This window comes from Oreochromis aureus, linkage group 20 (assembly GCF_013358895.1).
Source record: "Oreochromis aureus strain Israel breed Guangdong linkage group 20, ZZ_aureus, whole genome shotgun sequence".
Classification (NCBI taxonomy): Eukaryota; Metazoa; Chordata; class Actinopteri; order Cichliformes; family Cichlidae; genus Oreochromis; species Oreochromis aureus.
Window position 1 is genome coordinate 9667696 of NC_052961.1, and position 72089 is coordinate 9739784.

The 72089-nt window shown below is 39.2% G+C and overlaps 2 protein-coding genes, 1 long non-coding RNA gene and 1 pseudogene across 4 annotated transcripts; 3 read left to right on the plus strand and 1 right to left on the minus strand.

Annotated features, from left to right (window-relative positions):
* Positions 1–736: 736 nt before the first annotated feature.
* ormdl2 (ORMDL sphingolipid biosynthesis regulator 2) lies at positions 737–12400 on the minus strand. The gene is made up of 4 exons (XM_031741960.2): positions 12286–12400; positions 5527–5700; positions 2483–2634; positions 737–1299 (listed from the first exon to the last, which is right to left on the minus strand). The coding sequence occupies exons 2-4, from the start codon at positions 5698–5700 to the stop codon at positions 1164–1166; spliced, it is 462 nt and encodes a 153-aa protein (XP_031597820.1). The 5' UTR covers positions 12286–12400; the 3' UTR covers positions 737–1163.
* Positions 12401–30501: 18101 nt separating this feature from the next.
* pan2 (poly(A) specific ribonuclease subunit PAN2) lies at positions 30502–43925 on the plus strand. Of its 2 annotated transcripts, none has more exons than XM_031741957.2 (26): positions 30502–30610; positions 31309–31614; positions 31698–31867; positions 32111–32231; positions 32353–32430; positions 32517–32787; positions 33800–34145; positions 35164–35260; positions 35426–35545; positions 35676–35795; positions 35888–36016; positions 36187–36386; positions 37070–37218; positions 37568–37674; positions 37767–37865; positions 37963–38045; positions 38525–38669; positions 39950–40087; positions 40178–40237; positions 40339–40429; positions 40504–40661; positions 41927–42070; positions 42146–42325; positions 42446–42539; positions 43226–43429; positions 43546–43925. In XM_031741957.2, the coding sequence occupies exons 2-26, from the start codon at positions 31327–31329 to the stop codon at positions 43578–43580; spliced, it is 3627 nt and encodes a 1208-aa protein (XP_031597817.1). In that variant the 5' UTR covers positions 30502–30610; positions 31309–31326; the 3' UTR covers positions 43581–43925. The 2 variants fall into 2 exon arrangements, with proteins under 2 accessions (XP_031597817.1, XP_031597818.1); XM_031741958.2 differs by having other exon boundaries at positions 43226–43417.
* A 20195-nt stretch (positions 43926–64120) lies between these two features.
* LOC120435138 lies at positions 64121–68298 on the plus strand. The gene is made up of 3 exons (XR_005609544.1): positions 64121–64243; positions 66820–67255; positions 68157–68298. It is a non-coding gene; the product is annotated as an uncharacterized LOC120435138 (long non-coding RNA).
* A 1497-nt stretch (positions 68299–69795) lies between these two features.
* The window catches only part of LOC120435208, a 5749-nt pseudogene continuing 3455 nt past the window's right edge, over positions 69796–72089 (plus strand).

The following is a 72089-nucleotide window of genomic DNA, read 5'->3' on the forward strand; positions in this document are numbered from 1 at the left end:
TCACAATAAACTGAAAGTGGAAACAGAACAGGGAAAAACTGCAGTGGACCTAATTTGCTGTTAAAGCCACACAGTGTTATCTTCAATCAGGCAGCTTTAAGTATACGTTAGAGCTAAAACATTGTATTCATTCTTTCTCTCCCACTCTCTAGTTTCAGTGAGCCATATCTGATGTACTGGGGACATTTTGACATTTAAACCCGACTGCCCTGTGCATTCCATCTCTGGCTTCTTTACATTATACGTCTGTCCTCACAGCATTTGAAGACAGGGAACAACCCAAATACCACTTTTGCAAATGATTACACTCGATTACACAACTTGTTTGAAACAGCTGGCATTATTTGCATGTGTTTCCCAGGCACTGTTTGGCAGTGTAATCACATTCACACGTCGCTCCTTTTTCTTTTGCAACTTCCCCAAAAAGCGTCACAAACAGGGAAACCTCACTGCAATGCAAACGCGACCACGGTGCATGCGGAAGGGGGAGAATCCCTTGGATATATGAGCATATTGCAAACTCTGTGATGGCCCCCTCATGGCTGCTTCATGTAAAGTGTCTGGATTTCCCCGGAGCTTGTACACTGACCTACAATTGATCATTTATAATAGAATTTTTGGCAGGATTTGATTCCTGCACACCTCTGTACAATGGGATTTTGCACTTTTCCCACTAGATTCTGTCAAATAAAGATAACAGACACCCTGCTGTTGAATCAAACATTACATGATTATGTTTATCATGGCAAAATGTTTATTTTTTATTATTATGGGCACGTAAATGCATGCTGCATGTTAATCCTTCATAGTAAATTAAGAAAAAGAAAACTTTCAAGTGCCATTTGCGACATGAATCAAAAATATTCATTTACATTCATGACAACAACCAACATCTGTAGAAAAGCTACATGTGAAAGCAGTGCAGTTATAAATATGCTCTTTCTCCAAGACAAGAGCAAACATGTCTGGCCTTTACATCGGGAATGTCATCATTTACTTTGATGAAACAGCAGCAGTGCATTTACTTTCACCAGGCTGCAAGCAACTTTCATGTAATACTCCAAACAATGTGTACATGTTCAGACCATTTAAACAGATTTCCTTCTTTTGCAGCCTCTAAAATTGAAACAGTCCAGTGTTGATGGTTAAAATCCAGTGTTCTGTCAGTACTTGTTGATCCCAAATATCCGTACTCCATGAAACTGAGGCAGCTTTGGGAGGAGGACGCTAAGGAGCGAGCACGTGTTGATGAGGAAATGCGTACGATCGTATTTTGTGTAGAAACTTGCAAGAATATATCTGTAAAGAAAGAGAGAGAGAGAGAGAGAAAGCATCAGCATCAACATGAATTCTTCAGCATTATAACACATAAATACATGATAAAAGAAAAGTACATGACGCACAGAAAGTTCAGGTTGCAGGTGAGAATATTTGACTTTAGTTTTTCAGTTTCTGGCCAACCTCAATCCCAGAAACTCATATTCATCACAACAATTTTAAACAAAATTACAAATCCGAAAACAAAAAGAAAATTCTAACAGAAACTTCTGGAACCAAAGCCAAAAGAATTATCATTGGATTCAACCTATAAAAGGGGATCATACAAGTTTGAACTCTACTATAAAATCATATAAAACTCTTGCAGTTTTCTGAATTCATTTCTCTTGAGTCTCAATGGGATTATTGGGATAAACAAACATTAAAAACAACAAAAATCAAATAAAACTTTTAAATCTTTTAAACCTTTAAATTTATTGTATATATATTGAAAAAACTCTTTGCATTTATTATAAATGACCTCTCGTGCCCTATCGTCCATGCCTTCACAGCCCACACTTTGGGAATCACCGGCCTACGTCTATCACCTCAGACCTTTTCCTCTTAATTTCACTGAACCTCAGTAGCGGTGGTTAGCATGAATGAATACATGCAAATTGTTTTTCCCGAGTGTCCCTAGCTATGGTTTCAAAATCCAAAAGGAAAAAAAAAAACAAAGTCACAGAATAAAATAGAGAATTTAACAGTGAGTCGACAGATTTGTTTGCTTTCACTACTCATTTGCTCAACTGCGGTCAAAATTATATTGAAACTGGTGTACTTTTTTACTTTTACTCTTTGGAGAGCTATTAAACTGCCAAATCTTTTATTTATTATAAAAGCAGACTACTTTTTAATGCAATTACTTTACACAAACACATGTAGGACTCATGTTGGCTAAAGAACATAACAAAGTTTAACTTTGCAGCCACTAATAAGGGCAACGGATAATTCTTGGGGTAGCCAGATGCTATTTGGGCTGATATTTCTATTTCTGTTGGCTGATCACTGTTAATGAATCCTTTAAAAAGCGCTTGAAAGCCTAAATTGTTGTCAAATAACAGACAGCAGTTGTGTGATCTTTACATGTTAAATGACTCATCATAATGAAAGTGAAACTGTAAGCTATCTGTGACGTTCTGTTGTGAACAGTGTATGTACTTACAGAACAATTGGTGAGATGGTAAGAAATTTACGTGAAGACGTGAACTGGACGCCGTAATCCATCTGTTCCCAGTGTGTGAGCAGACGGGCTTTGCCTTGGTCTGGTGTTTCAAAGGGAGTGCCCTTCACTGTGTGCAGAAACAGGTACATCACCTGTAGAGGAGACATAACAACAGTCATCCACAAACATTATCAGGGGGAACAACAAGTAATACTCCAAGCAAGTTCAAGTGCAACTACGAATCAAGGAGACATTTCAGTCACTGCCCGGAGAGCTGATGTTTTCATTAACCCTGGAAGTGACCCAACAAATTTTCCCAGCTCTGACATGTAAGAGCAGTATTGTGGAGAGCAAAATTACCTCCCCCAGGTGCAAACCACACTGAAGGTATAAACCGTGGGAAAAAAAACAACATACATTTTGTCTGATGTGCACTGCAACTGTGGTTTTTTTTTTTGAAAAGCAGTGCTTCCCTGAGATATTAAAACAACAACTAATACACTTTCAACAACAGCAGTGATTCAGCTAGTTTTTTAGCTTTTCAATCATAGTGATGTAAAGCCAAAATGATTCTGAAACAATTGCCAATGTTCGCTAATTTTTAGTCACTGGAAATGAAAATGATGCTTTACATTGGTTGGCTCCAGTTTTAAATGATATGCTACCTGCTTGCCTCTTAGACCAGTTGGTCACTATTCCTAAACTAGTCATCCAAGGTTGATGAAGTTGTGCTCTCAAATGTGACATTGAAATTTGACCCTTCCAACTTCCACTCTGACTTTAGATTTGACCTTTCTAGTAGCAGGAAATCCAATGCCACACAGTAAAGTAACATGTTTTCTTAAAGCATATTAAAAAATTAGATATAAAATATCTTACAAGTAATTTGTTTTAGTTTTCTTTCACAATACGCTGTATAAAGTACTGTAAATAATGGAAATTGCACCAGCGAAATGCATGCAAACTTAGTACTTAGTAAATACTTTCTTTTATTGATCCCCTACACTCTTAACCCTGTAATGCAGAGTGCATCATATTTGAATTCTTTGGTATCTCTTTATCCATCACACATCATCAGTGTGATGGATAATCCTACAGGGATCGGAAAATATCAGGTGTAGTAAAAAATATCCAAATTAAAACTCATTATGCACTTTTATATTCAACTTTGTTTTAATTTCTCAGAAGAATCAATAAATACTCCAGTTTCAAAATGATTGAATATTCTGGCAAGTGATTAATGGTTCGGGCTTTACAGGGATGAATAACTTGGTTTTGTTGCGGAGACATCCACAAACTATGTATAAAAATTGCAACAATTCCTAAACAGTTAATGCAGTTTTCTAGAACCCCAGAAAGTCTGCAATTCAATCACTGTTTCAGTTCAAATCCACTGTGATGGTGTACGGAGAAAACTACAAAAACTGGGTCTTAACTCAACAAATTATGGACATAACTGTATTAATATATAAAACTATAAACAGATGAGAAGACAAAAGCTTACAATTTATAAGTAAAACTCATCTAAGCAGCAAATTGGTGAAAAACTAAAAAAAATAACAACTGTACACGATTTGGATTTAGCATATCAAAATCAAAAAATGTTATCTCTGAAGTAGACGACTTCTGATAAACTGTTTAGCACTGTTATGAACAACCAAGATCATGGTACTTCACAAAGTTGTACTTTTCTCATTAACTCTGGACACCAGCATGCTTTACCGATATTTAGGGAGGGGGGTGTTAAGGAAAGTAGTGCTGTTTGCTGATCTGCAGATTAAATGCAAATGAAAGCGTGACCACAATTTCAGTTTCTTTTCACCTGAAAACAGAAACAGATATTTTATGACATACACATCCCACAGTAAAAGAGACAAAGCCACCTTTCAGCATGTAAAATGGAATAACATCCCAGCATCAGGGAATATTGTGATGCGGGGGTGCCACACAAAAAACATGTCAGCACAAGTCATGATAAAATTGAAGAAAAGCTGATTAAATATGCAAGTGTCCACTGTCTTCGACGTCATATACCGAAAGGTTTTACTGTGACCTATTTGTCAGTTTAGTGAAATAGCATTGTTTAACATTGTGATGTTTTTATTATCTCACAAAATATAGAAGCTAAATTATGAATTAATCAGATTAGATTCTGATATTATCTGTATCTATACCTGTCACCTGCTGTGTGTGGATTTATGCATCAATTTCTGGGTGTTTTTGTAAATGTGCATGGTCCTTGTGTTTGGACACATTTATTACAGTTAAAACTAGACTACAAATACTAGCAACTGCCAGTGATAACGCTCACACTCCTAGTAGTGGGAGAGGGAGGGGAAACAGGAGGACAAAGGAGGGGGGAACAACTAAGCTGTAGTGCCTCTTCACTCCACTGTGCAATACTTTTTGTGCAATACTTTTTGTTAATAGTCAACGGTGCAATAGACTTCAATACTTGAAATGTGCAATTCCCTTGTATTCTTATTCCTATTTATTCTATTTATCCCTTTCGTATATTTTATTTATATATGTCTCTGTATTTATATATGTGTATATATATAATATTCTGCTCACGTTCTGTAACTTCTGTCGGAGCTGTGCTTTTGGAAACCGAATTTCCCAGAGGAACCCACCCGAGGGATTAATAAAGTTTTATCTTATCTCATCTCTTAGACAACTATGGTATCAATTTGAAAATCCTATGTCGACTTGTCGTAGAGTTATCATGTTCAGAAGATTCTCAGGAAACTTGATCTCTGACCTTTAGGTTGAGGTCACTGAGATTTGAACTTGTCAGAGATTTTTAGTAGCTACACCATCAATTTGAAGCTCCTATGTTGCCTTGCTCTGGAGTTATCACATTCACAGACGTGTCCACGCTGCCTGCCTACCCGGCAGCGTGACAACAACAGCCCATCAACCTTTTATGGCTGAAAGGTAAAAACTAAAACTAAGTGTGGAAAAAAATTTTAGTTTACTGAAATAAAAATTGAAACTAGACTCATGAAAAAAAAAGAAAAATGAACTGTTTAGGCTTTACTGACCAGATTGTGGATGACGTTCGTTAGTGTCCAGACCAGCGGGACAGTGAAGAAAGGGATGCTGAGCAGGACGATGTGCAACACGACAGTGAGCAGCAGATAGGTGAGCCATATCCCTCTGCTGTTCATCACCCGCGTGTTGGGGTTTACCTCGCTGTGAGCGACGCCCACATTCATCTAGAAAAGAAAATGTAAATTAAAAAAAAAAAAAAAAAAAAAAAACACGTTTCAGAAGCACTCAAACGTAAACATTTAACCCCACAATGAGTCTAAAGTTCCAGCTTCTAACGAGACGTAAGCAAGCACAAAACTTGGACAATTTAAACAGTAGTAATTTTATAACAGTTGTTAATTTTAGTTGCTTTTTGTTTTGTTGCTGCAGTGCGAATCATCTTTTTACGTTGCGTTTTATTATTTTATTTAGATTTTTATTCATTTATCTCCTTTATTATATTTTACAGAGCTTTTTTCTCTTAGGTCATTTTTATATTTTTGAGCTCATCATATTGCATTTATTTTTTCAGCTAGTTTACTTTATTTATGCTATTTTATTATAGATTTTGTTTAATGTTTTGGTCGATATTTGGGATACCGAATGTAATTATTATCTTCACATCAACATGCCAATTAGCAACAAAGGTATCCATTTATGCAACAAAAGGTTTAAAAAGTTTTACATTACAGCAGTGACTACAACCTTTATACTCAAGCTCAGCACATTATTCATACCTGAGTTTTGCTTTCTGTACCTTTCATATAGACAACAATAATGTGAAGATCCTGATAGCTCTGCAGCTAAAAGGAAGTTACAAAATTTTTACCCTTCGCTATGTAATCCAAGGGTCTGTGACTCAGAAACAAATTTCTGTTTTAAATACTTTCATTAAATATGCTTATTTTACAAAGATATTTCGCTGATTTTGAGGAGTCAGGACTGGGTCCATATTTTTTCATGGAAAATGTTTTCTCTCATGTTAGCTACTCATTTCATTCATATGAAAAGAAGCAGGGCTATCAAATTAATTTTAGTTCATCAGTGCAGGACTGTGCAAACTGTGTGCGTAATCTTGCAAATATAGCACTTATAATGTGGGAAAATCCCCCACACAATCCCTTGAATCTAATAACATTAAACGCAGTCAGCCTCATACAGGTAACAAGTATAAACTTTTCACATAAAAGTTACTTATGGCATTGAAGAACAAGAAGAACAAGAACAGCCTAATAATGTGTAAAGAAGCTTATCTGCTTATCTTATTAACACTTTTCCCCCCTGCCTTTGAAGAGATGTTCTGTGAAATTATTTTCTTGTAGTGGACACTCATTAATTATTTCCTTTTACTGGAAGTAAGTAAGCTCACTTACAGTAGCATTGGTAAAAAAGTTTTTCGGTCAACTCAGAGACCCAATATCTTAACAATGACTCAAACCCACAAGCTTCAGGTTATTGGTTATCAGTTGAAACCTCTGAAATCCGTCTTCTTCAGGTTGTATTATATCTAGAACTGGCTCTAACCCACCTAAGTGTAGAAATCCCCCCTGTGGGAGGCATTTAATTGGGGGAGTCCCTCTTTCTTGAAGTCTAAATTTCAAGCAGTAGTTTATGGCCCCTATACAGCCCAATCTGATCTGAAACAAGATAGACCACTACAAACAAATTACACATTCACCATCATCCAAATGTTCTTCTTTGTTTCAGCTGTAAAAAGTCAGTCCTGAAAATGCTCACATTATATGAACTATCCACATACAAAAACCCTTCACTTGGTTTCACTTTATTCATGTACCATTCACTTTATTAGGCACAACTTTTTAATACTGGGTCCTAATGGAGGATGACCTCAACAGCATCACAGACTGCATTACGGATTACATGAATTTCTGTGTGGACAACACCATACCCATCAAAAAGGTACGGTGTTTTTCTAACAACAAGCCATGGCTAAATCCTGAAATTAAGGCTCTCCTCAAGGAGAAGAAGAGAGTCTTTAGATCTGGAGACAAACAGGAGCTGAGAGTTGTTCAGAAGAAGCTGAAATGGAAGATAAGGCAAGGAAAGGAAAACTACAGGAGGAAGATGGAAGAGCAGCTGCAACAGGACAACATCAGAGGGGTTTGGAACAGCCTGAAGACAATCTCAGGACAAAAACCAACCCCCCAGGCTGCAGGAGACTTGGGGTGGGTGAATGACCTAAATAAATATTTTAATAGGTTTGATCAAACACCCAGCCCTCCCATCACCCCTCCCACAGCATTGCCCCCCCTGCTGCAATCTCCTTCATCTTCAGGGACTGCCTGTCCTTCATCTCAGGACTTCACACCTCCCAGCTCCCAGTCATTACACCCACCCCTGGCTCCTGTGGACTCCAACATACACACCCCTCCCCCAAAATCCACTCTTTCTATCTCAGCACTTCAAGTGAGGAATGAGCTTCGCAAGATGAAGGTGCGGAAGGCTGCAGGTCCAGATGGCGTCAGCTCCAGGCTCCTAAGATGCTGCGCAGATGAACTGTGTGGCATCCTAGGTTATCTGTTCAACCTGAGCCTGTCACTGGGGAAAGTACCACAGCTGTGGAAGACCTCCTGTGTGGTACCGGTACCAAAGACCTCCCATCCCAAGGACCTCAGCAGCTACAGGTCGGTAGCCCTGGCATCCCATCTGATGAAGACCCTCGAGAGGTTGGTTCTAAACCATCTGTACCCCCTGGTGAGGTCTTCATTGGATCCACTGCAGTTTGCTTACCAGCCTGGCATTGGGGTGGAGGACGCCATCATCTACCTCCTGCACCGAGCTCTGACTCACCTGGAGAAGCCTGGAAGCACTGTGAGGATCATGTTCTTTGATTTCTCCAGTGCTTTCAACACCATCCACCCACGACTTCTGAGAGACAAGCTGGAGCTATCGGGAGTGGACCACCATATGTCCCAGTGGATACTGGACTACCTCACAGAACGTCCACAGTATGTGAGGTCACAGGGCTGTGTGTCTGACACGCTGGTCTGCAGTACGGGGGCCCCACAGGGAACTGTGCTGGCACCGTTCCTCTTCACCCTCTACACTGCAGACTTCTCCATCAACTCCCCACGCTGCCACCTACAGAAGTTCTCTGACGACTCTGCCATAGTCGGCCTCATCACAGGTGAGGATGACTCAGAGTACAGACAGTAGACTCTGGACTTTGTGGACTGGTGTCAGCAGAACCACCTGCTGATCAACGCCGGGAAAACCAAGGAGTTAGTGGTGGACTTCCGGAGACGCAGACCCACCACACTGACACCGGTGAACATCCAGGGAGTGGACATTGAGATAGTGGACTCTTATAGGTACCTGGGTGTTCAACCTGAATAATAAACTGGACTGGAGCCACAACACTGATGCTCTTTACAGGAAGGGTCAGCTACCTGCTGAGGTGGCTGAGGTCATTTGGAGTACAGGGAGCGCTTTTAAAGACCTTCTATGACTCTGTGGTGGCATCTGTCATTTTTTACAGTGTGGTTTGTTGGAGCAGCGGTTTATCGGCAGCTGAGAGGAAGAGGTTGGATAAACTCATCAGGAAGGCCAGCTCTGTTCTGGGATGCACCCTGGACCCAGTGCAGGTGCTGGGAGACAGAAGGACTCTGGCCAAAATAACATCTCTGATGGACAGAGTCTCCCACCCCATGCATGTAAATGTTGCTGAACTGCAGAGCTCCTTCAGTGACAGACTGCTGCATCCTAGATGCATGAAGGAGCGTTTCCGCAGGTCCTTCCTCCCTGCAGCTGTCAGACTGTACAATCAGAACTGCTCCCAACAATCATAGATGTTTACATCTGCGCTGTAACTGCAATAAGTTAAACAAACCAATTTGCACTACAACCTGGTTTGCCTCTTATCTGTAGTTATTTTTATTTAATTTAATAACTGCATAGTACTCTCTGTATATAGTAACCATTCTCCTTAATGTAAATATGTAAGAAAAATTGTGTATGTTTCTGTTCTGTGTCCTGTGTACTGTTTGTTTGTATATGTGTCTTTTTGGCTGCTGTTACAACCAAATTTCCCCTTGTGGGACAATTAAAGGATTATTCTATTCTATTCTATTCTATTCTATTCTATTCTAATACTGGGTAATACTGGGTCCTACTGGGTCTAATAATCTGAGTCCATACCTACGTGCAGCTTCATGCAGTTGCTGCAGATTTGTCGGGTGCATTTCCATGATGTTAATCTCCATTTTCACCACATCCCAAAGGTGGTGTTTGCATTGAGATCTGGTGGCTCTGGAGGCCATTTGAGTACAGTGAACTTTGTCATTTTCAAAAAACCAGTTTGAAATTCTTTTTAGCTTTGTGACGTGGCACTTTATCCTGCTGGAAACAGCTATCAGAAGAGGGGTACAATCTCCTCTGCTTATCCTTATCAAGGTTGCTTATGTCATTTGAATGATGCTCTGTTTACAGTGACCCTGAGAGGTCGAATGCAACGCAACTTAAGAAAACATCAGCGAATAGAGAAATTCTATGCAAGCACAGAAAACGCACTGGAATTCAATCTCAAAACTGTTCTGTCATTTTATTGTCTTCCTCAAAACACTTGTGTTTTATGATTTATTTATTTTTTAATTTTAATTTCTGTTGTGCTTTATTCAACTTTTGTTGTATTTTTGTGTGCTTTTGCAGCAATTTGCTATTCACTGGTGTTTTCTTAGGTTGCAGTGCATCTGACCTTTCAGGGCCACCATATCAGTTGGTACAAATCAACCGAAATGTGGCATGAAAACACCCCCACACCAAAACACCAGCAACATTTCCCTGCGTTTAATTATTCGTTATCAATAATCTCCGGCTCCCTTCCACAGCGTGTCTTTGTCTGTTTTCCTGGTTGTTGTAGTAACTTGTTTTTTGCATTATTGTTGCCTTCATAACAGTTCAAGCTGTTCTCCACTGACTTCTAGTATCAGCCAACCTGGCCAATGTCTGGCTCAAATTCAACTTCAGATGTGACAGATTATTAATAACCTGCTATACAATGTGTGCTGGTAGGGAAAAAAATCCCCCAAAACTTTCCTTCTTCTACAAAGCCAGCTAATGCACTTTTTTGAAAAATGGCTCGTTAACACGCTTTTAGCATACTCAGACTTTCAAACCTGAGCAATGTTTGAACATGAATCTCTCCTACCATAAAACTGAATCAGGATATTTAATTTGGTATTAAAACTCAACAAGTCCTAATGTAATTTTTTTGTACATAAAAAAAAAATAGGAAAACAACTAAGAGTAATGAAAATTACTAATTCATTTCACATTAGTAATCTTGCAAGGCCACTGCCATGTCCACATGGAACAACTTAGTAGAAGACCTTAACCCTAATATGACTGCCACAGGCAAGCAGGGACTGCTGGAATAAGTGCTGCAAGAATTGCAATAAAACTGCTCAATGATGACAGTTGAATGAAAATAGCATTGTCTTCATTTCTGTGATTTTGAATTATATGCTAAAAAGTATTCTACATGTTTTATTTTGCATTATTGTGAAATTCAAATGCATACCATTCAGAAGTTCTCCCTACTTAACTTTGGCAAACTGGTTTTTTATTCATGTGGGACTTTGCAGGACTACTTGATATTTAAATGTATTTAATCAAATCAGAGATCTTAATTCAAGGTAAGAGAGGTGAGTGAGCATTTCAAACCTTTGTCTTATTTTTTTTATATATCCATGTTCAAACACTGCCTTAGATCTCAATCTCAAATCAGAGATGATTGAACAAAGAACTATTACAAAAAAGTGAGCATTTGAGATGGAATAACCCTTTGACAATTCAGTCAAGTGTAACAATTTGCCTTTTGTTTATAATCTCGTTAACTTCCAGTTAGTTTCCAGAGTGGGTTTTCTTGTGCAACTTAAAACATGTTCTGCAGGGGTACTTAAAATTTAGATTAAAGAAGTTCAGAGCAAATGTCACATTGCAAACACAGCACTTTGTTGGAGCAGATGACTCAAAGTCATGCAGGCATCACAGTTTCAAATGCACACAATCCCCAAAGCCTCAACTAGCACGATGAGGGTTTGGGAAAAAGCGCTGGGGGAAAAATTGACTTATTATGAATTTTGTTTTGGTGGCCAAAATACACGCTTCCTCTCACAGTAGATGCACCAAAGCCTTATCATGCTAGATGTGGTCAACATAACTAGCATGATGAGGCTTTGGGAAAAAGTGCTTAGGGGGAAAAATGACTTATTATGAATTTTGTTTTGGTTGCCAAAATACACGCTTCCTCTCAAAGTAGATGAACCAAAGCGCATGCACCAAAGGCTTATCATGCTAGATGTGGTCAACACAACTAGCATGTTGAGGCTAGGGGAAAAATGACTCCACCCGACTGAGTTCTTCTGGTTACCAAAACACGCGCTTCCTCTTTTAGCCGTCCCCAACATCAATCGGCCAACATTCAGCCGTCTCACCGCAACTTTCAGGCTCTTTAGACTCAAACAGTGTTAAATATACCACAAGAATACCTTTCAGAAACTGCTCAGACTTTTCTAGTTCATTATTTAACTAAATACGAGTCACGTGACGTTCGCGAGCTAGCTAACAGATGCTACCTACAGGTTGATAAGCTAAAGCCAGTTTAAATGTACTTTGATTACAATTAACTGTTTCACACGATACGTAAGCACAGAGGACGTAAACCGCTTCCGTCGTGCGGTGAGAAATAAATCTGGCCCGTGTGGTATTTCTAGATCTAAAGCGCTACATTTCACCGGAGAAAACTTTACCTTCCTGTGTTGTCGTAGCTCACCAGGAAATTCCTTGTTTTGTCTTCTTTAACCCCGCCTTCGCTTGATCTGGACTGGTTCCTCTGTCAAAACTCCAGCCCTGTCCTCAACAACGCCAGGTAAACAGGTGAAAGGGGAAAACTGTGAGAGGTACACTAAAGATCAGCTGTCCAAGAAATTCCCGAGATGCCCCAGTGAATGTGTTGTCCACAGTTTAGTGCTACTGTTAATTCCCATATAACTACCTAGATATCAGGGTGGGTGCAGGCATGCAGAAGCTTTCAGATCATCTTTCAGGAACGCACATGGACAAAAAAAACAAAAAACAAAACCTTTATACACTTACTCACTCACCGGGCACTTCATTAGGTACAACTGTTCCACTGCTTCTTAACACAAAAACGTAATTAAGAATCACACGGCACCAACGGTGTGTATTTAAGCATGTAGGTCAAGACGACCAGAGCATCAGAATGCAGAAGAAAGGTAAGGTGAAGGACTTTGATGTGGTGCCAGACAGGCTTGTGTATTCCCAGAGCTGGTGATCTACTGGAATTATCACACACAGTCATCTTAAGGGTTTACAGAATGGTCTGAAAAACAGAAAATATCCAGTCAGCAGCAGCTCTGTGGGTAAATTCCTTCTTGATGCCAGAAGTTAAAGGATAGCGGTCAGGCTCCTTTAAGCTGAGAGGAATGTAACAGTGACTCAGATAACCACTTTGTCATGTTACCCAGTTTTGTGGTTTTTAAACTTTCACGTTCTGTTTGTTATTAAATATCTTCAGTTGGTTTCTTAAGTTTGCCTTCCTATAATTATTCAGAATTATTATTTTGCCTTTTATTGCCTATTATTGCAGAGCGTTTGTTTTACCTCTTTTGTAAATTGTTTGTTAATTATATACTCCTGCAGTTTGAGCTCTGTTAGATTTGCCGTCTTGTTTTTCTCCCCATGGTAGCAGTTTGTTAGTGTTGTATTCCTTCTTGTAGTTTATCCTGTCCCCCTTGTGTTTCCTGTATATAGTTAAGATCCCTGTATCCATTTTCCTGTTTTACTTTGATAGTCATGTTTTAATGTGCCTTGTGTTCAGTTTGACCTTTATTGTCTTGTGTAATTAGTTTTAGCCATGTCTAGTTGCCCTCCAGCATCCACTTTCCTTGATTTCCTTGTGTGTACTTTTGTACACTTTCTTCTCATGTCATACTGTTTGTCTGCCAGTCAGTTCCCCTCATGACTATTTTTCGTTTTGTTTAGGAAAAACGAATGAATGAGTTCTGTGTTGCTGACCATGTCCACCCCTTTATCATCATAGTGTACCCATCTTCTGATGGCTGCTTCCAGCAGGATTTACTGCATTGAAAATGCTTCCACAGTCACCCGAACTCAGTCCAGTAAAGCACCTTTGGAATGTGGTGAAATAGAAGGTTCAAATCATGGATATGCAGCGGATAAATCTGCAGCAACTACATTAAGCTATCCTGTCATTATGGATTAAAATCTGTGAATGTTTCCGGCAACTTTTTGAATCTCAGTCACGAAGACAGCAGTTCTGAATCAAAAGGGGCTCTGACTCAGTATTAGCAAGGTGTACTAATAAAGTGTGTTGTGAGTGTATATGCTCTAATCTAAATATTCAGCACAATATCCACTGCAGATTAACAATAGCGCTCACAATAACACTCAACAAATGGGGTGAATTTAGGGAACATAAGGTTGAAAAGGACACTAATACTAGGTTTGGTTTTCTTGTCTGATGATTGATAATGGAACATTTTTGTTAAGCCCAAGCTGTGGAGTCACTATAATGTTCTCATCGGTGTGACATGTTGTAGTGGTTAAGGAGAGAGAGACTGAGGAAAATGACACAAGCTAGTTTTAATCAGATATATTACATAAGTGAGTAACGTGAATATGATGAAACCAGTAAAGCTATTTTATCATCATTTCTATTTTAGGAACGTGATATTAGATCATCCAAACCAAGTAATTATCACCCATGCTAATATTGCTAGTGCTAGTATTCTCTAGACTCTATATCAGTGGGTCAACATAAGTGCAGACGCTGGATCAAATGACAAAAATGTTCATGGACTGGTTGAATGTTGTGAGATGAGATATTCTAACCCGCTTTTCAGGATTCATGCTAGCTACAGCCATACTGGACCAATGTGACTTATAATAAAATAATAACACTTGCTGGTGTAGTGAATAACACATTTGCTAAAAATCCCCAGGGGGTCACAAGCTAGCGTCTGGGCCAAGAAAGCAGCCAAAAGTACCTTCTCTCATTTATCAAATAAACAATACACAGGCAAAATACGGGACAATGGACCATGTTGATGTGACCCACAGCATCTTAAAAGGAACACCAAACAATCACTAAAACAACAACAATGAGAATATAATTCAATTTCTAGCGCATGTCAGAAAATCTGTAAGAAGAAGCCTTCTTTTATTATTCATTAATTTTAATTATTTATTTATTTATTTTTTAGTAATGTACCATGCCCATTGCAACTTCAATTATTAGCATGTTGATCGGCCATTTCTCAGGTGGTTTTATAAGGTAATAATCTATCCCCTATTCTGGGTTACAGTAGGGTACAAATGATAACAGTGGGTCTTTCTAAAGTGAGGATGGAAGCCATGACATGACAAATACCTAGTCACACATCTATTGGTAAGAGCGTTGTTTTGATAGTAAAGAAATGAAAATTGAGTTCAAATTCCTAATGATAACAACATGATGACTTGAACTATTATGAGCAAAAAACTCTATAAACTAAGTATGAATAGAACTGTACAAAAAAGTACTTAACCTAGTCTAAGCCAATGATAAATAAAAAAGTTTGTCCAAAAAGTTTTTGGCTTAGGTTACATTTTCAGAATATGATATGATCATATCCTTTTGAGACCCAGTCTATTCATTATGTCCTCTGTAGTGGACAAAAGAGTTAAACTGAAAGATTTCCTCAGTTCTCAGGAGGACATGATATGACCTTTCCACATCAAATAGATGAGGGTAATTCCATCTCAGTTCGTCAGGTTTAATAAAAAATTTCCCTCCTCACAGCTTGTCAAAATATTGAAAAACAAAGGAAAAAATACATTTATTATGAATTGCAAAATAAAATAAACAAAAAGAAATAGGAAAAAAATGTAAGTTTTCCTTGATTTATTAATGTGGAATCTCAGGAGTGTAGCTAAAGTTAATGTAGCATGATGGATGGAAGTCCCTAAGATATTTGGATGTTTGGTCTTTGACAGCAGATTTGGATGCCTGTAGAAATCATAATTTAGTATGTGAGGGAATGATATTTCATAGACAATTTATGTATGGCAGCCAAAGATTATAACAAATTATTATATTTCTAAAACTCCCAGATTTTAAGATAAAAGACCTAAATTTTAACCAATGATTTTTGTTTACTAGGCAAGAAGGCTAGCTCTGATACTAAGGCTCCAAATATTAATTCTAACAATATTTAAAGTAGTTCCAATATATAATTTTTAATCAATAATAATTTGTGCTCGGTCATTAAATTTATTTTTTTTTTTAAGGGAAACTATAGTCGGTACACAAACGACTTTTTTTCCCTGTGAAGAAATCATCAATTGAATGCAATCGTCAGGTGTCATTAAAATTCACTTGACTTCTTCAAATGAGTCATCGTCCTTAATACATTTATTTTTTTTGTTTTGTATTGTAATAGCAGGACATTAACAGGCTGTCCAAATCACCCTTAATTAACCCCAAATTCTTATTTATGGTTTATATAAATATTTACTTTTAGTGCTGTTTAGGAACGCAGTGAAAATGAATTTTAAATTTTCATAGCTGACAGTGTTTCATGCAGTAAAACCAAACCACTCTGACAGCAGCTGAAGTATTAGTCTAGTGTAAAAGTATTACAATGCTAGTATTGGAAATTACTTTAAAACTATGATTAGGCAACCTTTGTATTTCTACTATAGAGATGAATAATATAATAATGTTTTCTACAAACGGGTCTTGCAGCTTGATATGTTTTCCTCTGAGCTCTATCTTTGTCCAATTTTGTTTTTTTACAAAGCCACCAGTGAACTACAGAATTACACTGATGGGTTCTATGGTATCGTGGGCATTGATTAATTTTGCCATACAATTAAAATAACACAAAAATGGAGTGAACTGACATTTATAGTCTTTTCTAGACTTTCTGACTACTCAAAATGCTTTATACTGTAGTATGAAGTGGCCACATTTGACCATATAGTCATACATTCATTTGACTATACCGTGCTTTGTTCTACATATTATGCACTTTATTTACCTCACATCCAGTTAACCTAGCATGAATGGACTGTGTGTGGACTGGACTACCTGAAAGGAACCTTGTGAATTCAGAGGAAGGTCCCAGCCTCTTTGATGTTCTTAGTTCACAGACTTATTGTCTTTTAATCCTTGAAAACAGGATGTCTTCACTTGGAGGATCTGAATTTATTCAGTGAAGATCAGTTGCTCAGTTGAGTCATACAAATGACCTGTTGTGATTCTCTGTTCCTCCTTAACAGTTCAGTTTCAGTCAGGCTGTGAACGCACAGCTCTCACTTGAGAAAGGAAGTGGTATTTTTTCCCTAAGACCATCAAGTTTATGCTGATAAATCGAGAAAAAAAATAAATCGATATTTCGATTTCACCTCAATTGCGCGAAATTAATCGTGTCCGTCCTTTTCTCACTCCACATGCCACTGCCATTCTTGTTCACAGCCTTGTTACTTCCTGGATCGATTACTGTAATTCACTTCTTTTTGGTCTCACTCAAAAATCCATCCATAAGCTCCAATGAGTCCAGAACTCTGCTGCCCGTATTATCACCAGGACCCCTTCTATCCATCACATCACTCCTGTCCTGCAGCAGCTTCATTGGCTCCCGGTCAAATATCGCATCAATTTCAAAATACTCTTGTATATATTTAAGGCTATTCATCATCTCTCCCCTCCATATCAATCTGATCTGGTTCAGATCGCCATCCCATCTCGGTGTCTCAGATCTTCTTCTTCTCTTTCTCTCTCTGTCCCCTCCCCCCGTCTTGCCACCATGGGGAGCAGGGCCTTCAGCTGCTCTGCTCCTCGACTCTGCAATTCCCTGCCTCCTGATTTAAGAAATATCACTTCCTTCTCTCGCTTTAAGTCCAGACTCAAAACTCACTTGTTCAAAATATATTATCCCATATAACCCCATATAATCCCACTCTGCTATTTTAAATTTGTTTTATGTCTTATGCTTTTCTGATTGTGTAAACTGCTTGCTTATATGTTGCTTTTATTATTCTGCTGTGTACAGTGTCCTTGAGTGTTCTGAAAGGCGCTTTCAGATAAAATGTATCATTATTATTATTATTACTATTATTACTTTGACATCATGTTAAGTTGCATTCGTTTTCTTAGTATCAAGTTTGTGAATTTGTTTAACTTCTTCTTTATACTGCAACTCTTTAATGAGTCTCTCTGTGCAAAGTTACTGGTCAACTCCCTTTCCAAACAGTCTGTGTATTCTCTCTTTGATAAGAGACTCCTTAGCTTAAAAATAAAGAAATGGCTTCTTGCTAAATGGAAAGCAAGGTGAAGCAGTCATCAGTAACCTGCATTTTTGGTTTGACCAGTCAAAAGGGTAAATGCTTTGACCCTTATAGCATTTATGTTATATTATAAATATACTGAGAAAGAGAAATATGCTCATCAGCTGAACCCAGACAACACTGATGATTGATTGTAAGACTGTCTAACAATCATCAGTTGATTCACTAAGAGTTTGATTCACAGGCTCCAGCAGTCATAATCATCTTGACACATAAACAGATAATTATTTTTTTTTTTTATAACAATCAACTGCAACACAACACAACTGGAAAAAGAGCTCTGGAAGTAAGCCAGTCACCTGACCATCCTTTTCTATATTTAATCATTTATTTTTGTTTTTACATAAACATCAGTTTCAGGTCTCTAATAGATGCACCTTACACAGTAAGCAAATGGTTGGGTGAGTCGGTCAGTTGGAGCGTATTTTTTGTGCCAGAGCCCCATGACTTATTAATCCCACCAAGTTTCAAAGAGCATAATTTTGCATAATGAGTACTTCTGATGATCCAAGTTGATTGAGATTTTATTGAAAGCAGAACTCATAAAATGGGCTTATATCATGATTTTTTTTTTTTTTTTCTTTGTGAAAACTGAGTTTGCCATTGGGCAAACTCCAGTGGGCCTCTTAACAACTTTTTCCTATTATAAAGCTGAAGTAAAGTAAACAGAGAATCTCTTTGTAGCTGCAGTTGATGCATTGTGATCTCTGAATGCTGAACTCAGAGCACTAAAGTGTTTAAATATAAGTGTGGCAATTCATTCTTAATTTAGCAAGCTTGATTGTTTGGAAATGGGAATACCTCGCAGGAGGGAAATAAGTAAGCCTATGCAAGTGGGAACAAAGTCAGAAGTACTGTTTGCTATTATGTCACACCGAGGAGACTCCTCAGTAGCACGAGAGGTGTGTAAAAAAAAAAAGGAGAAAAAGGAAGTGATGTCATTACTGAACTCTGGCTGAATTTCTTGGATATTCTTAAAAACCTAAGCTTGCTGCGTCAGACATTTTTTAGGGAAATTTAATATTTACCTACATATTCTTTTATTTGCTCTTATTAAACAATAGTTGAATCGTCCCCCAGAATTTGTCCGATCCCCTGGAGCAGTTGATGGGCTATAATCACTTAGTACTTAACAATGAGCAGTAAATTCAAGTGTGGAAATTCATTCATGATGTGATGAGTCTAATGTTACAGTAAGGGAAGCATCTTGGAGAGCGGGAATGAGTAGAATGATTGAAGAGAAATAAAGCAGAAGTGCTGTTACCTGTTATGTCACTCTGAGGTGGTTGCTTCCCAGTGAAAACAATTAAAAAGCACAAATGATGTCATTCCTAATTTTTATTTTATTTTATTTTATTTAGGACAGTGCATGTTAATGAACATACATGTAAAAAAATTACATGAATGTAAACATACCAGATTATCGCCAAGGGCTAATTTCCATCTGTTGTCCATAAAACATAAAAAAATAGACATAATAATTCATAAAAAAATCATAATTCATTCATAATAAAAACTCCATCACCAAACTCACGCATACACACCATTCTATTCCCAAATAAAACATTAAAACTATACAACTTATACATAATCACACACTGGTTATGGTTGTCCATAACCAGTTTTTAACCTGTGCCTTAAACAAGTTGAATGTAGAGCTTTTTCTAATGGACTGAGGAAGACTGTTCCACAGATGGCCACCCTGGACAGAAAGGATGTTCTGCCCAAATGCTGTCCGTCTGTGGGGTATAAACAAGTCTCCTCGGGTTGTAGCTCGAGCGGTCCTGTCTGAGCTTTCTTTACGCCTAATGAACTCCTTTAGTGGTGGTGGAGCAAGGGAGTGTAAGACTTTATATATTAAACACACTCTTTTAAGTTTCACTAAGTTATTTAAGTTCAGTAATTAGGTCATTCCTAATGACTTCTGACTGAATATTCAGGGTGTTCTGACAAACTTTTTGGAGTGGAAAATGTATATTTATCAGTATATTTTAGGTGATGATGTAAATGAGAAGTCATAGAGGGGCTCAGAATAAGATATAAGAAGAATAAGAATAAGATTTCTATCCAAAGTCAAAAACTAACAGCTCTAAGGAACCTCTTCTTTGGTCTAGACTGAAATTTTGTAAACACATTCATTGTCCTCAAAGAAATTAGCCTATGGATCAAATAGCTAACAGTGGTGCTGGCTTGAATAGCTCAGTGGTGCTGAGCTAAGGTGACCAGATGTCCTTCTTTAAGTGTCCCACATTTGGACGACCATGCACTTTTCTTTTTCTAAAGTCTGGCTTCCATCCAATGGTTGTGAAGGGAAGGAGTTTTACTGTAGTAAAATCTAATGCTATGCCCATCGGTGAAAATTACAAGTCAACAGAAAGTCACAAACTTGGCAGATTTTGTTGAATACGATGGAAAGCATTGAAAAGAAAATGAAGCACCAAGAAATATACTGAGAAATAGAAGTTTTATCATTTTCCGCTAGAATTATTTTTCTGTTTCACACAGAGGGGGGACGTGTTTGTGTCATAATTAGCCAAATTGTCAGATATGGCCATCCCTAGTCATTTTCCCTTACTCTTCGCGAAAATACTTTTGACCTGTGCCCTGTCTCTCGCTTGGTGTCGGCACTTGGGTTCACCTGGTTATTGTCCCTCTAACAGTAAAAGGGGGGAAAAAAGGAAGTAGTGCTGGAGGATCCTGAGGATATTGTTTCCCGGTAGCATGTGCACATTGTTAAATAAATAAATAAAGAAAAAGAGAAGTGATGTCATTGTTATTGACCACGAGGTGACCGTACACTATGTTCTGAAGAATTTAAGCTTTTCGCGTCACACATTTCACACAAACAAACAAGAAGCACTCTGAGAGCGCAAACATCCGCCAACACAGGTCATTTTCTGGGCAGTATTTACTTTTATAGTAGTAAAAGAATTATTGTATTATGGACATGTTCATTTTGTTTTCTTTGTTCTTTTTACATGTAATTTAAGGAGTTTGTAGTGCAGTAAAAACAAGCATACAGTACAAGCTTTTGTTATTTGCTCTGTTGAAACCCATTTTAATATACCTGACATAATTTTGAGTATATTTATTTGTTATTTTTGTGGAAATAGTACATGTGTAGCATTCATTTTATTGTTTATTAAAATTTGCTTACATTTTTAGTAAATATCAGGTGAATAAAGTTTTTGATCACAAATTTTGTTTGTTTTTTAAATATATTTGTATATATTGGCAAAAAAGTCTTAGAATGTATTTAGTTTTCAAATCTTTGACAAATAAATTAAATAAATTAAGCCGACCTTGAAATTCTCAGTGAATGTAAGCCAAATTTGAATGGATTGTTAATAAGACCCCACTCTACAGCCCTACAAAGTTTTATCAGAATTCACTGAAAACTTTTCAAACTAGTTTAGAAAAGAAGGAAGGAATAACCGATGCTCACTCAGACGCTACCAGAAAACATAACCTCCTTGGCAAAGGTAATTATATTTAAGCCAATTTTATTCTTATTTAACGCAAGCTGCTGTTTTCAAAGGTGGGAATGATTGAATAGGTCTGAATGTCACTATGGACAAAAACCACATCTTTTATAATGAGTATGAACTGATGCCCTCAGGAAAAAGGTACAGGGTAGCAAACCACATTTTCTCTAGTGCCATTATCAATCAGATTATTGAATGGGAGTGGGTGGTTGCATGTGGTAATGAGGATTTGTATGTGTCTCATCTCCTAGATGACATGTTTCCCCCATTTGTCCAAGGTGAATTTCTTCCAAGGGAGACAATAAAGGCTAATCTAAGAATCCTCTGATCAATTGACATAATCATAAACAGTGAGTGGTTCAGAATCAGGGACACTGAACAGCTTTAGTTTCTGCAACATAGTATGCACACTCATAGTATGGACAAAAAAAAAGAAAAAGTGGATCATGAGTTGCTGTTTTGACAACTGCTGTTTGAGTTTAAATAAATAAATATGATGTTATGGTTACTGACCACTGGATGACTGTACAGTATGTTCTAGTATGGTCACACATTTTTACACAACCATCTAGTTATGATTTATTTTTATTATTTTTTTTATTTTATTTTTTTTTTAGTAGTAATTCTATTAACTGATTTGAACTGTCCTTTCCAAAGTTGGGAATGAATAACTGCTCAGTCAACATAAATCAGGGAGACTGAAAATCTTCAGTTTCTGCACAATAACACACTTAAATGAGTTGATCTTTTGATACTGCTGTGCAAAAGCAAACAAAAAACAACCAAAACATTAGCAGCTCTTCAATCCAGACTGAAATTTTTAACATTTACATTTTAGATTTTTATCATACAGCAATGGACTTGGGGAGAGAGAAGACAGGAGTTCATGATATGCATGATGAATTAGGGGAAAAGGAAAGAAATGCTCAGTGCATCACTGGAAGTTCCCCAGTCCTGTCAGCTTCATCAAAAGGAAAAGCTTGAATCCTGATCTTAAAAGCATATGATTACATCTGATTGCCAATGAGTGTATTGTGTCGTATTTGGTGATCTTTTCATTTTGCAATCTAATTGGTTCAAGATTTATTTTTTTAAAAAGGAAAAAAGTATGACTTAATCCCTTCAATACACCGCCCACGATTTTTTAAATGCTCATAACCGTAATTAGAAAAATCTCTCGAGTGACTAATCGTAACATTTTTTGAACTTCCTGATTGCATCACAAATCCTCTGTAGAGTAAACAGTCTACAGGCACGTCACGTCTCATACAATAACAAACCATGCAGGTGATATTAAAAAAAAAAAAAAAAAAAAAAAGTAACACTGATCCTACCCACAGACATCAAAAGCATCCATTGCTCTGATTAGTGTTGCACCTTAAATGCTGTGTGTGTGGTTCACATCTGTCATTTTTCTGTGTATTATATTTGACCTGATTAGTTGTAGAGCATTTTTCAGTTTTTGCAAATGTTCTCAATAGGTAAATAATTTCCTCATGTGCTCTGAGAGCCAGGAAAATAAGTTCTGCTCTCCAGCAGTGGATGGAAACAGTAAAGTATGGAGTTTCTAACTCACAAAGAGTGCAGGTGGGTAGGACACGAGGGAGGCGGAATAATTTCAGGATATCAAATCACTCAACTTCCTTGTTGAGCAGCCTAGTGCCTTTACGCTCACAGGCCTCATTACTACTTCCTCTTCCCCTTAAAACGTGTCACCTTCTCTCTCTTTTCCCCTTTCTTTGAATTACTGCTGCACATGCGTTGCATCATCTGACTGCAAACAAACAGGTCTGAGCAGAGGCGTTGACTGGGAGGAAATATGCAGGAAGTAGTGCAGCAGGAATGTTTTAGGAAAGCACAGCTTCCTTTTAGCACTATAACATTATTATTCAAAATTATTCAGTGAAAAGAGGGATACCTCTGTACAGGTAACTTCATAAATTTCCTGAATGAGTAAGCATTTATTGTGATCGTTTGGGCAAAAAGAACAATCGCCATAGGATAAATAAAAAAAAAAATTAAATTTAAGGCTCAAAACACGTTCTCATGCGTAGCAGTTTTTATTATTATAATAAACATTGTATTCAATTTGAATGAAAAATACAGAGGTGAATACAAAAAGTATTCATTGGTTATTAGGGATAAAAACAATAAATACAATAAATAAAACTTTAATAAATAGATATCAAATCTTTCGGAAATAGCATTAAAAATCGATAAATTATTAACTACAGAAAACTGCACTACAAACTGCGATCACTGTGATCAATTTAAAAGACGCTCAATACATTGAGTGTTTAAAATACTGTGAGGTTCTACATGCATTTCTGAGTCGTTCCATTTGTGTGGTGAACCGGATCTCCAACTGAAAGGACGCGAGCGGTGAAGATTGAGAAGGAGAAGAGTCTGTCCAGAGTGTAGTGACACAGATACGGCTTCTCCCACTCCCGAATTGCTACTTCTTCACCGACGGGGAGATCCTGCAGAATCAGAACGATCAGTAAGCCTCAGTGCTGTTGTCTAAAACAAATAATTGAGTCTGCGTTGACCAAACTTACCTTCTCTGCGCCCCAGTCTCCCTTCGAATCAGCGCATTTCGTCACGTCTTTGTGCAGCTTATTTATCACTGGCATCACCTGGCTGGCAAACTCTGAGCAGTTTTCAAATTCAGAAATCCTCCTCAGCAGACTTCTGTAAACGTCAAGGACTTTGATCATCTTCCCAAAGCATGGCTAAGGACGAAGAATAGACAAAATGAGTAGAAACCACACCCAATCAGATAACATATCGTATTTTGAAATCACAGATTTATGTCAATTTTAGTTCAATTAAATTCACGTCACAGTTTATAATTCTTATAAGTGATATTACCAGAGATTGCTGTTTGAGGGTCTCAGGATCACACATGTCTTTCGCTTCCATCCACACAAGTAAGGTGCTAAATGGTATCTCTTCTCTCGTAACTAACCCCTTTCGTGCCTGCAGAACATTTGGAGACAGTCGGTATGAGCACGTCGTGGTAGAATGTAATGCATCTCCTGTGAGAAAACCTTTAAAACTAGACTTTTTAAATGTGTTTATTGCTTTGCCATCGTCTAAGCGTGCATTTGAGTGAGCAAAACATATTCCAAATGCGCAGTAAAAAGTTTTTTCCTCCTCTACTAATGTTTTAAAAGGAGAAATGAAGAAATTGTTTGAAGAAGAAAAAAACAACTTACCTCCAGAGATACATTTCTAGCAATTTTATTAAGTTCCAGGGAACTGGCCTTTACATCAACGCATGAGTCTTGATGTCCGGCTGGAGCAGAAGATGTGATCGAAAAAAACACAAAGGACGAAACAACAAAAGTAAACGAGAGCGTCATGGTGCTTTGTCAGTTGCCTCCTGGTGTGCGATTCTGTCTGTGAGAGAGGTGCTGGTTCTTTAAATATTGCCCCGCGTTAGTTAGAACGCGCCCAGTCTGCGTGTGATTTGAGAATGAGAGAGCGAGGGATGCTTTTAACTGGTGTGACTCAATGCAGGGTTTCCCAAGGGCTTCCCTCTCAGGTGTGGACCAGACTACATTACTACGCAACAGGAAGACAGGAAACGCATTAGGTAATTTAGAATTCATTGGAAGAAAGCAAAACTCCGATCATAACAATGATATTCATAAGCTTGCAAAATCCACGTCTTTCCCTTTTTTAATTATTGAGTTGCTCTAATCACACATGATATGAAATTAGTCAGCGCCACCACAGTTTCACGCTTTACTGTTTGTGATAAGGCTACAAGCGAAAAAGGCCAACTGACTTAAACAGTTTCACATCTGGGCATAGTCATGCTGAAAACTGCATTCACCGGTCACTTAATTGGGGACACCTCGCTCGTACCAGCCTTGTGCCTGCTGAAAGTGATTTGCGATTTTGTTGTTTCTAATATCTTTGCTCATGTTAATAAATGCCATGTATATATGTTAAATATATATGTTATATATAAAATAAAGAAATTACCTGTTTTGCAAGTTTAGCTATTTGTGACTGCGTTGTTGTACAATACCTCCTTTGTAGGTTTTATAATCAACCAAGCCTTTTTGGGCACATAAAATATCTTTATATGAATTTCATATTGCCACCCTCTTGGCAGGATCTCTCTTGAAAGAAGTATTTTAACATCAATTACACTTTTTACCAGATACATGAAAAAAAATATGTAAAACTAACTGGCTGGTGATAGGAATGTTCTTTTTGACTCAAAATGGCTTGATATCATTCATGAGAGATGTGTTTGGCATTTGTTTGACAGGTTATAGGACAACAAGAAGTCATTTCCAATTTTTATTTTTATTTGCAGACTGTGACTCTTTGGCACAAGACCTGGTCTAGCCCCCTTTTTGTGCCTTCAGCACAGTCTTAATTCTTCATGTCATATAAACATCAAGATGAAGGTGACATTTATCAGAGATTGTGGTCCATATCGACATGATAGCATCAAGTAGTTGTTGCAGATTTTGCGGCTGCTTAACCACGATGTGATTCTCCACCAGATCCCGAATCTCGACTGAGATCTGGTGACTGTGGAGGCCATTTGAGTACAGTGAACTCACTGTCATGTTTCAGATAAGGCTGCTGCCATCAGCTATCAGAAGATGGGTACACTGTGGACACGGTTAGCAAAAAAATTCGGGTAGGTAGTGCTGTGGGCTTTAAACGATAACGCTAAAGAGCCCAAGATGTCGCCGTATTAATTCAATTCAATTCAATTCAATTCAATTTTATTTATATAGCGCCAAATCACAACAAAAGTCGCCTCAAGGCGCATACATACAATACAATACAATGAAAGAAAGACAAAAGAAAAAATCCAGGCTAGCAAAAATGTTATTCACAGTCTTACAATGTTCATGTCTTCCCCTTTATGGGTCGCTTTAATCGTGTAATATGAAATCATTCACAATGACCACATTTTTCACTTATTATGTGTGAAAGATTACAAGGAAAAAGACATCAACTAAAGTCTTTCTAATCAAAGTTTCACATCTGGCGAGGAAGTGAGAGTAACCTTTGTATCTCAGGGCGATAACAGGGCGAGTTCTCTATACATTATTGGGCAAACTTCCCGTCTGTGTCCCGTCTGCCCCTCTTCACTACCAGAGAAAAACCAAATCGTCTGCTTTTTTCTGAGAAAGAAAAAGTTCAGGGAAGACATAAGATATACACTTCCTTTATCTTTCCCATTTCTGTTCAATATTATTGCGAAAACGCAGGGGCGCACAAACACTAATGATTTGATCCTGTTATTGATTTACTGGCTGTTTATTTGTCAATTAAAAAGCTTTGGTAAGAGACTATTTCAGATTAGGAGAAAAATGCATAAAGCTACCTCCATCAAATAGCTCATCCTCAGCTGATATAATAAACAGAGTTTTTGTCCAATCAAGAAAGATCAACACGACAGAGGATCCGAAAATTGCGGGTCAACCATCCCTTTCACACACTCTCTGTTGCTTTGATGTTCCCACTGCTATGGGATATTTCCCCCTGAGCAACGTCAACATATGCTGCTATGTAAACCCCTGGCTCACGTACAGTCCCACTTCTCTGTGTCCTAATTGTTGCTGGGATTAATCACTTCCAACTTGTGGCTGCGCAGTTAAACCACGCGATGCTAGGCACTCACTGTGACACGACCAGGGGAAGAATATGAACTGAAACCAAGCTGATTAAACTTATAATATAGGGAAAATAAACAAGAGTGTGTTGGTGTAATCAAGGCGGCCGTTATTATTATTATTATTATTATTACTTAATTTCACTTTTAACTGTAGGGGGAGGGAGAGGACATGCCAGAAAAGGTTTGAGAACCACTCAAAAATACGGCAAAGACATGCCCAATAAAAGCATAAACGTTACAGCTCCTCACTTAAGGCATGTGAGAAAGCCATATTATGCACATAATTCTTATCACACTTTGTCCAGGAATAAAAATCCAGAAAAAGCTCCTGCTCAGGTCGTTTATGGTCGGTTTGTGCTGTTATCAAATGGTGCAGTGCTCTTTATCTTTCTGCTTTATTTTCATCAGCAGCGAACAATTACTTTCATTATCCACACGCTAAATATTTCGTTTAGAAATAATTTGTATGCCAATAATTATTTATTTATTAGAAAATATTGGAACACATCCGGTAGTTTTACCAATGCAGCAATCCAAGATTCAAATATATTTAGTTTAATGTGATATTTTTAAAAAAAGAAGAAAATTGGAGGGAGTTCTTGCATTTCACAGAGTTTGGAAGTGATGGATCATAAACTCGTACTTCCACAGTTTATCGACACATGCAGGTGAAACACCACGGATACCTTTCTGTAAAAAAGAAGAGCCATCATGGTTCCATCATAGTCAGCGTGGAATACCAGTTTCTATTAACTGCCACATTTTATTATTTCTGCGCAATTCATTTTAACATCTTCGCTTTAATTTGATACTAATACATATTTATTTAAATATATCATTTCTTTTAACACTCCACGTTGATTTCTGATCGACTTCACCCTTCACTTTCTGTGATGGCAACCTCCACACCTCACCACTAGTTGCTTCACTTTAGTTTACTCTGCAGTCACTACTTTAAATATATTTTACTTATTGTCCAATATATTGTTTCTTTATTAAATGTATTTTTTTCCATTACACCTTCCAGTGTTTATATGGAGTGCACACATATCAATACTCCAAGGTCAAAGTTCTGTTTTATGGTATATTAATCCATCTTTCGTTGTCTGAGTTACCTGGGGGTTCTGTTTCTCCTTCCCGGTTGGCAAAAGGTGTGGCAAAGGGCTGGGGGATCTGAAGTACTGCTGACAGCCTCATTGGACTAAACCACATGCTTCACTGCCTCGGGGGTGTTTGGAGTTTGTATAATTGTTTTGTGTTAATTGGTTATATGGCAGCCACTTTGGTTTCCCCTTGTCTTTTATATGATTTAGCTAAGCCAGTAAGTTGCCTTGTATTATTTCAGGAGGCCAGTTTTTCTTATGTTTGTTTGAGATTTTATTAGTGGTTATTTTGAGTTTAGTTTATTGAGTTGACCTCTTTTATTGCTCTGCCTGTTTAAGTTTTTGGCTTTGTCAGTTATTTTTCATATTTTTGGATCAATAAAACCCCATTTTTGACTTAAACACCTGTGTCCTCTATGCATTATGGCTTGGTCCCTGACAAGCAGTATAAGAAATAAGAACTTTTTAGGCACAAGTAGTTGAGTAAACACCTCATTTACCTTACAAAGAGACAGGATTTATTTTTAAAAATAAATGATTGCCTTTGCGTGGACACGAATTATCACCTTTTCCCCTACGTCTTCAGTATCAGTGAACACGGCTTTGTGACTAAGAAAGCGGGGTAGCGTCACCATGATAACCAGGAAAACAAAGATTTAAAACTTGGGAATTTGTTGAATTTTAATTCAAACCACGATTTTTCTCTAAGCCCAAGGTAGTATAGTTTTTAATTCCTAAATATAAGCAAGCGACATATTTTTTAATTCATTGCGTATTTGAATTGATACAAGCCATGTGTGAAAATATGTGTATGAGTCTAAATCCACCGCCTCCAACCTCATATGGAATTTTTGACATCATTATTTTTATGTCGATGGACACAGATAAGAGTGGACTGATGAAAAGTCACCAATTTTGATTATTTCCCGAAGTGCGCTGAATGGCTGGCCATCAGTGAAGTGCTAAAGAATTATTTAAAACTAATCTTTACATTGAAGAAAATCGTGTTATAAACTTTGCTTTTTATGCTAGAAACAGCCTATGTTTAATAATAAGGTTACATATATTTTACTGAATATAATTTACACATTTATCCTAGCTGTAGATAAAGAAATACCATATTTTGAATTATTATTAGCTGTTTTTAATATTGGTTGAACCACTACAAATTTGATTTGACATAGCAAACGATAATTAAAACTATCTGTGAAAGGCCGAGTAATCACTGGCAAAGCCCAACGAAAAACAACCAAAACATGATGTTAACACCTTCATTGACTTCAATATGTTCATGTTTCCAGAAATGCCTTATGCAATACAGCTACTGGCTTTGACTGGCTTTGTTTGTTCATGTTTGTTCATGACATGATATAAAATTAGCCTGAATTGTCATCACACCTATGATGGCATGGAAATTTGAGTATAGAGAAAAAAAGTTTTAATTGTCACCTTTCTGATGATGAAATTAATACTGCGTCATTTTAAAATTTCCCTTTGAACTCTGGCATCCCTTAATCTGACTGGAGCGTATCCCAGTTACCATAGTGAGGCAGTCGCCAGTCCTTTAGAGGGCTAACCCAATATTCACAGCTATGGGAAATTTAGAATCAATCAATTAGTCTAACCCCGCTAACTGGATGTCTTATGACTGTGGGAGGAAGCCGGGGTACCCTCAAAGAAAACACGCAAGCACGGGGAGACCACGCAAACTCTACATAAAAGGATCCTTTTGACTTGTAAGATTTGCGCTGTAATTGCTAGTTTGTACAATAAAACAAAAAACAAAAAAACAACTACATAAAAGGAACCCGACCTGAGTCAGTGCGCCCCAGTGCGGCTGTAGCTACAATGTAGCTTGCCATCACCTGTGTGTGAATGGGTGGATGACTGAATGTGTAAAGCACTTTGGGGTACTTAGGGACTAGTAAAGCGCTATACAAATACAGGCCATTTACCATTTACCATTTTGAATCGAACTCAGGATCTCACAAACACACAAGGGAGTTCACGGTGCCTTCACGTATCATGCGGCGCTAGGTTAGAGACCTAGCCATACAAAGAGAATAATTGATGATCGTATTACATTAATATATTATTAGCGCTGTTAACTTAGCTGTCAAGATAACTGAGATGTTTCAAAACAACTCCAAAATGACCTATAAATCTCATGTGCTTGTGTTTTTTCAATAAAAAACATAAACTATGAACTATGATTAATAAGATAATTTACTAGTGTTTTACTGAATGAATAGTTACATCAACTTGTGAATTACAGCAATTAAAGTTAAAGACTGAATGAATAGGCCTACTATGAAATGTGCGTCTGGCATAACAACGGAAGCCTACGCTCCAGCGCGGTTCCTAAACGCACCAGAGGTGCCCCGGAAACGTTTTCCAGTGTCCGTGTGTTTGTTGTTGTGAATGAAGTGTGAGCATGGACACCTTTGCAGTTCAGGTTTAGGTAGGTGATCACCTTAAATCGGTCTACTTTTAAGTTTAAGAAATGGGTGGCACTGTTTAGTATTATAGGTGTCGCACAGTTTAGCATGAACAGTTCAGGTTAGCCACAACGCTGCTAACATTAGCTAATTTAGATAAAGGACACAAGCAGCGTTCAAACACGGCTAAATTAGACACTACTCTTGTGTGTATTTTATTTTTTAGATTATCTGCCCTATGTACGTTTTAGGAATGGATACCAGAGAATTGTCTTTCGGGTTTTGTTCCCTGTTAGCTTTAGAGTTCGCGTTTGTAAGCTACGTCAAAGCTAGCATCAAAGCTGCAGGATGTTTTTGCAGTTTCTCAGTCATCCAGGTCATTGTAGTCTTCAGCGCCTGCGTTTAGGACTACTGGAGTTCTTCTTAGGTTTTTTAAGATGTTTCACCTCTCATCCGAATTACTTCTCCAGCTTTAAAATATGATGGGATATTAAGTCAGTGTTAAGTCAAAGAAACAACCTCAGATTTTAACCAAAAAGAAACGAAACAAGACTACCGTCTTGGAAAATGAAAAACTTGAAAGAACCTTCTCCAAGCCTAACATTCTAACGTTAAGGCACTTCAAACCCAGCCACAAAAAGACAAAGACAAACTGGTTCCAAACCAACACTTTAACATGACCCCAGTGTCACTATTAACATGCGTTGGCGTTTCTCTTTAGGTTGATTTAACTGAATCCATGATGAACTTTGACGGTCTCGACCCTGGAATGGGTGAATACTCAGCCAGCCTTCATGGAACTCTAGATGCAGGCCTGGAGCCCTCCATGGACCCACACCTAAACCCAAACCTACTCCAGGGTGTGGAGCTGGACCCAGAGGGACTGGCTGTGACCGTCCCTGAGCCTGTACACCTGATGGAGGGGATCTTTTCTGAGCTGCACAGTGTAGTTTCAGAAGTTGGCATCCCTGTCACTGCAACACATTTTGACCTGCAGGAGGAAATGCTCTGGATGGGAAACCACAGAGTGAGACCCAGAATTATATTGGAGGACAGATTGTTTCGTCAGCCATTACACTTTGTAATATTCCTTTTTTGTATTCTTTTCAGGGTCATGTAACATCGTTCTTTGGACCAACAATGGCACGCTACTCTTCTTTCCAAGTGCATGCCACCGATGACATCCGACATATTCAGAGTTTGGAAACAGGCGTGCTGTTCCTTTCTAAATGCAACCTGAGATGTTACACTCGTGGAGGCCTCGTCATGTTTGATTATCCGTAAGTGTTCCACAATATTGGTAAGAAATTAGAGAAAAGACAACATTAAGGGTCCTGATGAAGTTTGCTGCAAAAATACAGAAGAAAATCTGTCAGTCGATATTATTGTGAATCCTACCCATCATAAATAGGGATGTGTTTTTCCACCTGTCTGTTTTATGCTCATATTGATTTTTAATGACATGGAGCTGTGAAATTATTTTTAAGGTTAAGGAATTAATGGCCATTTTTGGTGCTTTGCAGGATGGAGGAAGGAGCTGATATGCACAGTCTCCTCATGACTGATAACAACACGCTGCTCATGGGTGGATTGCAAAACTATGTGGCTGAAGTTGACTTGAATACAGTCCAAGAAACTCAAAAAGTAAGACATCAGGCTTGCATTTATCAATATTCGCAACTATCTATGCTTGCACCACTGCCACAGCATAGGACTGAATTCACAGCAAGTGTCTGACTGTCTGCTGTCTTGTTTGTCCTTCCAGTTCACAGTGGAGGTACCTGGAGTGGCAATAATGCGTCAGACCAATCGTTTCTTCTTCTGTGGGCACACTTCTGGCAAAGTAAGTCTCACATTATTATATCAGTTTTGAAAAAATATATTTATTAGTTTTACATGACTCTCACATTTACCCTCCGTTCAAAACAGGTGACCCTTCGTGACTTGCGTACCTTTAAGATGGAGCATGAGTTTGATGCGTTTTCTGGCAGCTTGTCAGACTTTGATGTTCATGGAAACCTTCTGGCTGCATGTGGATTCTCCAGCCGAGGCCTGAATGGGTTGGCGTGTGACCGTTTCCTCATGGTGTATGACCTCCGCATGATGCGTGCTGTAACCCCCCTTCAGGTGCATGTGGATCCCCTCTTCTTGCGCTTCATTCCTACCTACACGTCACGGCTTGCAATCATCTCACAGACAGGTATGAACTAAAGAGTTGAGTCAGCTTTAGAGTTCTTTAGTCTGATTGCTTGTTAGTTTCCTTGGTTTGTTTGGTCAATATAAGTGAAATACTAAGAAGATTTAAATTTTGACATTACAGTCAAATGTATTTTTTTGTCTTTTTTTATGTACAATTTTGTAAAAACTCTGTCTTAATCTATTATTTTTCTTTTTTCATAACTTTGGCATATGTTTCCTAATATCTAAATTGTTCAACAACAGTTGCAGAGGTTGTGCTTGTGTGCTTTCTGTCTACACAGGAAATCACTCTCTGCTTATCTGGTGCTGCTTTCTGTAGTGTTACTTCTCTGAATTTGAGGTGCTGCTTCAGAGTACCTCTCCACTTTGGGCAGTCAGCTGCAAGGTCTTCCCTTGACTGATAAGATGCCTAGAATGCGACTGTGGTATCATAAGTGAAAAGGGGTTGAGTCTTTTCCCACCTGGCGTATGTTGTCCAGGTCTTAGTGCTATAGAAGAGTGTGCTCATGACACAGGCAATGTACACAATTATTTTCATTTTAATGCTGTCTCAAATTTGTACAGTGAGGCCAGCAAGAGCTTTAGTGGCATTCCTGTAGTTGACTGCAGTCTCTTATGCTTTCAGAAACTGGTACATGTGGCAGGCAGGGCAACATGGTGGTGTGGGGGTTAGCACTAGTCCTGGGTATGAATCTGCCCTCTGGCCAGAGCCTTCCTGTGTGGAGTTTGTGCGTTCTTGTCTTTGGGTTCTCTTTGGCTTCCTCCCCCAGTCCAAAGACATGCAGTTAGTGGGGTTAGGTTAACTGGTGATTCTCAGTTGACCATAGTTGTGAATGTGACTGGTTGTCTGTCTCTCTGTGTTGGTCCTGCAACAGTCCGACAGCCTGTCGCCCTATGGTAGCTGGAATAGGCTCCAGCCCCCCCACCTCGTGACCCTGAATTAAAAGTGGAAGAGAATGGATGGATAGTACATTTAGCTTCGCTTTAACTGCCTGCATTCTCTCTTTTTCCAGGTCAGTGCCAATTCTGTGAGCCCACCGGCCTTGCCAACATGGCAGATATTTTTCACGTCAACACAGTGGGCCAGTTGCTCATGAGTTTTGACGTGTCATCAAGCAAACAAGCCTTAGCCTTTGGGGATTCAGGGGGATGTGTGCACCTTTGGTCCGATGCTCCAGAAGTTTCATTCAACGACTACTCACGGGAGACGGAATTTGCCCTGCCCTGCCTCGTGGACACACTGCCTCAGCTGGACTGGAATCACGACCTGCTGCCCCTCTCTCTGATCCCCATGCCGCTGACGAGCACTGAGCCTCTGCTGTCAGACTGGCCCACTGCCCTGGCTACACCCAGCCCCAGGTAACACAATTATTAACAGTATATACAGAACTGTTGTACTTAACTTAAAAACTAAAATTAAAAACAAAAAAGTCACCAAAAACTGAACTGAAACACACACTCTGGAAAGTAACCCGGATAGAAAACCGAACTGTTTCTGTCTGTTCATCAGGGTCACTATAGTTTATCTCAAACGAACTCCACATTACAATGTCACACTTCTCAAAATACAAAGAAATGCATCAAAGGCAGAAAGTGGTTCCAAAAAATACACTATTGCCAAGACTAAGTTCCCAGCTGTTTTAGGAATTTATTTAGCCTCGGTGGAAAATTAAACTATAGGTTTATGACGTGTTTTAAGGAAATTTACATTTTCAGCAGGAACCTGTGGGCTCGGGGCTGGATGCCACAGACAGAATAAGGAAGTTGGAAAGAATTGAGAGACAGAGTAAAGCATTGTTGACTTCAGTTTTTTAAGGATCATTTTTCTTTAAAAAAAAAAAAAGAAGTGTTTAAACAGTGTGGAGAAATATCAAACATTTTCAAGCTTTTCTGAATTTATATGGTAAAACCAAACCAGGAAAGGGAAGCTGGATCAATGGAGATGTACGATCTCATGTATGACATAATTGTTCATACCATAAACATATTACTTGACAATCTGGAAGTGGTTAATTTCTCTTCTCTGCAGTCATAGTTGATGACATTACCTCTGGAAATGCTGACATCTGTATTTGAAGTCATATATTACACACTTTATGTGAAGGGACAGAGACGCGTCATATTTTACGACACTAATTAAAACATGTAAACTATGGCTTGAAATTGGTTGGATTTTTTTTTTTTTCGTGTTCAGATTTTGTTAAGTTTGTGATGCAGTTGGTAATTTATTTATTTTTTCAATGAATATATGAATTTAGTCGTGTTTCACTATTAAAGGCGCTTCAGAATGAGAAGCATGGCTTGTGGCTGCCCCCTCCCCCTTTTCCCCTTAACTGCTTTACAATCTAAAACATGTCTTTTTTTTTTAAATAAACAGACGAGCCCCTCCGGTGGACCCAGAAATCCTCCGCACTATGAAAACTGTTGGCTTCATTGGTTACGCAGCAAATCCTCGTACCCGCCCCAGGAACCAGGCATGTGAAGAACTTGGTTATGCTAATCTAAATTGGGAAAAAAGAATTTTAATTGTCCTTCTTTACAAAATCCTAACAATTTTTCTATTTTAAGGCTGAAGACCAGATAAACACATGGTTTTCAACATAATTTAACTTTTTTTTTGTTCCCTGTTTTGGTTTCAGGTTCCTTATAAAATTAAAGATGTGGAGCCTGATTATGATAATTACAACCAGGTCCCTGAGTCACCAATAGGACGTGATGAAGAGCCACATCTTTACATGGTGCCCAAAAAATATAGAAAGGTTGGACTTTATTTCATTCTCGTTCTCATATAGAGATGAGATTTATCTTTGAGGTATCACAATCTATAAAGTGTTGCTTTAAATTTAGATTTCCAAAACACATGATGAAGATGTCTTTGTTCTGCTTCAGGTCACAATTAAATACTCTAAACTTGGATTGGAGGACTTTGACTTCAAACATTACAACAGGACCTTGTTTGCTGGCCTGGAGCCACACATTCCCAATGCCTACTGTAACTGCATGATCCAGGTAAGAAACTGAAGATTTACAATGTAAAAATTTACTTTTTGATATGAGACATCATCAAGAGTTGCTCTCTGGTTTTTTTATTGATGTCTTAGGTATTATATTTCCTGGAGCCGATTCGGTGTCTTGTTCAGAATCATTTGTGCCAGAAAGAGTTTTGTTTGGCCTGTGAGCTCGGCTTCCTCTTTCACATGTTAGATTTGTCACGAGGAGATCCATGTCAGGTAAGTTTTTTCCATTCATCTCTCTGAAATTTTTTTTTTTTTTGACTTGATAACTATTCAGCCTCTTGGGAAATACAGAACCCTTAAATTGAATTCTCATTTCTTTGCAACTGGACAATAATTTATTATGTAGCTTTCCCAAAGTGCCATCTCCTATCATCTTCCTCAAGGCCAGTAACTTCCTCAGAGCGTTTCGAACCATCCCCGAAGCCTCGGCGTTGGGCCTGATCCTCTCAGACTCAGACGAGCAAACGGGGAAGGCTAGGCTTGGTCGCTTGATCCAAAGTTGGAATCGTTTCATCCTCACCCAGCTTCACCAGGAGACACAGGAGCAGGAGGGTCCGCAAGCCTACAGAGGTGCTAGCAGCAGGTATAATACATTAATCTGGAGGTGTTCTAGGCTGAAAATAATTTCAGGTAAAGGTGAAAGTAAGCACAATGGTTAGCGCTGCTTAGAGAAAGAGTCCTGGGTCTGTGGGTTTCCTCGGGAGCTGGTGTTTCTCCCATCCTTAACATGTGCTAGGTTACTTTACTATTCCAGTCACTGTGCCCTTGGCCAAAGCACGCATGTATGGGTGTTGTGCCTGGGGACCAATGCTTAGAAATAGTTCGATTGTTATGTTGTCATTATCCTTTGACAAAATTCTCTTTCTGTGTGTGGTGATTGTTCAATAAATACAACCACATCCAAAAAGGCATCACAATACAGACATAATTACATACATCTAACAATGAAGTGACAGTAACATTACAAAAAAATTCATATCACCTGGATTTATTTAACAGTATTACATGAGACTGTATAAAAGATCAGACGGGTACCCTGACAGGAACTTGTACCTCTTTTGAGAGAAAGTGAATCATCTGCAGGATTCCTAACTCTTTCCCCACCGCTAGTCACTCAGAGCAAAAACTGCTCTGTGAGTCTTACTGAACGTATTCCAGTCTTATTAAGTTTGCTTGTAAAAGAAGAAACTGTTTTTTTCCCCTACAGGGATCTATAAAGGATAACATCTTCATAACAAATGTGACTGCCCTGTGTTTGTGTTGCAGTTCTCTGGGCTCCTCTGGTGAGTCTGTCATTGGAAAGCTGTTTGGTTGTGAAGTTGAGAACAGTAGTTTGTGTCGCTGTGGCAAAGAAACGGTCCGCTCCTCCCTCACGCTGCTCTTCACCATGCATTACCCCGAGCAGAACTCTCAAGGTCAGTTTGAGAGCACTGAGGTGTGCATTTCACACTCATAATATCTGCTATTTCTTACACGTGTGTATATATATCATCTGCTTACTTAAAAATAATAATAATACTACTCCTAATAATAATAATGATAATTTTATCTTATCAGTTTCCAATATGTTTTTTTTATCCTGTATTTAGAAATGTAATTATCTTCCTCTGTATATCCTTTTCCAGAGCTGCTATATTTTATTGTTCTGTATTTGTAGCTTTAAATATTTAAAGGTCCTCCATTACATATGGGTAGTTTTAATGTTGAGTGAGCAGTAGGTTATATCTGTTACCAGTATATTCATTTGACTCTGATATTTTTCAGAAAAAACAATAAAGGAGCATGACTTTGCTGAGATCCTGAAGAAAAGCATCTGCCTGGAGCAGAGCACTCAGGCTTGGTGTGAAAACTGTGAGAAGTATCAGCCCACAGTGAGTTACAGCTTTTATTCACTCATATTGTCAATACATAACAGATTGTTAGCTGTGCTGCAGAGTCATAGTGTGTTTGTGTTACACTGTAGGTGCAGACACGAAACATTCGATGTCTACCAGATGTTTTGGTGATAAACTGTGAGGTGAACAGTGCCAAAGAGGCTGAATTCTGGAAGGTTCAGGCCGAGGTAAGGGACGTTGATTCTTTCATTAAAAAAAAAAAAAAAGAAGATGTTCTTGGTTTTAATTAACTTGGTATTAATTACATGAATGTTTTTTTTGTAGTATGCTTTCAATAAAGCCAAGCAGAAAGAGGAACCAGCAAAACCTAAAGAACCACCTCCCATGCCCACTGAGTGGTGCTTAGAGTAAGACCCCTTTTCATTTTAAAGAAATAGACACACACACACACACACACACACATAGCCTCTAAATTAGCGGTGTCAAACATAAGGTTTGGAGGCCTTAGTCAGGCCAGAATCAGCTTGACAAAGACTCCACTCTGGCCCGGTAGACAACTTTGGAAAACTGGACGAGGGCATAAATTATTGGACTTTTAACTGTATTTGTTGTTTTATAGTTTTTCCTCCCGATAAAGACCTGCCCCGTGTCCGTTCATACTACACCAAAGTAGTGAGGACTGGATAAACAATTAAATGACAGAAAAGTCTCAGTTGGAAAAAAAGAAACATGAAATCTGGGACAGTCTTTTGGTGTTGAGCTATCAGATCTTTTTCTGTAATTTTACACATTGATCATGTAGAAAAACTGAGATGTGCTGTTGAAATTGCACTTGTTTATCTTATATTGTGATTAAATGTGTTGTTGAACTTTACACTTTGTGCAGTGGGGAGGAGATTTGCGGTATGGAGGGCATCACCTTTGACACTCGCACAGAGGATCTGCGGCATATCTGGATACCCGCCACTCTCAAGATGTCCATCAGCAAAAGTCAAGGACTGGAGATCAGCAGGTGGTCTGAGACCGAGGAGGTGAGGCCTTTAGAGCTTCTTGAGCTAACAATAATTTGAAATAATTTCAGTCTTTAATTTTCCTCAATGTCCACTCACTGCAGTATCTCTGAGCAATAAATCTGTTTTTTGTTGGCCACACTTAGACATTGTTATATTGAACAACTTTAATTTTATGACATTTGCTGCGCTTTTCCCCCATTACATTTCATAAGACATCTTTTTTCTTTCTTTGTTAAATTTATACTACTTATTTTGTTTTATTCTATACACACACTTTATTATATTATATATTGCATAACTTTTTATATAGCTTATTACGACCCCTGACAAAGTGAGACCTTATTGTGGAGAGAGGGATTTGCACATCCCTTAGATCCAGGGATCTTTTTCATGTTCCAAGGCTAACTGCTATCAGGGCAGGGATAAGACTAAGAGAGATGTAGAAAATTTCCGGGCACTGAGCGGGGCAAAACCTGTAAACAGATCTGCCCCTCTATGGATCCACCACATGCACGGAGAGACGCTGGGCTCAGGTGCAGTGTGACCTGGGTGTCAAGAAAAGACGGGCTTGGATATGTTGACTCGAAGCATCACTGTTGTTCATTGGGATGTGGAAGGAACCTGAATTAGTGCGGATGTCGCTGGGGTGGTTATCTGCTTTGGGAACCTCAGAATAGCGTCCCTTTTTTGGTTCTGCGGGCTTCATCTGAGTGAGACTGTTAGTATATACTGGTGTGGTTTGCAGCCAAGTGGGAAACAGCTGGTGTAAGCACCTCCAAGTCACCTTATGGTTATTACCAAAAGAGTTGAGGTGAATGGGTCTACTCCGGGATGTCTCAGAAACCATTGAAGACATTATACATCTCATCTGGCCTGCTCTCCCATCTGGGAACTTCAGGAGTAACTGGAAAGTATTAGTTGGGAAAATGTCTGGAATAACCTGCTGCCATATTATTATTTTTTATATATAGCATTTAACTATATTTTATTTCAATTTTTAGATCATTTTAAGTCATTATTGTCTTTGGCTTAGAGTTTTAGATCTCTAACCCCTGTATTTATTTTACTTCACTTTTTTCTGTTCATCTGTGCTCCTGTCTGTTTTTTTTTTTTTGTTGTTGTTCTTTTTTTTAAATTTACTAGTCCATTTCAGTTTGTCAGATTAGAGTTTGTTTTACTGAGATATTCCATTTTAACGGTTATTTATCATAAATTGGGTGTACTGTTTTGGCTGCTGTAACAGCATGTGGTTAAAAAAAAAGTTTCTTCTCTTTATCTTGTACTTTATCTGTTACTAGTTAAGTGCTGCTGAAGAGGCGGAGGGAGCTTCTCTGTATGACTTGGTGGTCACAGTGCCACACATCCTGGATGCTCGCACGGGTGGTAATCTGGTTGCACACATTAAAGTGGGTGAGACCTACCATCAAAGAAAAGAGGTGAGTGAGGCTTAGATAAGAAATTAGTCTGAGATAAACTCACTTTGAAAAGTTACATTTTTAACATTTAAAATGATTGTATTATTTCAGGGAGTCACACACCAGCAGTGGTACCTTTTCAATGACTTCCTCATTGAGCCGATTGATAAAGTAAGGATTTTACGGCTTATTTATTTTTGCTAATGTAAATGTGTGCAGTCATCTAAAGGTATTTATTGTTTTCTCTATTTATTTATTGTTTTTGTTTTCAGACTGAGGCTGCACAGTTTGATGTGAGCTGGAAAGTGCCAGCCATCCTGTATTATGCTAAGAGAAACTACCACACCAAATACGACCTCCGCAGTAAGTTTCAGCACAATAAATCTGAAGGTTTCTTTTTATTGATCTAACTGCTCGTGCTCTGCTGTTTGCCTCAGTTAAAAATCCCATAGACGCTAGCGTGCTGCTCACAGAGGCGTCACTGGCTCGGAAGCAGAGGAAGACGCATGCCACTTTTATCCCTCTCATGGTCAGTGAGATGCCGCAGGCTGGTGATTTGGTGGGGCTGGATGCTGAGTTTGTAACACTCAATCAGGTAACTCTGACCACAATACCACTACGCGAATTCATTACCCTGTAAAACACTTGTAACCACATTAATCGGGTTGTCGTTGCTTGCTTTACCGTATTAAAAGATCCTTCCTCTTCATTCTGCATACTTCTGCTTTGTGCGGCTTTGAATTTTTTTTTCTGATTTTGGATGAATTTAATTCAAAACCCATTCAAGTTTTATCTACCCACTCCACTACAACATTCCCCATCTTAAAGGAGAACTATTCTAACCTTAATGCACTGGTGTTAACTTGAAACTGAAAATAATCTGGTTGTGTGGGATTTCAAAGGAGTGAAATTGCCAGATATTTGTCACATTGTTTTGCGGTTAGTGTAAACACTTTGATAATAAAGAGGAATCCATGGGATTAAACCACTTCTGCTTTTCCTGTAGCAGTGTGACTTCAAAGAGCAGTGTGTACTCTTTGAAGTTTTTGTTTGGAGTTGTTTACCTGTGAAAAGCTGACAATAAAGTCTTTTACACAAATCTCCATGGCATGGAAATTTACAGCGAGCTGGAGACATCAGGCCCTTTCTAATCATGACCTGATTATGATTTGTATCTTCTTATGTTAACCAAATAACTAAAAAAATAGCTTCTAGGTTTAAATCTATAACACTAAATATTAAGTATTACCTGTAGCTGATGACCTGGTTATGAGGAAAAAGTGTTACAGAAAGAATAGGATTAGAAATTAGTTCATCAGAGGGGCAGCTCAGCCAAGACAAAGTTAGACAGGCAAGGCTGAGACGGTTTGGACATGTGCAGAGGAGGGATGGTGGATATATTGGACAAAGATGGGGCTATCAGCCTGGTGGAAAAGAGGAAGGCCACAGAGGTGGTTTATGGATGTAGTGAAGGAGGAGATGCTGAGGGTTGGTGGGTGTTATGGGTAGGGTGAGATGGAGGTGACCCCTAAACCCTGCCAATTGAAGAAGAAGGTGGGAAGACATAATCTTCCATGATAAAAATATTATAGACATTTACAGGGAGCTCCCTCTCACAACAGACTGGTTATAATGGTTAACTCATGAAACTAATCCAGGTATCCAGTTAATAAGGTTAGTGATCTGTGCTCTCCTAGGTTAGACTGTATTAAATGGAATGCTTTTTACCCCTAAGCTGTAAAAAGCTGAGGTATTATCGTGAAAAGGTCCTGGGTTCGAGTCCACTGGCAACCTGGGGTCTTTCTAAAGTAATCTTGTTGTTATTAAACAAACTCAACTCTTTAATGTGTGCGTCTGTAGGAAGAAGCAGAGCTACGCAGTGATGGCACCAAATCAACCATTAAGCCCAGTCAGATGTCTGTGGCCAGGATCACCTGTGTGAGGGGTCAGGGGCCCAACGAGGGGGTCCCCTTCATCGATGACTACATCTCCACTCAGGAGCAGGTGAGAAGCTGCAGAGAGTATGAGTATATAATGTTTAAAGGATCTACCCGCTAACTTGTCAGTTTATTCTTCCAGGTGGTCGACTATTTGACACAATACTCCGGCATCAAACCTGGAGACCTGGATGCCAAAATATCCTCTAAGCATCTGACCACTCTGAAGTCAACCTACCTAAAGTTGCGCTTCCTCATTGACACAGGAGTTCGCTTTGTAGGTCACGGCCTACAAAAAGACTTTCGTGTCATCAACTTATTGGTATGTTGTTTCTATAAACTAGTGTGTATAATTTAGAGCTCAGTAAAGTCAAATTCAGTCACCTCACAACTCTTAGAGTGATTAGATGTGATTTTTAAGGTTTTTATTTTCTTTTTTGAGGTTCCAAAAGATCAAGTTGTCGACACTGTCCACCTCTTCCATTTGCCCCGCAAGAGGATGATTTCTCTCAGATTTCTTGCCTGGTATTTTCTCGGTAAGTCAAGGTCAAAATATAGAGCTTACTGTAAGAACAAACAGATCAGAAAATGGACAAAAAACAAAGAAGGTTAGTAGTTAACACATTTGGCGATGCCATGGTGCAAGGGAGCAGCTGACAGTAGCATCTTCTACAGAAGCCCATGAGCCTTATCTGCCACTCACGTCTATATACAGCATTAAAGTCTTTTTGCATTCAAAGATCTTCAGACATACAGAGAATGCCTCAAAAGATAATCCTGTACTTTTCATTAAATTAAATTAACCAATTCAAATATGTGTGAGTTTACCTTTAAATCTTGAAGTCTTACAACCAACCAATCAAAATAAATAAATAAATAAATAAAATCACAACTTCCAACGTACACGCAGTGTAAATAAATCCCAGATGGTAGCAGATTACAGTACACTGATGGTGTGTGAGTTTCAGGGACCTTTCTGTCAAGGTTATAGACACATTTGAAGCTGAAACACTTAAAAATGTATAAACATAATCATTTTATTTCACTCGTTATCAATAAATGTAATTCTTGACTTCAGCACCTGCACTTTAAGTAAATTATAGGATTGTTTTGGCTTTCCTGCACTAAAGGATCTGTTTAAATTCCTCATATTCACACTGAAATCTGAAGTTAACAGTTTACCTTAAGTCATTTCTGATCGTTTTCTTCTTGATGTCCATAGACCTCAACATCCAGGGGGAAACCCATGACAGCATAGAGGATGCACGCACTGCCCTGCAGCTGTACAGGAAGTACCTGGAGCTGAGTCATGGGGGCGGGAATGATGAAGTGAGGAAGGTCCTCAAGGGACTCTATGAAAAAGGGCGCCAACTGGACTGGAAAGTCCCGGAATCGGACACAGGAGATGGTCAAGGTAGCCCAAAAAGTACGAGACTGCGCTGAAGTAGACGCAGACTGATTCTGATGTCGTGTGAGTTTAGATGACAGGGGTTAATGAGAGACATTGTGAATGGATTGAATGCACTCTCCTTCCTTCCACAGGTGCTGCTGTGTTTCCCTCTGTGATGGGGCTGTGAGCAACACCATGACCGGGAGATTCTCTTAATTATTTTCTTCAGATGTGTCACATTTTATACTCATTTGCATTGTGTACAGTTTTCATGCAGGTCTGTCTACATCTGTAAACAGACAGCGAGTCGGCGACTGAACATTTTTAGTCATGAATAAATTTATGCTTTTTAGGTCAAAGGTTTTCAGAAAAAATTGGTTTGTATTTTATGATTTTGAAACATTAAATAAAAAAGATTTTTGTTGCCTGTAAATGAATGCATCCTGAGCGTGTAAGATGCTTTTTTTGATACCAGGAAGTGGGAAATGTACATGAATACTTGTCAATCTTGATTAAAATTGAATAACTCAAACTCTGTGACTGTTCAGAGAAGTCTATTTACATCTAACAATGACTTTAGTTTGGTCTTTTCCCTATCCTTCTCTGAAATCTGTTATCATTGTTAATTTTCCAGGTAGCTTCGGGAACATAATTTAAATGATTTCTTACAAATCTCAATGCAGAACTATTTTTTCTTTTCCTGTTTTAGTACAGTTTGTTCTGCTAAAGTATGAAAAAATATATTCAAACGCAACTGCAACTGGAGAACATTTCTGAACACAATGGATCGCTGTGACGAGCTAAAACTACATTAATAAAGCACATCACATCTGGCCCCTCCAGCTTTTTGTCTGGAATTGTCAAAATTAGCTGTGATTTAAATAAAGTGAAGTTTCATTGCCTTTGTTCCCTCATGCAGAAAAAAACAAAAAGGGTACCCTGTCTGGTCGGACTCCTTTTCAAGTTTCAGACGCGTGTTCTGTTAGCTGGTCTACTACAGAAACATCTTCCCTCTAAACTTCTCATTTTTTATACAAACCAAGACCTGGAAGCATCAAATATTTTCACAGCAGTTACTGGAAAACTGATCTGTAGATTGTTTTTCCTGTTACATTCAATTCAATTCAATTTTATTTTTACAGTGCCAAATCACAACAACAGTCGCCTCAAGGCGCTTTATACAATAATACATTCAGAGAAAAACCCAACAATCATATGACCCCCTATGAGCTTTGGCGACAGAGGGAAGGAAAAGCTCCCTTTTAATAGGAAGAAAACTCCGGCAGAACCAGGCTCAGGGAGGGGTGGTCATCTGCCGCGACTGGTTGGGGGTGAGAGAGAAGGAAGACGGAACAAAAAACATGGTGTGGAAGAGAGCCAGAGATGAATAACAAGTGTGATTCAGTGCAGAGAGGTGTATAAACATGTAGTGAGTGAGAAAGGTGACTGAAAAAGAAATACTCGTGCATCATAGGAATCCCCCAGCAGTCTACACCTATTGCAGCACAACTATGGGAGGATTCAGGGTCACCTGATCCAGCCCTAACTATATGCTTTAGCAAAAATGAAAGTTTTAAGCCTAATCTTAAAAGCAGAGATAGTGTCTGTCTCCCAAATCCAAACTGGAAGCTGGTTTCATAGAGGAGGGGCCTGAAAGCTGAAGGCTCTCCCTCCCATTCTACTTTTAAATACTCTAGGAACAACAAGTAAGCCTGCAGTGCAAGAGCAAAGTGCTCTAATGGGGTGATATGGTACTATAAGGTCATTAAAATAAGATGGGGCCTGATTCTTTAAGACCTTGTATGTGAGGATTTTGAATTCATTTCTGGATTTAACAGGGAGCCAGTGAAGGGAAGCCAATGTAGGAGAAATATGCTCTCTCTTTCTAGTCCCTGTCAGGACTCTTGCTGCAGCATTGAAAAGACAGATTATTCTTTATTTACCGTCACATGTACTTTGAGAATTGAATGCATGTATTAAACATGTCCAAAGTATTACATAGTGGGGTTGGTGTATATAGGCTTAATCTCTGTGAATCAAAAGTTCAGTCTGTAGACTGCTCTAAATGTGAGCAGAGGGCAGGGTTAAACTACTTAAAAGAAAATAACCATAAAGTCTTTCTGCTAAACTGATTATCTCCAAAACAAACAAAACACGGGGAAGGAGCACCACCCAAACCGAGAATTATTTTACTGATAAGTGGCTTCTGGAGCTTTAAAGAAACCCGCGAGTCACTTACTTAGACATATATTGCTTAACTTCAATTTCAGTGGAAATGTGCGTCATAAAAATCGCACCTATAAAATCATGGGTCCGATGTGATTAAAAAGCAAAAGAAAAAAAAGTAACGCTCGGCTTAAAATTATAGATTGCTATAACTGTAGATAAAACATCTCTTGAACTAGGGCAGGTTTTTAAACATTACATGGCCTCACCCAGGAGACCCAGTCAGGCGTTGATCAGATCCCAGCTTCGGTCTTACAGCAGCGACCTGCTTGGAAAGACTCCCTTCTGATTGGTGAAGCGCTCAAAATCACATTTAAATGTAACGGTGCCCCCTGCTGGACAATCTGTGAACTCTTAACGGTTCCTCACGGGTGTTTTAAAATGTTTTAATTTACCTGCCCGTCTTCAGTTATGTATTTATTAAATTCCAAAGGATTGTAGTACATTTTCTCAAATTTCCCTTATTCTTTAAGACTTGTTTGGCATCTTTTAAAAAGGACCTGTGGTTTGTAGCATAAGATAGGTCTATGATGTACGCCTTGATATCCCCCAGTCACTTTTTTTGTTGCAGCTGAAGCCATAGGCCGGGCTAAGCAAAGTGAGGTAAAATTCAGAGAGTTTTTAAGTCCGAAAACCCCCCTCCCTCTCCCCGCTGAACTAACAGCACTGGTCTATGTGTGCAGCTGGCTGTGAGACTGCTGTGCAGGGACCATCTACAAAATGCAACAGAGGAAAAAGATTGTTATAAATTACTCATTCCCTTAAATACTGTGTCAATTCCCAAAAGTCTCATTACATATTCCCGTTGTTTGTACTGCCAAGGAAAAATCATAATGTGCTTCTGGATAATTTGGGGTATTTTTTTGTTTTTATTAGGAAAATGATTAAATAAATTAACTTCCTGCTACATGCCGTGAACATCTTATTTAGTATTTCCTCATAAGCCACTTTTCTCTGGCTTTTTTTTCTTTTTAATTTGAATTTACCATAATGTGCTACAGAGAATATGGGGACAGTTAATAGATATCTATCTGGAAGTGCCATTACCAAATTTAAGGAAGTGACTCCATAAATATTCCCATAAGTGCCATGTGCCAGTGCAGCGGTAACACTACAAGGCACCATGGTTATTGATGAATATGCTATTGTTACATTTTTGGGTGCTGCACTTTGTAGATAGTCCCTGCACACTATTCTCACAGTCAGCAGCAGATGAGCTTGTAGCTTGTTAGTTTGTTGTCAGCCTTAATTTGTGGGCGTTCTATAAAACTATATTTACTGATTATTCTGAGTTGTTTCTACCAGCAGTTCAAATGTTTACATTTTTCCATTATAACCTTAAACATAAAATACATAGGTCTTACTCCTTGACTTAAAATGTTTGTTTAGACTTTCCAAAAGAATTTTACAGATATTTGTCATAAATTTCCAAACTGTTGTTTTCTTAATATAGTATAAATTAGAAATCGTTTTGTGAGTGAGTTGATTTTTTGAACGCCGTACACATACTCACAGCCCCTGTGTAAGTACAGGGAAAATTGTGAACACAAAAAACAAAATAAATATATACATATGTATAATAATACTTGAAATCCATATTTTTTTTAAAATTTATTTACTTCTAAGCCACACTTGCAGACACATCATCTCTTTGTTAGAGCACAAAATATAAACGTTCGTACAGGAAAGATGGAATTTAAGGCACGTTTTATTTCTCATGCAGAAACAGCAAAACTGCAGAACAGCGTGAAGCTGCTGAAACTCAGAACGAACGATAAATTATATTCACAGAGCCACAGACTCACACCAGACTTCAGCACAGTCCTCTTTATTCACAAGTTTAAAACACACACACACACACACACACACACACACACACACACACACACACACACACACACACACACACACACACAGGACATCACATTTGAGATGCCTCCACTTCACACAGCCTGCTGGGCAGGCAGGCCTCACAGCAAGCTGATGGTGGTCTGCTCCACCTCCTCATCTCCTGACACCGTCAGGGTGCCAACCACCTCGCTCTGACCTCCACGTCCAGCACTCCAAACACACATGCACGTGCACAGAAGCTGAAAATCTCAAACTGCAAAATCAAACTCGACTTCAGCAGGAAGTGAGCTGGAGCTCATCTAATGGCTGCAGGCCTGTCTCGTGTCTGCAAGTCCCTCCTGTAAATCTGAGGCTGACCTGCAGTGTGTTTGTGTGTCTCAGTTTTGTCTTCCAGGCTTTTGCAGAAACATCTGTGAACGTGCTGATGTTCAGCCTGCAAAAACAGAGGACGTCACGTGCATTCAGGTGCACCTGACGTCTGTTTGCTCACTGACGCCATCGTTAGAAGGTTCATCAGCTAATCGGTGACCCTCGTTTACTCACATCACTGATGACAAGCTCCTGATGTTGAGCATGAACTAAAAGCTGAAACACGGCTGGGACTATAAAAACACCTGCTGCAGCTTCTTTTAAACCAGCCACAGATTACCGATTGATCAGTAATAGTAGTAGTTATCTTTTCGGTGTGTGCTGACCGTTCAAACGCTCCTCCGTCACGTCTCGCCGTTTCTAAAGGATGTCAGGGATCCTCAGGGAGGCAACGCCCACATCCTCACACTCCGTCTCCTGCTCCTCTTCCTCTGGAGGCTTGCTCACCACTGTGAACCGGATTCTGTTGGGGAAAGGATGGTCCCGTTAGCATAGCCTGCCAACACCTGGACTCTGGTTGTTCATGGTAAAGCTCAGGTGTAGGGCTGGGTTTCAATTATTGTGAGTGAGATTTTCCGATTAAAACAAATTCTAGCTTCAATAACTCGATATCGATTCATTAAAATCCTGAATCGATTTTTAAATATAAATGTATTTTGCCAGAAAGGCCAGAATCTCAGGTTAAAGCTTTCATTTCAACAACCACCAACAGCAAAAATAGCAAATGAGAGCAGATAAACAGATTCCACACAAAGACATAAACACAAAGCGTGGACCCGATGCATCAGAATCTGTGACATTTCAGCTTCCTCACCCGATGGCACGTGCACAGACACGCCGTCGGGGCTGAAAGCCCACAGCTCACAGATTCTGATGCTACAGGTTTCATCTCTCCAACCAAAAATAGCTGAACCAGCAGCAAAAGAAGATCAAAACTATGCTTCACACTTGATTAGCATCGTCATTAATTCTCTCTTACCTTTGCTGTTTTGCTTCCACCACAATATAAATATAAATATAAATCACACTTCCTGCACAGCTCTCTCTCTCTCAGTGCACTTCAAGAACAGTTTACCATCTCAAATCTCTTTTTTTCTGCATTATTTGCTTGCTTATTACCCAACAGTCTACCATTGTGTACAGTACCGAAGAAACTTTTTAAAATGATGCCGAACTGCAAAACTCTTAGTTGTGTCTCTAATAAAACCTCTGTAATTTTGCTCTGCTTCACTTCTGCAGCATCAGGTAATGTTAATATGTTGGTTCATGGTTTTCTTCAGTTTTTGATCTACTGCTAAATATTTTTAAGGTTATCTGCTATAAAAAGCCAGGCCAGGAAAATCCCCCTTTTTTGTTTTTTTTTATCCTCAGTTACTTTGACACAAAGGCACCTGCTGTGATACTTAAAGTAAAAGTAAAATTTTATTTATATAGCACCAAGTGCTTCACAGAAGCTAAAACATCAACAAAAATCAACCAAAAGCAAGTTTAAAAAGAGTTTTTAGCTGTTTTTTAAAAGAGATTGCACAGTCCACAGATCTCAAACTCGATGGGAGAGAGTTCCAAAGTCTGGGGGCCACAGTTAGAAAAGCTCTGTCACCTTTTGTTTTCAACCTCATGTGCTGGACAACCAGCAAGCCCTGACCTCCTCCATCATCGTGTGGTACGCTGGAGCCACCACCAGGGACAAACAGAGACTGCAGTGTGTTGTGCACTCTGCTGAGAAGGCGATTGGCTGCAGACTCCCATCTCTGCAGGACCTGTACACCTCCAGGACACTGGGGCGTGAAGCTCGGATCACAGCTGACCCTTTTCACCCTGGACGCAGTCTGTTTGACCTGCTCCCCTCAGGAAGGAGCCTTCGGTCGATTCGGACCAGAACTTCTCGCCATAGCTGATAGGTACCGACAGGCCAAGCGGAACATGACTCGGGCAGTGGCTGAAGCAAAAACTCGAGGGTGGGAGAAGTCCGCAGAGGCCATGGAAAAAGACTTTCGGACTACCTCAAAGAGATTCTGGCAAGTGGTCAGGCAACTCAGGAGGGGAAGACCCACCTGCACTGTGTATAGTGTGGGTCGACTGAGAACACTGTCGGGTGGTGGAAGGAATACTTTGAGGGCCTTAATCCCACTGGCATGCGAGTCTGGGGACATTTTTATCTGCTATTCTTATCATTTAATTTCATAAATTAACTTTTTATTTATTTGTAAATGTTAGAATTTTAAAGTTTTTGTTTTTTTCTGTTCCTATATTTTATGTTTTCAGATTTGATGGGAGGCGATGAGTTTGGTTTCTTTATTCACACGTTATTACAGTAATTTTAGAGGTTCTGCAGGTGAAACACAAACACTCCTCCTCCTCACCGTGGCCGGGTGCAGGTGTGATGCAGTCATCGCTGTCAGACTGAGCGAATTCCTCTGCAGCTGCTGGGACGTCCTCCACATCTGGACAGGAAGAAGAATCAAGCAGATGATCAACAAGCGTCGATATTTTTGCTCTTTCCATCGTTTAGACCACAAATTTATGTCAGAATTTTTCTCATGTTGTTTTTTTGACATTTTTCTCTGTAATCTTAAATCATTTGATCACTTTTCTGACCATTTCTCATATTTCTGCTTCATTTCACACATTTTCTTAACTTGTATTGTTTTTAGACAAGATGTGTTTTTATTGCACTTTAAACAATTTTACCTTTAAATTTGAATTATTTTTTCTATATTTTTCTTATGCCTTGAGTTTATATTTAATCAGTTTCATTTTTTTTTTTTTTTTTTTACATTTTTCTCATAGTATCATCTTCCTAAGTCATAACTTCATCATTGACATATTTTTAGACATTGTAATTTCATAATTTTAACTGAAATTTTGAGTTGGTTGCAGGTAAACCATAAATTAATTATTGATTACTTATTAGGTCAGACCTGTTTTTAAAGTGTGTTAAATAAAGTTTGAATTTTGATGTATTTGTTTTGTGTCTTTTGTTGAGCTGCATGTCCAGACTTTGCTCTTTTGCACCATCTGGTGGTGAACTGTGGAGGGTACAGTTGTTTGCACTTTGGGGTGGCTACCAGTGTTGCTAACTTAGCGACTTTGTCGCTATGTTAGCAGTAATGTTCAAAGTTAGATTTCAGACCCCCTAGCGACTTTTTCTTAAAAAAAGTCGCTGGTTTAAAATTCCTAGCGACTTTTTTCTTAAAAAAGTCGCTAAAAAAGACGTGAAAGCGCGTATCGCTTTTACTCTCAACAACTCTACAGCAGGGTGCTGTAACACAGTCAGTTCTTCTTTACTCTTTTACTCTTATGCTGTTTTGTGGATCACAAGGTTTAAAACTACTTATAAACACACACACACAAAGTAACTCCACCAGAGTGCCTATTTCGGATCACTTTTGCCGGTCCAAGCCCGGGTAAAGGAGCAGGGTTGGAATTGTGACATTAAAAAAACAATAATTGCTAAAAGAAATTTAATTTGTAGTTCTAAATAAACTCTAAATGCATTTAGGACGTTTTACTCACTTTATGTCTCTTCCACGATGTTATTTCTCTCTCCAACAACATAGGTTACAATTATGTCATAAATATTTTTTAGCATGACCAATTATGCAAATTAGGTGATGACGTCATTTAGCGACTTCTAGCGACTTTTAGGACAACCAATAGCGATTTTCCTTACTGAGGAGTTGGCAACACTGGTGGCTACACCCAGCCACTCTTTTGCTAGCGCACATGGTGTCTGCATGCTGCAGCTTTCGGTTAGCAGTAATGTTCAAAGTTAGATAAAGACAAGAAATAAGTGAGAAATAAGATAGAGAAGAAGATATTAAGGCCATAAAGGACTATTTAGCCCCCCCGGATGTCAGCTCACGAGGCTTGTGTATTTTAAATGTTTTATTCCCTGTGATTAATGACTTTTGATTGATTGACACAAACTACAAAAATGGGTTGTTTTTAAAAAAAAAAAATCGTTTTCTTCCGTGAGCACTTCTCACGGGCTGTCAAGACCAGAATAAACCCTGTTTTACAACTCTACATCGTGCCTACGTCAACCCTTGAGGGTGCTACACAATGTTAAGCTGCGCACGTGCGCAATTGCGCACTGCTGGCACGGTCTCTGCGCACAGAAAATCTGCGTTGTGCACCAAAAAAATCTAACCTGAATTGAAATTAAAATTAAAACTTTAACAATTCTGTTTTGCAGTGTTAGTCAGTAAGTGACTGGCTGCTCCTGTATGGGATTAGAACGATGCCACCTTATCCTATAGTCCAGCCAATAATGCGATTCACATTCGTATATACGCAGCCAATCAACGTCGCTGACAGGCTATGACAGCGTCCTTATGTGCCGACACCGGTGTTTTAGCTAGCAAAGCGGCGTGGCTGATGTGCAGTGAAGCCACATTAATGACAATGTGTACAACCATTGGAGATGTGAGCAGGACACTTGACGGAAAAAGTGTGGACTTTATACCAGTTTTTAAATTGTGTTGATAGGCCACGTAAAACCAGAGTTATGATTAAAATATCTGCAATGTTTGGTTTTCTTCCTGAATACTATCGTTGTTTATATTTACTGCGGGAAGAAACGGTAAAAACGGCGTTTTATAAGGAAAACGCTCGAAAGCACTCTCCACCTGCGAGCAAAACCAAAACCAAAAAACCCCACCCTTTCCTATTGGTCGAAAAAAGTACCGTGTCGACCAATCAAAAAATGATATGGCAACGTGGCATCTAGTTGTTAAGAAACGGGGGGGGGGAGTTTTAGGAGTGACGGCGGTGTTCTGAGATGTGACAGATTTGAGACGTTTAGCGCATATCTTGTGTAGTTAGTGTGTAGTGTAGTCAATAGTTTTGTTGTGTGTCAGAACAATGAGGCGGCTGCTGAATGTTACAGGTGTTACAGGAGTGATACATCTGTTGTCAGGCCTGCAGGTATCAGGCTGTTGTTCTCCTTTATCTCATAGTGGACAGAAATTATTTCTTGGAGTGGCACAAATAATTTGTGTGGCATCAGATTTGATGCAGAACAGCTGATTGTTCTGTAAATAGTTTGAAATGTTTATTTAAAAAAACGCCTTGGCTGCATTAAAACAAATAAATAGCTGCAAAAAACTTTGTTGTTTGCCAAACTGAGTTACTTTTTTGAAGTAGTAACTATATAATTAATTGCCCAACATTGGTCATTATATACTGTATTTTGCAGACAGAGAGTTACAGGACTGTCCCAGACCACAGACTTATACTCATTATACAAGTCAGAGCTTTATGAAAAAGAAAGAAAAGAAAGAAAGTTGTGTTTTCAAAATTGGAGTTCAAGTTATTTTTACTTCCAATAGTGTTAACATACTACACAGGTCATGAACAGGATTTTTTAAATTTTCATTGTAAGTGGGCTAAAGCATTTAATTAAAAGTAGTCTAACATAAATGTAAATGCTGTAATTTGATTATTTTAATGAACCATGTAACTTGGATGGATTAGATGCTGGCGTGACCACAGTGCACACGTCTGATGTCGCTCACAGTGGTCCAAGGGACCGCTCAGGGAGTTTGTGTGTTCGCTCAGACACATGAAAAATTAGAGGGAACATTGGTGGAAACATTTGATGTAATGGTTTCTATCGGGGTTGTTTCTGTCTGTGTGTGTGTGCTTTAATCAGGTTACCTGTACAGGTGCTGCAGGTAGAGTCTCCGCCCCCTGTGCCGCTGAGCTCGAAGCATCTAGCTGAAGAAAGATAAAGCAGAAGAACATCAAATTTAATGTGTTGTTTTATCAAAAACTCCACCTGAGCCTTCAATGCACCTGCTGAGCTGCAGGTAAACTCCTCCCTCTCTGATCACCTGGGAGAGGCAGTGCCTCTCACCTGTTGGTTGGCAGCGGTCCCTTCTACAAACATGATTTTTTTTTTCACCTGAGTCTTCGGTCTTGGTTTGGGCCTGAAGGGGGAAACATTCAGAGAGGTGAGGGAGGAGCACACCTGGACAGATTTACCGCTAAACATCTGGTGAAGGCACAGGAAAGTCACAGCCTTCGGGAGAAACAGGTTCATCTGGGAATTATGGGAATTGTTCACAGTAATGGTTTATTTTTGGATCATCTGGACGATCTGATCTGAGATTCGGCAGGATGACGGGGGGCTTCCTCGTCCGTCAGCATCTGCTTGCCGTCCGGCTGTTGTTTGGCCCCTGACGTTGAAGGAGGCTTCTCATTGCTGTCCTTCAGCAGGTCTCTCTCCTGCTCCAGCTCACCGATCCTCTCCTGCAGCTGGACGCACACACAGACAGGTGAAACACCCACACCTGTACAGCAAAACACCCTGACAGCGGACTCGGGTGCGTCTGCCGGCTCACCTGCTCCATCCTCATCCTGAAGATGCTGGCAATGTGCAGCTGCTTCTCCAGCTCCAAACTCTCGTCTTTCAGATGAGCCGACAGCTCATCCGCCTTCGCCATCGTCGCCTCATGACTGACCTTTAGCATCTGGAGACTCTGGAAACCGCCGCTGTTAGCTCTCTGTGCACACACACCTGACACCTAGTCAGACCTAGTTGATCTCATCAGGTAAGGCCAGATGTGTCTACAGATGTGTGCCACAGTCAATGCCATTTTATTTCAACTAGAATTATAAACCAGAAGCAAGAAGGGACGCCGACATCAGGAGGGACATCATGTGTCACATGACCTTTGAGCTCATCATATTCAGCTCTGGTGTTTTGTCCCTACTGCTCTGCATGATTCACAGTTCAAAACAATCCTGTGCACTGAATCAAGCCCCTCCCCTCTTAAGAAATGTTTCTCCTGATTGGCTGGATTTGATTGTTTTTGAAGCTGCAGCATTGCAAAGAAAAGTCAAACCTGCTGCAGCAGTATGATAATTTGCTGTCTCACAGACAGATAAAATCAATGCTGATTAATGGATATTGATCTTGGTGCTGCAGGGTTTCACTGAAGAGGAAGAGGAGGAGGCCGTCTCCTGCGGAACTGGCTTTTCACCTAAATGGCCTCAACATCATGCTCTAAAAATAATATTTATAGACAACTAAATTTTTAGTGAACATTTTAACCCCACTCGGTCGCGACAGATGGTCACCCCTTCCTGAGCCTGGTTCTGTCGGAGGTTTCTCCCTATTAAAAGGGAATTTTTCCTCCCCACTGTCGCTAAGTGCTTGCTCATTGAGGATTTGGGGGCTTTTTAAAAACGAACCGCTGAAAAGTTCACTGGCATATTTGCGACTCATATTTAGTTGTATATAAATTTGATTTCTGGGACACTAAGGCAAACCATAGACTAATTTGGACAATTGAGAAAAATAATAAATAAAAAAATTTGAAAAAATTGATGTGTGCTTGTTTCATATAGATTTTAAATAACATACCAGTTAATATTGACATATTTTTGTTACATTTGCGGTGGTATATTCTCATGATTCTGTTCATTTTATGAGTATATCCTTCTGCCTTGCTTCACATATTTAGTGCTGCTTGGCTAGTTTTAGTCATGCTAGCATCAGTACAGGTAGAAACAGAGACACATCAGAGAATCTGCCATGCATCGCCCCATCTAAATACAAATGGAAAGTACGAAAATAAAAATATAGATAACTTTCAGATTATTAAAGCAATCAATGTTCCCAGTGTTCCCATGTTGAAAACACATTTTTTCATATCATGTTCAAGTCAGTTGTTACCCAATTTTAAAACTATAAAATATAATAAAGTCTATTTTTAGTTTACTTTGTTAATAAATAGATTTCTTTTAGGATTTTCAGAAACACTAACGTTATACATAGCAAAATATCTGTAGCCGTATAGCCATGCATAGAAGTCCAAGATATAAGTCTACTATCGTTAGGTCCTTCCTGTCAAACTTTTTCCCTCATTGTAGATTTCTTGCAGTGTTTGTGTTTGTACAAAAGTGTTGCTCCTTCATACCAACTCAGGTGTTTTTTCCCCCTTCTTCTTCGGTGCTTAACGGCAGCTGGTGCTTAACTGAGTAAAAAGAAACCAACTGATAATTCAAAAGTCTTTTTCAACAATCAAAAACAATAATAATTTTAAATTATAATATAATTAAAAAAATAATTAACACAAAAATGAAACTTAGCTGTAGCAAAGTTGCCATTTTTTTAAGTTATTTAAATACAAAGTGAACTAGAAAAATTTGCATTTCCTGCGAAAATGCAGTGTGGATGCTGTAAAGCTGAAGCTGTCAGCTGAAACTAGCTGAAAAAGCTGAAAAGTTGCAGAAGTTGTAAAACCTTTGCAAAAAATTGTAATAACTTTGCAGAAGCATAAGAACTTAGCAAAAATGTAATTACTTAGCAGAACTGCAATAACGTAAAGAAAACATAATACTTGGCAGAAATACAATAACATAGCAGAACTTAGCAGCAGAAATTAGAATAAATATTGTAACTTAGCAGAAACAAGATAACTTTTCAGAAATACAGGATTTTAGCAAACATGGTACAAGATTACATAGATACTTTATTTAAACAAAAATACCTAAACATTGCACAAATACTGTGATTTAGGACAAATACTACAACATAGCAGAAATGCTGTAATTCAGCAAATATACTATGCTATGGCACAAATAGAAAGAATATGCTCAAATACTATGATTTTGCTCAAATAATATGATTAAGCAATAATACTAAGATTTAGCAGAAATACTGTATTTAGCACAAATACCGAAAAGTAGCAGAAATACTGTAATTTAGCATAATAGTAATAACTTGCACAATTACAAATATGGACATGGTAAATGGCCTGTATTTATATAAGCGCTTTTATGGTCCCTAAGGACCCCAAAGCTCTTTACATATCCAGTCATTCACCCATTCACACACTGGTGATGGCAAGCTACGTTGTAGCCACAGCCACCCTGGGCGCACTGACAGAGGCGAGGCTGCTGGACACTGGCGCCACCGGGCCCTCTGACCACCACCAGTAGGCAACGAGTGAAGTGTCTTGCCCAAGGACACAACGACCGAGACTGTCCGAGCCGGGCCTCGAACCGGTAACCTTCCGATTACAAAGGCGAACTCCCAACTTTTGAGCCACGATCGCCCCCATATATGGAAACACACATGCACAGAGACACACACAGGATCCAATTCAATCAACCAGTGTAAATATATTGATTTTAAATCACACAATAAGATACACCCATAAAAGGCTCTCTCTCTCTCTCTCTCTCTGTCATACACACACACACACACACACACACACACACACACACACACACACACACGCAGCAGCAGCAGAAGCAAGTGAACAAACAGGGGCTGTACATACAGTGTTTCCTGTATGTTTCTAGGTGGGTCAAAAAGCCTGGAGCTGCTTAATTTGAATCCACCAATCAGAAAGGCTATGTACTTTTTTTCCCGCCAAAACAGGTGCACCTGTTTTTACACACGCAGCACAGAGACAGGATTTGTGCAGTCTATTTTTCATAGTGAGGACTCCTCTCAAACAAATGGCTATAATTTCCTTACCAGCTGCGCCACTGGGAAAGACAGTGAGCTCTTGGGAAACAGGGTGATGAGCAGTCAGAATTAGATCGCGGTGAGAGGCAAAGAGCGCCGTTTTTGGAGTTACAAACGTCGTGTAACTCAAAAACTAGGTGGACTAGAAGCATAATTCTTGTACTGGGTGAATCAGCGGACTTTGGTGTACTTTGACTGCGATTTTCATTGCTCTTTGTACATCCGTCGCTGAGATATGACGAGAGAAGAAGCGGCAGACCTCAGATATGATTGGCTGGCTGGGAAGCCGTGCAGGCCCTGATATGTAAATTTGAATGTCTCAGTCCTCACAGAGGACCTGGCAAAAATATATAGAAATAGTATGATTAAGCATAAATACTACATTTAGCAGAAATACTGTATTAAGCGGCACGGTGGTTAGCACTGTTGCCGCACAGCAAGAAGGTCCTGAGTTCAATTCCACCATCAGGCCGGGGTCTTTCTGTGTGGAGTTTGCATGTTCTCCCCGTGTTTGCGTGGGTTACCTCCGGGTACTCTGGCTTCCTCCCACCGTCCAAAGACATGCAGCTTGTGGGGATAGGTTAATTGGATAATCCAAATTGTCACTAGGTGTGAATGTGAGTGTGAATGGTTGTCTGTCCTTGTGTGTTGGCCCTGCGACAGAATGGCGACCTGTACCCCGCCTCTCGCCCTATGATAGCTGGGATAGGCTCCAGCGCCCCCCGTGACCCTGAAAAGGATAAGCAGAAGCAAATGGATGGATGGACTGTATTAAGCACAAATCCTATAAAAGCAAAAATCCTATATTAAGCAATATAAAATCCTATAAAAAGCAAAAATACTGTACTATGATTTGGTAGAAAAACTATAATTAATCAGAAATACTATATTTGGCAGAAATACTGTAATCAGCACATATACTGTAACATGACAGAAATTCCTCCACTTAGTAGTAATACTATAACATAACACAAATGTTATGATGAGTTGAGCGGCTGGTACTCTGGTGCAGTCAGCACAATCTGGAGCTGAACACTCTTAAAACTGTAGAGATGACAGTGGACTTCAGGAGACATCCTCAACTCTGCCCCCCTCATCATATCAGACAGCCCTGTGTCGACTGTGGAGATCTTCAAGTTGCTGGGTACCACCATCTCCCAGGACCTGAAGTGGGAGACCAACATCAACTCCATCCTCAAAAAGACCCAGCAGAGGATGTACTTCCTGAGACAACTGGGAAGTACAGTCTTCCACAGGAGCTGCTGATCCAGTTCTACACTGCAGTCATTGAGTCTGTCCTGTGCTCCTCCATCACAGTCTGGTATGGTGCAGCCACTAAACAGGACAGGTGCAGACTGCAGCGGACTGTCTGGGCAGCAGAAAGGATCATCGGCGCCCCCTGCCCTCCATCCAGGATCTGTACCTCTCAAGAACCAGGAAACGGGCAGGGAAAATCATCACAGACCCCTCACACCCTGGACACAGACTTTTTGACCTGCTGCCCTCTGGCAGACGGTACAGAAGCCTGCAGACCAGGACCACCCGACACAGGAACAGTTTCTTTCCCTCGCCATCTCCCTTCTAAACAGTTGAACTGTCACACTCCTCCCACTGCCAGACTGCAACTGCACCTTATGTACATTCTGTAGTATTCATTCCACCTCATTTCATTTCTGTATTTTATGTATATACGTTTAGATTAGTTTTTATAGTTGGTTTACACAGCTTTGTGTATGTATGTGTATGCATGTGTAATGTATATATAGATACGTGTGTGTGTGGGTGCGTGTGTGTGTGTGTGTGTGTGTGAGATTTACATTGCTGTGCTCGAGAGCCACCATCTACGGAACCAAATTCCTTGTATTTGTCTGCACATATACTTGGCCAATAAACACGATTCTGATGATTTGGCACAAAAACCATGATTTGGCAAAATACTATGATTTAGCAGAAATACTATGATTGAGCAGAAGTACTAAGATGTAGTAAAAGTACTTTGATTTAAGAGAAATCAATTATGGAGGAGTAATACTTTAAAATGGGAGAAATATTGATACACACACACATTCACAGAGCCTAAAGGGAAGAGTATTTGTGCCATGGAGTGTTAAGAAGAATCTGAGGTCCATATTAGAAAAGCTGGTAAAAGTTTTCAGAATTGTAATAAATGATGAATATGAATTAGTGGTCTGTGATAGTGTATTAATTTGTAGGGCAAAAACAGGTTGTCCAAGGTGGAGTTGAACCCACGACCTTTGGGTTGCAGACCTGTGTCATTACCAGCTGCGCCACTGGGAAAGACAGTGTGCTCTTGGGAAACAGGGTGATGAGCAGTCAGAATTAGATCGCGGTGAAAGGCAAAGAGCGCCGTTTTTTGGAGTTACAAAACGTCATGTAACTCAAAAACTAGGTGGACTAGAAGCATAATTCTTGTACTGGGTGAATCAGCGGACTTTGGTGTACTTTGACTGCGATTTTCATTACTCTTTGTACATCCGTCGCTGAGATATGACGAGAGAAGAAACTGCAGACCTCAGATATGATTGGCTGGCTGGGAAGCTGGCAGAAATATATAGTAATAGTGTGATTAAGCATAAATACTACATTTTAGCAGAAATACTGTATTAAGCACAAATCCTATAAAAGCAGAAATACTATATTAAGCACAAATCCTATAAAAAGCAGAAATACTATATTAAGGAATATAAATATCCTATAAAAATGGTATAAAAAGCAAAAATACTGTAATATGATTTGGTAGAAAAACTATAATTAATCAGAAATACTATACTGGGCAGAAATACTATATTTAGCACAAATCTTATAAAATAGCAGAAATAGTATGATTCAGCACAATAGTAATAACTTAAACAGAAAAATTGGAAAAGCAAAATGGACAGCTGAAAAATGCTGAACATGCTAAGGGTCCTTCAAATGTACTTGTTAAATGAAAAAAAACTTAGCAAAAAAAAAGTGTAACAGTCACACAATCACAAATATGGAAACATATGGAAACACACATGCACAGAGAGACACACAGGATCAAATTCAGTCAACCAGTCTAAATATATTGAATTTAAATCATACAATAAGATGCTCCCATAAAAACTCTGTCTCGCCTCTCTTTCTCTCTCTCTGTCACACACACACACACACACACACACACACACACATACATAGGGAGAGACAAGCAAGTTTCTAGGTCAGTCAAGCAGCCTGGGAGCTGCTAAATTTGAATCCACCAATCAGAGAGGCTGTGTACTTTTTCCCGCCAAAACAGGTGCAGCCGTTTTACACACTCAGCACAGAGAGAGACAGGATTTCTGCAGTGTATTTCTCATAGTGAGGATTCCTCTCAAACAAATGGCCATAATTTCCTAACCGTGAGGGGCTAGAACGGTCATTCTTACACCGTTTTGTTCAGAAGAGATGGGGAATCTTCAAGTGTTGACAATTTATCATTAAAATATGAATTATTAAAGATATTTGACTTCTAATGCACCATAACTGAGTAGAGCAAAGCAAAACTGCCTTGACTTGCCCTCAAACAACGCTTTCTAACTCTAAATCTATTTGGAGTATCGATATCATTCTTTCACCGTAAGAGACAGCAGGCTTTGGTGAACAGTCATGGAAATTTTCAGGTCTCTGTGGAAATCCAAAAAAAAAGATATGACGAGAGAAAAAGTGGTTCATTTCCAGAGTTTGAAATCTTAAGAAATCTGAGCGAAGGACTAATTTCCTACCCTCAAACAAGTCTAACTCATTTCAGAACGGTAATAGGTGAGAAAAAAATTCTTGAATTGTGAGCGTCAGGAATGTCTGAAGATATACGGGACAAGCCTCATGTTTTAACTTCGCTTCGTTAAGGAGATATGACGATTCGAATATGCCTGTCATTACAGAAATCAGCGATGATTTTGAACAAACTCTCCATTGACTTTCTATGGAGAGTTTTCCGACTTTGTGTTGGTCTGAGGAGATTTGCCAAAATTCTATAAATCTCACAACAATGATGGTGACATTTTCTGAAAGCCAGCAAAAATACCTACGTTTTGATGTATAATTTGTGGAAGTTCAGTGAAAATTGAGCAAGTAGCAAGAAGTTGTTCGGACATGAAGAGAAGACTGCGAAACCTACAGTGGCACACTGGAAGCCAAGTGCATAGCAACCATAACAACGCATGTATTTTCTGAAAAATCACAAAAATGAAACTCAAAACTTAAAGAGGGATAAGATGAAAACGGTAACAGATATGAAAAAGCTGAATCATTAATGAATAGCCCAATAATTTGTGAACATTTTAAAGTTTGAATGGTTGTTCTAGGCGAAAGTATGAGAATGTAGTTAAGTTTCAAAACAAGCAAGTTTTAGCAGAATTGTGGAAGTTTCCCATTCATTTCAATGGGACAAATTAAAGGAAAAAAGCTTAATATTTTAAAAAGTATAATAGCATAAAATACCAAAAGTCATAGCCATCATTAGCAGAAATAGCAGAATAGTTTAAAATTTGAACGGTGAAAATCGGCTGAAAATTGTTAAAGTAGTTAAGTGCCAAAAAACGTACAAAAAGTGGCAACTAGAATAATAAAGTATAAAGAATAAAGAGAAACAGGAACTCAATAGTGTGGATGCATAAAGCATCCACACAATTACCCTTCTTTAGAGGCTCTAGACGAACTTGGTCCTACACCCAGGCCATTTTATCCTTCTAGCTTCCGGAAAGTTTTCTCTGTCTTTGAGTTTTTTTGGACATGTTTTCTTTCGATTTAGAATAAGAAAAAGTATTTCTTAATCGCGACATTTTTGCTCCTTCATACCAACTCGGGTGTTTTTTTCTCCCCCTTCTTCTTCGGTGCATAACGGCAGCTGGCATCCTTTTCGGCGCATTACTGCACTATCACTTTGAGGTCACTCTGTACTGTCGCCCTTCCTGTGCCACTGTCCTTCCACTTCACTGTACTTTCGACATTATGTACTCGAGCCAGCCATTATGTAATTTCCACCACCTTTAGAGTTACCTACCGTGTGTAACCGCGGTCAAGTGAGCCCTCACTTACGAAGTCACAGTCAAGCTAGCCGCCCCGCCAGCCGCACCTAAAATGTGGTTGCACTACTCTTACGCATATTACGGTACGGATGAAGACCGGCTTAGAAACGCAGTCTTTTGTGTCCTGACACTATTTTACTTCAATATCCACTCCCAGTTTCGGTTCATCTCCACTTATCACCCCATGATCCACAGCCAAGATTACTGTACGATTCAGAGAAAATTAACAATAACATTTGCCCAATATACAGTACTGTACTTTTAATATCTTCATCTTTGACATCAGATTACATATAAACTGTAAGAGGTGACACAGATATCTCACTGGATTCTGACTCTAGGCTGTCTCCACTCTTCACCCTGTCATCCACAGCCAAATTTACTGTACGGTTTTTGAGAAAATTAATATTAAACTTTGCATAATTTACTCTACTGTACTCTATATTCCCAACTTTGACCTCAGATTACAGGAAAACTGTACGAGGTGCCGCAGATATCTCACTGGATTCTGACTCTAGGCAACCCCCACTCTTCACCCTGTGATCCACAGACAAATTTACTGTACGGTTTTTGAGATTGCTGTGTTAACAGAGTATGACAGAGGCTAAGAAAATATACGGCCTACAATAATATCAAATTTAAACAACAAATTAAAAAATTTCCACATTTGCTGTCATTGCCATGTGTTCAGTAGAGCATTAATTAGTCATAAAAAAACCCATATCTTTGAAATATCATCAGTAAAAGAAATACTCTCACTATGTAAGACATGTTAGCAAATTCAGTTAATAAATGCTGTATCAAATCTATACAGATGTTTAAAGGCATAATGCAAAGCATGTTTGTTTCTTATGGCTCACAAATGTGTTTGCCTTTAACATAATTTACATTTCATTTGTACAGTTTCACAGACGAAACAATAAAATAAGTTTCCTGAACTGTTCTTCATGGCCAAGATTTTGAATCCTTTTGAGGGTGATGCATTATCCATGAAGGTGGGCAATTTGTTCATTGATCTCTGACCCTCGCTGACTCTGACGCCTCCTAATTCTGCTTCCAGCCTTGATGATTAATTTGTTCTTCCTTTTGGCATCCCTGTCACTGATGCTGTCACCAGTTGTCCACCAGTCTAATCTGCAATTCCGGTGAACCCAGAATTACCTGTATCTTTGTAATGTTTCCAAAATATACACTATATGTTGATGGGCATTGTCCCACTTTTTTTCCTTTACAAGTAATAATCTCTATGGTTTTAATGACAATTCATATACAGATTGTGGAGGACTTTTTATTCAACACTAAAAATAGTTCCTCATCAGCAGACTGTAGTACAATTTCAGCCTACCGTTAAAAAACCCATCCAATGCAGCGTTATCAGAGAAATTATGCAATGATATGTTTGTATGTACTATTTATCATTTATCATGATTCCTGCTCTGATGATTACTTTCTTCTCCTTCTGTAATTTTAGTAGATAAAGGATGTTGAACATTAAGCTCCAAACAGGATGAATGAGGAAGACCACAGAGGAGAATCATGGATGTAGTGAAAGAATACATGCAGATGGGTTTTTTCATGGTCGAGGAGCAACTTCTGATACTATCTTAACTAGGTTTACTAAACCTGCGCAAATTTGCGTAACTTTAGTCACTTGGCCACACAACAACAACTCACAGCAGAGCAGGAGTGGAGGGGGAGGGGCGCGGTTGGCCGGTTAGGCTGTGACTGGACAGCAGGCGGGAAAGTGATGTGACGGAAGTGAAAGGAGAACAGAAGTAGATGGCGGGAGAGATGATGTAGAGGTGAAATAAGATAACGGGAGGAGGGATTTCAAGTGATCATAAAATCCAGAATGGCCGTCGTTTGGTGAGTGGAACCAGATTCATCAACAACACCAATAAATAAGCATGTAGGGAGATTAAGAGTGCTATCTGAGCCGGTTTTAGACAGGCATAAATGAGGGGGCAGACAGAAATGTAAAGGGGGCACATGATGGCAACGGAGGCGGGTGGTGGTGGGGTGCTCTGGATTACAGTTTTTGTCATGCAAATGGTTTGCACTTTGTCAGGATCTACCTTCAGTTGGTCCAACTGAAGGTAGTTGGTCCAACTACCTTCAGTTGGTCCAACCCAACTTGGGTGGTCCAACTGAAGGCTAAGCTTATGCTGGTGTAGCTCTTAGGGTCACTGAGGCACGCAAACCCTGACTGAGGGATTTCTGGAAAAATTAAAACACACAGCTCTGCTATCACTTGCAACATAAATTAAGAGAGAAAACTAAATAGCAGTGATGTTTGTAGGGTTACTGAAGTTGGGCTAGCTGGTATATAATGATGTACTACATGGTGGCTAGCTGCACAGCTATGGTTAGCATAATATAAACACAGTGAAGCTGGAAGATGAATGCTAACTGTTTTCCACTTGATAAAAGTTAACGTGAGGGTTCCCGATGGTTAGGGACAAATGTAATCACATGGCAGGATGCTGTAAAAGGACCAAACTTCAGTTAGCAGAACAACAATGGGCTGGGCTGCAGTTACATCTGCTAATCATCTACTAATAAAGGCAGAGTAGCTTATATCAAATATGACATTAACACAATGCCAATATTAACAAAACTAATAAGGGTAGGCCAAGTGTTACGACCCGGCTTGGGGTCATGGGAGGTAACATAAACGAGCCCATCACAAGGGAGGTCAATATAAGAAAAGGGTTTATTACAAACACACAGAACTGAAAACCATTAGTGTAGCTTACAGCGAATCACTAGGCAATTAAACAACACAAACAACTCTCACACGTTCAAATACAAATGAAAACTAGCCACTCAGGCAGAAACACATCTCAAGGCTACTCAGGCAGAATTCCAACGCTTAATCTGAGTTAGGCAAGGCGGGGTCAAAGACAGAGGCAAGAGGGACCACCTGCACGCTCTGTCCAAAAACATAGTCTCCCCCTGAGTGAAGGATCCTCAGGCTTCTGTTGCCACAGTGAACACATGTCTGTGAAGGTTCTCAGTCATCCAGGTCATCGTAGTCAAAGGAGTTTGCAAAGAAAAGCATCTGGACTTCTTTAAGTTGCTTGAAGACGTGCCACCATGGTTTGAAAGAGGAGTGAAAGAGGCCATCTATGTCCACTGTGAGCGACCATCTTTGAACAGAGGCGGTGGTTTACGACACCAACTGTCTGCCATCTATAATCCAGTTTTGAGTTCCCCCCCCAGACGCCTTAACGCCCACTCACATCCTGGGCCATCTGACCTCAGGAATTCACATGACAAGGTGGGGCCAGGTTTCACAATGAGCTCACCCGAAACCCTGGCTGATTAGGTCCCACACCCGTTTTCACACCTTGGCTCATGTGATTAGAGGATCACCAGGGGGTCCTTTGTCCCTCTTTGGGGGGATACTCCCACTGGGTTTAAATCTGGGACTCTCGGCCATTTGACCTTAGAACTGAAGAAGCTTCTCGGATGAAAGGTGAAACGTCTTCAAGCAACTTAAAGAAGTCCAGACGCTTTTCTTTGCAAACTCCTTTGACCACAGTGAACACAGTTAGTCGCTTCATTGGTCCCCGGAGCACCACAAATCCCCAAGCAATCAATGGTCTATGAGGACTGGCACATTAAAATCTACATGCAGGTGGGTGGGCACGAGTCCCCAGCCAGCCAATCATCTGTGAGTCCTGGCACGCTTGGATTTCTTTACAGGATGGCCAGCCACTTCCTCCGAGGCCAGGGGCCTTAACACCAAGTTAAAAAAAAAAAAAAAAAAGTAAATTCAGCAAAGCTTGAAAAATAAAACTGAAAACTAGAATAAAAATTATCCATCAAGATCTTTACAACCAACAACATAAAATTTTGTCTTAATTGGATAGCATAATTCAAATAAATAACCCTAAAGCCCTGCCTAATGAGAAACCTGACGAGGGTCATTTGCATACTAAGAGTGATTGGATGTTTAACTCGGGGAGGGTGAGTGCTGTGTGAGCCTGCGCACTAACAGAGCACAGAGGAAAGAGCTAACGAGAGGTGAAACCTATAATCTCATGTGTGCCTTTTCCAGTGGATTTTTCAACTACTGTAGTAAATCTTGCCCATGTTCAATTTGTGGGTAATCTATTAATTTCTTTCTCAACTTCTAAAAGAAAACAGATTAACCTGATTTTTAGATACTAACAGTCTCTTCTCTGGGGATCAGAATGGGTTTCATAAAGAAAGGGATGATGGATAGTTTATTATGTTTGGAATCAGAAATCAGGAAAGCTCAAACAAATATGGAAATGATGAAAGCTGTCTTCTTTAATACAGGCATACAACGTGTTATGGAAAACATTAAATCCAGAAATCTAGGCGTAAATGGAAAATTGTACTATTGAATTATAAGACTGATGAAAGAATATAATTATACTTGTCTTCCTGCTATTCTCCTGTCCACACTCCAGTCCAGAAGGTGGGATAAATGCATCTGTAAGCTGATATGTCAAACGCCATCAAGCCCCAAAGAAGAAGGGAGGAGGACAGCACTACTGTGGTAGAGGAGCAGCGTGTGTGCAGACACAGCTGCTGCTGATGAATTGGACTGAACCTAGAGAAGAGACAGAAGCTAAAGTATTGATCCCGTCAAGTTAGTGTGGATCTGATACCAATATCAACATCTGTGCCACGTCTATTGATGCTTGTATCGATCCGCCCAGCCTCAGTTCAAGCAGCAATGGGTTCAGTACAGTATCTGAGAGAGTTCATCAAGGAGAGACTAACTGCTGTTTGTGAAGAAATCTTCTCAGAGGTTCAAAACCATCATCCAGTATGAGGAGGAGATCAACCGTCTACACAGACAGGATATCAACCGGAAACCTGATAGAAACTCACACATCATAGGTATGGACATGTTTTTAACAATGTGCTGTTGAAGTTCAGATTCTTCAGTGTGATTAGCTTTACTAGAATATGTTAAACTGGGTATCCTTCTCTCACCCCAACCGGTCGCAGCAGATGGCCCCGCCCCTCCCTGAGCCTGGTTCTGCCGGAGGTTTCTTCCTGTTAAAGGGAGCTTTTCCTTCCCACTGTCGCCAAAGTGCTCGCTCATAGAGGGTCATATGATTGTTGGTTTTTCTCTGTATCTACTGTACAATATAAAGCGCCTTGAGGCGACTGTTGTTATGATTTGGCGCTATATAAATAAATAAATTGAACTTATCAGTGCTGTAGTTCAATGTCCAGTGATGGACTATGTTGAACTGGTGCAGGTCGATGGTCACTGATAGGTTAGGTTTTAATACATTTTAATTCATTTATTTATTAAACTTTTTCTCTAACAGATTCCAATGTTGAGTACATCAGGCATTAGTGTTTTAGATCATCTGTAAACACTGAGACTGTGCAGTAAAGATATAGTTAGATGTCAGCGGAATACACATTTATCAAGTTGTTAACAGCCTTCTCTGAAGTTGAAGTGAAGCTTCATTTAAAAAGGATTTTACACACTGATGTTTTCATGGTGGTCACATTGCATTTTAGTTTGGTGAACTTTGTGTCTTTGCTCACAGTGAGGATCCTTGCTGTGAGTGTGCACAACTATTTCCCTGAGCTGTTTGTGTGTGTCTGTGTGTGTGTGTGTGTGTGTGGCTCATGATGGGTCATATGATAGGCTGATCACCATTTCTTGGGTTTTGATTCATGCTTTTAAAAATATTAGTTTTTATATCACTAAATATAAAAATATATAGTTTTTGTATCACACATTAGTGATTATTGTTCTTGTGTTTCTTTATTTCTCAAGACCTCCCAAAACAACATGACTGTAAGGAAGAGGAGGATCTGGATGAGCAGCAGGTCTGTAACCAGGAGAGGAACTCCAGCCTGGACCAAGAGGACCCAGAGACTCCACAGATTAAAGAGGAAAAGGAGGAACTCGGCAGCAGTCAGAAGGAGAGCAGCTTGGGCTGAAGCAGGAGGCTGAAGGCATTATTGTCTGGACTGATAAAAGCAGCTCAGACTGCTGGAGACCATCTGGAAACCTGTGATAAAGTTACACAGAATAGGTATGTAAAACTGTGTTGATTTAATAAAAGTGAATATAACTCACAGACAGCACAGTGGACCAGTGGTTAGCACTGTTGCCTCACAGCAACAAGGTCCTGAGTTTGACTCTACCAAGTGGCCAGGCCTTTCTGTGTGGAGTTTGCATGTTCTCCCTTGTTCACTCTCCAGAGACATACAGACAGCCGGGTTAGGTTAGTTGGTGATTTTAAATTGCTCATAGGTGTGAATGTGAGTGTGAATAGTTTTCTGTGTTTCTGTGTTGACCCTCCGACAGACTGGTGAACTGTCCGAGAATTGAAGGTCAAAAAGTAATAAGCAACATGAATGAATCTCTTCAGCCTGATTTTCTGTTCTTTACTTAAACACATTTCCGCCATTAACTTGTGCAAAACGGTGAAAATTAGTGCGTAAAAATTCACCAGAATGAAAGGCGTGAAACATCTGAGTTTCAAATTTCCACTCACTGGTCAGACAAAATCTACACAGAGACACAAAGTCAACAACACAAGTTTCATTTTGTTCTGTTATCAGTTTAAGTTAAAGAATTATGTTTCCTCTGCAGCATGGAAATGGTCAATTTGAACAGTTTACAGGTCTGGGTAAAATGAATAAATATTTCTATTCTGTTTTGGAAAATATGAAATTCAGTGTTTCTAAAGTTAAATTTGTTAGACAAGAAGAGTGTTTTCATGGCATTTCAAGCACAGCCAAAACGTTTACTACTGTGTAAGAGCTCTTCCCCAGCATGCCTTCTTGTAACTGTAGCCAATTCAGACATCCACATTCATTTAACAAAAACAACAACATCTATTTATTTCATATATCACAGACATAAGAAGCTGAGCTTTGAACTTTGCTAATAAGAGTGTCAGAACTAAACATTTGCATCAGTGCCCAAATAATTTGTCATGTTTGTACACTTTAATTTCAGTGGTATATGTGAGCAACAGGCTCACTATGTAGAGACCCGCTAATGGTTCAGACCAGTAAATATTTTCTCAAATGTTTGTTTTGCTATCATTTTTTCCCTTTGTGCATTCAGATGTCCTACAGCAGCATGCTTTTGAGGAAGAGGAGGTTCTTACAGACCAGCACATCTTTAACCAGGAGAGGAATTCCAGTCTGGACCAGGAGAAACCAGAGCATCCACAGATTAAAGAGGAACAAGAGGAACTCTGCAGCAGTCAGAAGGGGAGCAGCTTGGACTGAAGCAGGAGGCTGATACCTTCATCGTGACACCCGCTTATGGGGAAAGTGCCTACAGTAAACCAGAACTAAACAGTGAGCAGCTCCTTTCTCACAGCTCTCCTGAAGCAGAGACCCAAGATAATGAAGAAAGTCAGCATGTGGACTCAGGAACTACTAGAAATACAGAGATGAATAAGAGACGTCACAGTCAGAGAGTAGACAACCCTCCTGTGTCATCGAGTAAAAGTAGAACGGACACAAAGAACAAGTCTGTACAATGTGAGGTGTGTGGAAAAACTTTACAGGATAAATACAATATGATTACACATCTAAGAGTTCACACAGGTGAAAAGCAGTATTCCTGTAGCAGCTGTGGGAAACGATTTACTGACTTATTAACAGAGATGGGCAGTAACGCGTTACTTGTAACGCGTTACTGTAATCTGATTACTTTTTTCAAGTAACGAGTAATGTAAGGGATTACTATTGCAAAAACGGTAATTAGATTACCGTTACTTTCATGTAGGAACGCTGCGTTACTGCGTTACTAAAACCGTGATTTTTTCCGAGAACGTCTCATGACAGTGACGTAAGCGAGTGCGACGTTCGTGACAACAGCTGTCTGCAGATCATAATATATCGAGTGCGGGACAGAGTGTAGCATGCAGCGTTTAAAGCGTGGAAGTACTGACCTTATTTTGAGTTTGATTCCATAAAAGTGAGAAAAACATTAGTGTCCGTACAGCGTGGAAGAAAACTTCTTTTACAGCGAAAAAACCCCTAAACTTCCAAGCAAGCAGCGAAAGTGCCTACGACTGTAATGTGAAATTCACAGAGAAACTCATGGATTCTTCCACTGACCGCTGCAGCACACCTGCACCAGGGTAAACCTCCGCCTACCCAAGTCCTGCTTTACAGGTGAAAATAGAGCAACAGGACCGCTAGTCTTTGATTTTATTTATTTTCTGCTGTGTTTTACTTGCATCTATTTGAAAGAGTGAGTGTAAACACAAAAAAATATTTTATTTTATGTGCTGGAATGTGCAGAAAACAGGTTTAAATGTTAAACAAATTTCTTCCAGTCAGAGAATGTTGCATATAATTTAATTTTTGCTTGATGCATAAAGTTAAAAGATTAAAACTAATAAAACAAGTTTTAAAAGAGACGTTTCCATTTGATTACATTTTGTATGATGAATTATGCAGAAAAAGTAGAATTGGGCTGAAAGATCTATCGCTTTATTACCTATTCAGGTTGTAAATCGTGTTTTTATAAAGTAACTAAGTAACTAAGTAACTAAGTAATTAATTACTTTTGAAAATAAGTAATCAGTAAAGTAACGGGATTACTTTTTGGGGGAAGTAATCAGTAATTAGTAACTGATTACTTTTTTCAAGTAACTTGACCAACACTGCTTATTAACATTCAAAAAACACAAGAGAATTCACAAAGGTGAGAAGCCATATTCTTGTGACACTTGTGGGAAAACATTTGCTACTTCATCAAAGGTCAAAAGACACACGAGAATTCACACAGGTGAGAAGCCGTGTTCTTGTAGGACCTGTGGGAAAAGTTTTACTCAATTATCAACATTCAAAACACACATGAGAATTCACACTGGTTATAAACCGTATTCTTGTAGCACCTGTGGGAAAAGATTTGCAACCTCATCAGCATTCAAAAAACACACAAGAATTCACACAGGTGAAAAGCCGTATCCTTGTAGCACCTGTGAGAAAAGATTTGCAACCTCATCAGCATTCAAAAACACACAAGAATTCACACAGGTGAAAAGCCGTATCCTTGTAGCACCTGTGAGAAAAGATTTGCTGACTTATCAACATTGAAAAGACACACGAGAATTCACACAGGTGAAAAACCGTATTCTTGTAGCACCTGTGGGAAAAGATTTGCAACCTCATCAGCATTCAAAAAACACACAAGAATTCACACAGGTGAAAAGCCGTATCCTTGTAGCACCTGTGAGAAAAGATTTGCAACCTCATCAGCATTCAAAAGACACACGAGAATTCACACAGGTGAGAAGCCGTATCCTTGTAGCACCTGTGGGAAAAGTTTTACTCAATTATCAACATTCAAAACACACATGAGAATTCACACTGGTTATAAACCGTATTCTTGTAGCACCTGTGGGAAAAGATTTGCAACCTCATCAGCATTCAAAAACACACAAGAATTCACACAGGTGAAAAGCCGTATCCTTGTAGCACCTGTGAGAAAAGATTTGCAACCTTATCAGCATTCAAAAGATACATGAGAATTCACACAGGTGAAAACCATAGTCTTGTAGCACCTGTGGGAAAAGATTTTTCGAGAGGAACAAATTAAAGAAGCACATGAGAATTCATACTGTTTAAATTAATACTTAAATACTTTAAAATGTGGGACTGCTGTGTGTTTTTCAGTTTATTACGTTATTCTATTAATTGTTTCAGGGAAACTCTGATCTTACATTTCATG

Bases quoted from the DNA above. Each gene is read 5' to 3' on its own strand.
- pan2 (XM_031741957.2), top strand. From the start codon at position 31,327: ATGATGAACTTTGACGGTCTCGACCCTGGAATGGGTGAATACTCAGCC. The intron at 31,868-32,110 runs GTAAGTGTTCCA...GGTGCTTTGCAG, and splicing joins CTCGTCATGTTTGATTATCC to GATGGAGGAAGGAGCTGATA. The intron at 32,788-33,799 runs GTATGAACTAAA...CTCTTTTTCCAG, and splicing joins TGCAATCATCTCACAGACAG to GTCAGTGCCAATTCTGTGAG.
- ormdl2 (XM_031741960.2), bottom strand. From the start codon at position 5,700: ATGAATGTGGGCGTCGCTCACAGCGAGGTAAACCCCAACACGCGGGTG. The intron at 2,635-5,526 runs GTCAGTAAAGCC...TCTCCTCTACAG, and splicing joins CGAACGTCATCCACAATCTG to GTGATGTACCTGTTTCTGCA. The intron at 1,300-2,482 runs GTAAGTACATAC...CTTTCTTTACAG, and splicing joins ACCATCTCACCAATTGTTCT to ATATATTCTTGCAAGTTTCT.